This window comes from Nicotiana tabacum, chromosome 8 (genome assembly GCF_000715075.1).
Source record: "Nicotiana tabacum cultivar K326 chromosome 8, ASM71507v2, whole genome shotgun sequence".
In the NCBI taxonomy this organism is placed as follows: Eukaryota; Viridiplantae; Streptophyta; class Magnoliopsida; order Solanales; family Solanaceae; genus Nicotiana; species Nicotiana tabacum.
In genome coordinates, this window is record NC_134087.1 from 13,955,356 (window position 1) to 14,027,444 (window position 72,089).

The 72,089-nt window shown below is 39.3% G+C and overlaps 1 long non-coding RNA gene across 2 annotated transcripts; it reads left to right on the forward strand.

Moving 5' to 3' along the window:
- Positions 1–14,830: 14,830 nt before the first annotated feature.
- On the forward strand, positions 14,831–49,157 carry LOC107807357 (uncharacterized). 2 transcript variants are annotated; one of them, XR_012693885.1, is made up of 3 exons: positions 14,831–15,527; positions 32,965–34,091; positions 48,627–49,157. It is a non-coding gene; the product is annotated as an uncharacterized LOC107807357 (long non-coding RNA). The 2 variants fall into 2 exon arrangements; XR_012693884.1 differs by lacking the exon at positions 48,627–49,157 and having other exon boundaries at positions 32,965–34,174.
- The last annotated feature ends 22,932 nt before the right edge of the window (positions 49,158–72,089 follow it).

A 72,089-nucleotide genomic window follows, 5' to 3' on the forward strand; every position in this document is an offset into this window, starting at 1 on the left:
AAAACTTCTGCCCCCATCCATTTTCTAAGTTCTGGAATGTCCGGACTCGCTCAAAACTCACTCGAAACACACCCGAGGTCCCCGGGACCTCAACCAAATGTACCAACACATCCCATAACATCATCAATATTTAGTCGAGCCTTCGAATTACTCCAAACAAAACCAAAACACCGAATCCACCTCGGATTCAAGCCTAAGGACTAAGGAACTTTCAAATTCCACAAACAACGCCGAAATCTATCAAATCAAGTCCGATTGACCCTAAATTTTGCACACAAGTCATAAATGACATAATGGAGCTATTCCAACTTCTTGAGTCAGATTTTGATCTTGATATCAAAAAGTCAACCCCTCGGTCAAACTTCCAAATTGCGACTTCCCATTTTCGCCATTTCAAGCCTAATTGAACTACAAACTTTCAAATAATTTTCCAGGCACGCTTCTAAATCCAAAATCACCATACAGAGCTATTGAAATCATCAAAAATCCATTCCGAATTCGTTTACTCATATTTCGCCTTCCGGTCAATTTAATTCAACTTAAGCTCTCTTCTTGGAGACTAAGTGTCTCAATTCCTTTCAAAAACCTATCCGAACCCGAACTAATTTCCCCCGGCAAGTCACATAAGAACCGTGAAGCATGAATTTAGCAATATATGAGGAAACAAGGTTGTACTTATTCAAAACGACCGATCGGGTCGTTACAGATCTAATTTTGCAATGCAATTCAAATAGTTTCTTATAAGTTAGATCACAACTATTAAATATGCCCTTGAAAAAAATGACATTTATATACATGATTACTGGAAAAAAATAGCAATAGCAACAAAGATTAGAATCATATAATCAAATGATAAATCGTATCGTCGTAAAAGTTCTTCACGAACAAAGATATTCTTTACACAAAAGCAAATCAAGAAACATAATAAAAATTATTAATTACACCAGTTAGGAGCCATGATGAAGTTGGCAATTAATTAAATTTTCTCCTACTTCGGTCCCAAAAACTTGGTCCAACTTTTAGCTTTTTAGTATTATAAAATATTGTCCAGATTAATCAGTTGTATTAAAATTTCAAAACATAACCCAACTATCTTATATAAGAATATAGTTGGAAGGAACAAATAAAAGAAATGTATGGTATTAACAAAATAATTGTAAAAAGTAACATGAAAGAAAAAAGATGTACCTTATTTGACATTTATAGATGAGTCATGTATGTCGGAGATGGTGACCAGTGAAAGAAGATGAACTAATTCTAATTACGAATTTAAAGGCTGCAGAGTAATAGAATTTCATCTAGGATGTAATGACCCGATCGGTCGTTTTGAGCTCTAGCGCATCGTTCCGCAGTTTGAGGCCATGGGCAGCTTCACTTCATGTATTATGACTTGTATGCGTGGTCGGAATTGAATTTCGGGAAGTTCAGAGTCGATTTGGAAAGAGAATTCTCATTTCGAAAGCTTTAAGTTGGAAGAACTGACTAAGGTTGGATTTTTGAGTAAACGACCTTGGAATAGGGATTTGATGGTTCAAACAGGTTTGCATGATGATTTCGAATTTGGGCGTATGTTCGGATCGAGTTTTGGATGGCCCGGGAGCATTTCGGCGCCTATAGTGGAAGTTAGCATTTTTGGAAGAATTTCATAAGTTTGGTAGAAGTGCATTTCAGTGTTATCGATGTCCGTTTAGGATTTTGAGTCTGGGAATAGCTCCGTATGGTGATTCTGGTGTTGGGAGCGCGATCAGAAGAGAATTCGGACGTCCGTGGGTCATTTTAGAGTCAATTGGCTAAAGATAGAAATTTGAAGGTTTTTGAGGAATTTGACTGGAAGTGGACTTTTTGATATCGGGGTCGAAATCTGATTCCAGAAGTTGGGGGAGGTCCATAATGTCAAATATGATTTGCGTGCAAAATTTGAAGTCAATCGGACGTGATTTAATAGGTTTCGACATCGAATGTAGAAGTTTGGAATTCTAAAGTTCATTAAGCTTGAATTGGAGTGCGATTCATGGTTTTAGCGTTGTTTGATGTGATTTGAGACCTCGAGCAGGTCCGCATTATGTTTTGGGACTGGTTGGGGCCCCGGAGGCATCGGGTGGATTCCGGATGGTTAATGGATCAAAATTTGAATTTGAAGAAGAATTGAAGCAAGCTGGTATCTGGTGTAACCGCACCTGCGAGGTTTTGGCTGCAGGTGCAGAGCCTCAGAAGTGACCATGGTGTCGCAGAAGCGGAAATGGCTAGGCTTGGCTGGGGGCGCAGGTGCGACGCAGCTTCCACAGAAGTGAGACCGCAGAAGCGGTTGTGGGCGAGTTAGCTGAGACCGCACCTGCGATGGAGATTTTCGCAGGTGCGGAGCCGCAAAAGCGGCAGGTGGACCGCAGGTGCAAGAAGCAGGCTGAGCAGTGTGTTCTTTTAAAAGCGAGGGTTTGGCTCATTTTCACCATTTTTTCTCCATGGGAGCCGATTTTGGAGCAACTTGGGAGTGCCATTTTCATCACCAAGCATGAGGTAAGTGGTTTCTACTAGTTTTGAGTTCATACTTGGATTATATACGGATTTGAGCATGAAAATTTGGTAGAAATTGTGGGTTTTTGGTAGGAGACCTAGAAATTTATATTTTGGATTTTTACCACGATTTTGGGCATGAAATTGAGAGAAAATCATATATTTGAGTTTGTGAGGTCATGGGTAAATTTTATCTTCGAAAAATTTCAGAATCCGGGCACGTAGGCCCGAGGGCAATTTTGTAAACTTTCCAAGCGGAGTTGGTGTTTTATATAAATTGAATTGTTATGAGTATTAGGGCATATTTTCATTAGTTTGCCCGTTATTTGGTTAGTTTTGGAGCATTGGGGCATTGATTTGAGTCGTTAGAAGGGCTTGGAAGTCGGGTTTAGAACTTCGGAGCGAGGTAAGTCTCCTTTCTAATCTTGTAAGAGGGAATTGTCCCCATAGGTGAAATAATTGGTTATGTGCTTCTATTTGTGGGGGCTGCGTACGCACAAGGTGACGAGGGTCCGTCCGTAGCTACTATTATATTTAAGTCCAGGTAGTCTAGGACCCAAAAACATGCTATACTTGGAATATTTGTAATCTTATTGACAGTTTGAATTGCTTAAATCACATGAAATTATTAAATAAATTTCTAAAAAGATTAAACTTTATTTTCTTAAAATGTTAAAAGAGAATTGGCTTTTCTTTGGATAATTGTTTCCTGATGACTTCTTGATTGACTGTTTGTGTGTGTTAAATTTTGAAACGGGCCGAACTCCTCGGCAGATTAAATAGATGCATCTATGGTTCGCGCCATTCGACCCTCTAGCAGTGCACAGTTTAAATATTTATTGGATCGGGTCGTACGTACTCGGCATGATTTGCGCATGCTTGTAATGCTTGCTTAAGATTTACAAATTGATATTGCCTCCCTAGTCTGAGATAAATTGATAAGTAATGGATTATGAATTTGGAGACTTCTAAATATAAAAAGGAATGTTTACTTGTTTCTTGACTTACTTGAGTTTACTGCCGCTTTTAGTAAATCCGTAGTTATTCGCATTATTAATATATTATTATTGGACCACTAGTAAGTGTCGAAGTCAACCTCTCGTCTCTACTTCTTTGAAGTTAGATGGTATACTTACTGGGTACACGTTATTTTCGTACGCATACTACACTTGCTGTGCATTTTGTTGCACAGATTCATGTGTGGCTAGTGGCTTAGTGGCATAACGACATGGTTGATACGGGGACTTAGGTAAGATGCATCTTGGGAGATGATCCGCAATCAGCAGAGTCTCCTTCAGAGTATTGTACTATATTTTTATTTCTGTCTAATTGTATTCCGGCCAGTTATTGTATTTTATTTCATTCCCCAGTAAATGCTCATGCACTTGTGACACCGGGTTCTGGGATGATTATGGGGTATTTGGCATTGTCTTCTTAACATTTATATTTAATTCGAAATGATTATCTTTTACTAGTAAAATTGAAGGAAAATCATAGTTTTCAAAATTATTAAAATGAGAATTTAATTAAGTATTTATGGTTGGCTTGCCTGACAGCGATATCCGGCACCATCACGACGCTTAGTGGATTTCAGGTCGTGACAACATGGTATCAAAGCACTAGGTTTCCTTATTTCTCACGAGTCATGAACGAGTCTAGTAGAGTCTTGCGGATCGGTACAAAGACGTTTGTACTTATCTTTGAGAGGCTACAAGGCTGCTAGGAGTACTTCCCTTTTTGATTCCTCATCGTGCGATTTGATTCCTTTGTGGATTATGCCCTTGTTTCTTTTCTACTCGATCTTACGCGACGTGAAGTGCTTATTATTAATCGAGGATTGAAGACTTTTAATGGTACTACAGATGTGGTGCATGATGTTTCTCCCGGCACAGTTGGTTGGGCTATTGTCGTCGTCTTGCGGAAGGATATTCTCTCATTTCAGCTTGGTAGCTGCACTCTTGAGAGCTTTGAGGCTATGTGCATATTTCTATGATTGCTCATGATTGGTTATCGCACGGTATAGACGTGATGGTAGGATACTTGCCTATGTGTTGGGGCAGTGAATGACTTGAATGGAGGTCTACTCAATGCACGATTCAGAGATCCGATATTTCATTTCCGGCGGAGGAAAAGCAATTAGCCTAGGAATGTCCAGATTTGGAGTGATGGAGTAATTAGACTTGGTGATTTCAAGCATGATGGGATTTTCATCTGCATCGTGGTGTCGTCGTCCATGATTGAATATGTTAAGTTCGCCGGTGTATGGTTCTCTTCAATTCGCCTTGGGGGCAGGGTATTGTGAAATGGTATTGGAGAAGCGGATGTTAGAGATCGCAAGGTGCAGTGGTGCATGATTGAATCGGTACTTCTACTGGTGACGACTCGAGAAAGACTATCTTCGAAAAGTTAAAGTTAGCGACAATCTGTTGGTTAAAATGTTTCGGAGATAGAAATTGAATTAGAGCAACAACTGAGCAGCAAAGGATGAGGAATGACATGTGGGAAGTGTCAGGCGGTGGTTAAATTTCTAGAAGGCCAGGTATAAGAAGCGAAGGTCGAGTTGCTGATTAAAGGAGTGAGTTTTGGCAAAGTTGGATGGTGGCGGAGTTGCATATGGGTTTTGTGGTAGGATGACTACGCACCCTTGAGAAAAGTTTGGAATGATTTGGGAATGTTTGTGGACAGTGGTTGGGTCTATGTATTTGATTTGAAGTATTGGCTATTATGCGATGAGAGGTTGGATATGACAGAAGGGAGTTGCTTAATATGAAGAAGGATACAACATGACTTGTGATGGAATGATATTGTCGCACATTTAATTGATGTCCACGAGTAGTGAATGGACTTGTGCAGCTGGTGAATAACCACGGGCTCAGGATGGAGTATTGATGTTGTAGTGATTGTACCCCGTGCAACGACGTTGGAAGATGTCAGTAGGTAATTTCCACATGTGGTTATCCCATATTAGCAGGATAGTGGTCGCGTGGTTGGAGAAGCTTCTGCGAAGGATTTTACTGTCCATCCGGTAAAAGGTCGAATATGTGAATATTGATGGAGATTCAGAGTGTTCATGAAGTGCTAATGGAAGGATTTCAAGAAATCTGGCGGTTGATTGTGCAAGGTCATGTCAATAAGAGATAAAAAATCTTGGTGGGTTCTAGGGTTGTATAATAGTGGCTTCAAGCTAAGTGGGAGAGTCCCACCGCTTACGGTTGGACTGCATGGTCGTTTATTGGTGAGGTTTCTGGATACTAGCACATTGATGGGCTATTTCAGCTAAGGGAAAGAATGTAAGTGGTAATTTGAGAAAAGGAATTGTTAAAGGTGTGCTATAGTTGGCCTTATTAACCCATGTTCAAGCTTGGGAAAGGTTCAGGATTTATGCTTTGTATAGATGCGGGTTCCAAGGAAAGTGATTCGGTCGGGTGCTTCATCGAGAGGGTGTTCATGTGCCAGAAGGTTCTTGGAGTTGATTATATTCGGGACCGAAAAAGAGTGGGTGACTCTCAAACAACGGTCCTAGTGGATTCACAGGTCAAAGTGTGGTGTTTAAGGATTTCGAGTCCATAAGTATGGTTATGAATCGGGCTTCTGCATTGGATTATGAGAAGAGGCTTAGAATGTTCTATGATATCTTCGGCTTAGTGTAACATTTGGGGGAATGAGAGAAAATGACTTCGGATTCATAGGAGAGTGTCAGAATGGGCGTACCAGTTGAGGATGTAAATAGGCTCACAAGGAAAGTATGAAATGGTTTGTGGAATTTGAGGCAGCATGGTCTAGCGATGCAAGGCCACTCGGGATGAGTGCGGGTCGAGTTTGTTATGTGTTGAATGGAGTTATAAATATTTCTAAGGCAATTAAGGATAAATTAGAAGAGGTTGGATTGGTTATCCATAGTTGAAATGACATATTGGTAGTAGTAATCAGTCCCTTCAGCATGATTAGGTTATGCAGGTGAATCGTGACGGCATGTGAGGCCTGACAGCCACCGTGATTGATTTTATTTGGAAGTATTCAAGTCTTATAGCCTGTTATGGAGGGGGGGATCCCAGAAGGGTTATGGTGTCTTAGACCACTACTTGAGGATTTGCATGTTCTACAGTTACGAGGATTCACTCGCGTGTTGCTATGGTTCTCCTGAAATGAGTAAGTGGAAGGTTCTATATGACGAAGTATTGATCTATTAGTGGTTCAGAAGTTATGATGAAAATCTTGTACTATCGCAAATCGGCGTGTTAGGTGCAGTGAGTGGCAGGGGATTTGAAAGTGAGAACTAAGGTTGTGATTCAGTGTTGGCAAGGATGTCACGAGCTCGGACGAGAAGGAAATGAGCTTGGATGTTTAAAGTAAGTTGGTATTGTCTTCAACCTCACCTAAGATCGGTGTTTTGTGAAAGAGGCTCTGCATCCTGGTTATGGATTCCTGAATTGCTTTATAACATTAGTGGTGTAGATGTGCAGACTTGTTATCGGGTGCGGAAGGTTGCGGGAGCGTGTCTCACGAGGAGGTTGTATAAGTGTTACATGTATTTACTTGATTGATTGGAAATTTAAACCAATTATGAAGGTTGTTGTAATATCGCTAATATGAGAATTTATGCCTAGAGGGCGCTCGATTTAGTGGGTTGTGAACTGTGGAGGTTTACTCCGGTTACGATGATTGTCCTTGTGAGTTATAGGAAAAAGGGTTATTATGGACCCGTGAAAGGTTGTTAGCCTAGTTCGATACGATCAGAATCGGCTTGAGATCCGTGGATGGATTTAAATCTGAATGTGGGCTATGTATCAGGCTAGATGTGTCCATTTCAGCAATGCACTTCTTATGGAAGAGTATTCGGATGTTGGGTGCTAGTTCATCGTCAGCTATTTCATGTAATATTGCAGTGTGCCGTGTGAGTTGTGAAACGACTTGATAAATTTCTTATGCGTCGAGGATTCGCGTAGTGATGGTGTCATATGATGGTTCTTGAGATTCGGATCATATATCGCACCTCAGTTGTGCTTGGGTTTGTAGCTTATGGCGCTATATGTCTCTCCATGGTTGGTATTATGCACTCAGTGTGCTTGTGATCGATATTCGGTATTTTGTTATAATGAGCAATTTAGTTCGATGTGTATCTCCTTATGTGAATTATATGAGTGGATCGGGTGGCACGCCGCCACGGGTATGTTATTTAGATCGGGTTGCACGCTGCAACAGTGTGATGTTGAATACAACTTTCTATATCCTATTTTTGTGTGTCTTGTTTCCCATTTTCTGAGGAAAGTTCGTATTAGTGCGTGAGTTGAGTAGTCTCTTCCAGAGTTCGTTCCCTTTTGTATTACGTTCGAGTTGGTAGCCTATTGGCATATTGTGGCATCATATGAGACTTTTGATTATGTCTGGGGTGGCTTATTGCCTGAGCAGTTCGTACTGGCTGAGACGAGATCATTGGATTTAGGATCAGTGCAATCTGATTATATGAAGTATATTAAGAAGCAAAGACCATTATTTGGTTCAGAATGAGGTGATGGTTCTTGTAAGGAGTATAGACCCAATGATTTGTTGATTCGGCAATTGGTTATGAATTTCTACATGTCTCTTCCATTGTGGCGGTGTTGTAAGAGTTAAAGCAAGGCCTATGTATGTCATGAGGCGTAATGGGAGCATCAGATTCGTGGAATTTCGACTATTATGCTCAGAGAATGTTATTGTGGTCCTGTGAATAAAGCGGTGCAAGGTGTGAATTCAGCAAAGGTATGCAGTTATGTTCTGGTACATCGTGTGGTGATTGATACGGTGTTCGTATACTGGAAACATGCTAGAGAATTCCGGATGTTGGAACTGGGCTCTAAGGCTTATTTGCTTAAGTGAAAAAGGATATCTTCAGATTGATCAAGCTAAGGTGCCCAACTGAGTTGTGGTAGCACGGGTAGGTGCTCGACGTGTTAAACAGTGATTTCGAACCACTTCAGCGCAGTTCTCAGCACGTTCGAGGACGGACGTATGTTTAAGTAGGAGAAAATGTAACGACCTGACTAGTCGTTTAGAGCTCTAGCGCGTCATTCCGCAGTTTGAGGCCATGGGCAGCTTTACTTCAGGTATTATGACTAGTATGCATGGTCGGAATTGATTTTGGGAAGTTCAGAGTCGATTTGGAAAGAGAATTCTCATTTCGAAAGATTTAAGTTGGAAGAATTGACTAAGATTGGATTTTTGAGTAAATGATCCCGGAATCGGGATTTGAAGGTTCCAACAGGTTTGTATGATGATTTTGGATTTGGGCGTATGTTCAAATCGGATTTTGGATGGCCTAGGAGCATTTCAGCACCTACAGTGGAAGTTAGCATTTTTGGAAGAATTTCATAAGTTTGGGTTGAAGTACATTTCAGTGTTATCGATGTCTGTTTGGGATTCTAAGTCTGGGAATAGCTCCGTATGGTGATTCTGGTGTTGGGAGTACGATCAGAAGTGAATTCGGAGGTCCGTTAGTCATTTTGGAGTCAATTGGCTAAATATAGAAATTTGAAGGTTTTTGAGGAATTTGACCGGAAGTGGACTTATTGATATCAGCGTCAGAATCTAATTCCGGAAGTTGGTGTAGGTCCGTAATGTCAAATATGACTTGTGTGCAAAATTTGAAGTCAATCGGACGTGATTTGATAGGTTTCAGCATCGAATGTAGAAGTTTGGAATTCTAAAGTTCATTAAGCTTGAATTGGAGTGCGATTCATGGTTTTAGCGTTGTTTGATGTGATTTGAGACCTCGAGCAGGTCCGTATTATGTTTTGGCACTGGTTGGTATGATTGGTTGGGGTCCCAGAGGCCTCGGGTGGATTCTGGATGGTTAACGGATCAAAATTTAAATTTGAAGAAGAATTGAAGCAGCTGGTAGCTGGTGTAACCGCACCTGCAAGGTTTTGGCCGCAGGTGCGGAGCCACAGAAGCGGCCTTGGTATCGCAGAAGCGGAAATGGCTGGGCTTGGCTGGGGGCGCAGGTGCGGTGCAGCTTCCGCAGAAGCGAGACCGCAGAAGCGGTCCTGGCCCCACAGAAGCGGTCGTGGGTGAGTTAGCTGAGACCGCACATGTGATGGAAATTTCCGCAAGTGCGGAGCCGCAGAAGCGGCAGGTGGACCGCAGGTGCGAGAAGCGGGCTGAGCAGTGTATTCTTTTAAAAGCGAGGGTTTGGCTCATTTTCACCATTTTTCCTCCATGGGAGCCAATTTTGGAGCAACTTAGGAGTGCCATTTTCATCACCAAACATGAGGTATGTGGTTTCTACTAGTTTTGAGTTAATACTTGGATTATATACGGATTTGAGCCTGAAAATTTGGTAGAAATTGTGGGTTTTTGGTAAAAGACCTAGAAATTTATATTTTGAATTTTTACCACGATTTTGGGCATGGAATTGAGAGAAAATCATATATTTGAGTTCGTGAGGTCATGAGTAAACTTTATCTTCGAAAAAATTCGGAATCCGGGCACGTGGGCCCGAGGGCAATTTTGTCAACTTTCCGAGCGGAGTTGGTATTTTATATAAATTAAATTGTTATGAGTATTAGGGCATATTTTCGTTGGTTTGCCCGTTATTTGGTTAGTTTTGGAGCATTGGGGCATTGATTTGAGTCGTCAGAAGGGCTTGGAAGCCGGGTTTGGAATTTCGGAGCGAGGTAAGTCTACTTTCTAACCTTGTAAGAGGGAATTGTCCCCATAGGTGAAATATTTGGTTATGTGCTTCTATTTATGGGGGCTACGTACGCACGAGGTGACAAGAGTCCATGCGTAGCTACTATTATGTTCAAATCCGGGTAGTCTAGGACCCAAAAGCATGCTATACTTGGAATATTCGTAATCTTATTGACAATTTGAATTGCTTAAATCACATCGAATTAGTAAATGAATTTTTAAAAAGATTAAACTTCATTTTCTTAAAATGTTAAAAGAGAATTGGCTTTTCTTTGGATAATTGTTCCCTGATGACTTCTTGATTGACTGTCTGTGTGTGTTAAATTTTGGAACGGGCCAAACGCCTCGGTAGATTAAATAGATGCATCTGTGGTTCACGCCATTCGACTCTCTAGTAGTGCACAATTTAAATATTTGTTGGATCAAGCCGTATGACCTCGGCATGATTTGTGTATGCTTGTAATGCTTGCTTGAGATTTACAAATTGATATTGTCTCCCTGGTTTGAGATAAATTGATAAGTAATGGATTATGAATTTGGAGACTTCTAAATATAAAAAAGGAATGTTTACTTGTTTCTTGACTTACTTGAGTTTACTGCCGTTTTTAATAAATTCGTGATTATTCACATTATTAATATATTATTATTGGACCATTAGTAAGAGTCAAAGTCAACCTCTCGTCTCTACTTCTTCGAGGTTAGACGAGATACTTACTGGGTACACGTTGTTTTCGTACTCATATTACACTTGCTGTGTATTTTGTTGCACAGATTCATGTGTGGCTAGTGGCTTAGTGGCGTAGCGGCATGGTTAATACGGTGACTTAGGTAAGATGCATCTTGGGAGATGATCCGCAGCCAGCAGAGTCTCCTTCAGAGTATTGTACTGTATTTTCATTTCTGTCTAATTGTATTCCGGACAGTTATTGTATTTTATTTCATTCCCCAGTAAATGTTCATGCACTTGTGACACCGGGTTCTGGGATGATTATGGGGTATTTGGCATTGACTTCTTAACACTTATATTTAATTCGAAATGATTATCTTTTACTGGTAAAATTGAAGGAAAATCATAGTTTTCAAAACTATTAATATGAGAATTTAATTAAGTATTTATGGTTGGCTTGCCTGACAGCGATGTTCGGCGCCATCACGATCTTTAGTGTATTTCGGATCGTGACATAGGAGTTGAAAGGGTGCGACGTACACATTTATTATTTACTGTAGGTATCTTTCAAACTATTGTCTTCTCAATTATCTGATTTAATGTAAATTATAGTACACATTGTTATTTATTGAAAGCTAAATTTACTTTTTAGTACAAAATTATTTATAAAAAATAGCGTTCAAAGAAAGGATAAAATGATCTTTTAGCTTTTGTGGGATATTTTAGTAATTCACTTTTGATTTTAGGGCTTCACTAGGGGAGACTCAATACTATTGAGGGCCTAAAGCCAAACTTCCATAAGAGGCCTTTAATTATTTTTTATAATAAAAAAAAATCATATATATTATTTATTTGAAATATAATTTTCTACCTTTTTCAGATGCAAACTTATGAATATTTATTTTATAATCAATTTCTTCTAATAGTTATTTTTCAATTGATAATATAGTTAATCCATTTTAATCTCTTGCGCCATGGTTGATCTTAAGTAAGATTTTATCAATTTAAAAAACTTCTTTCAAATTTCTAGTTTGTGATCAAGGACGACTCGAGACAACTGTTACAGGAACTGTTACCATTACTCTATATGCAATATAAGCATTTGAAAAAGAATTAAGTCTTTTTATTGGATTGAGATTATCAATTAGAGTACTATCATTTCTTCTTTTTGGAATTGTATCAAAGATTCAACTTTTTTTTCTTCTTAAGTTTTGAATAACCGAATTCATACTTTATATTTGGCATATTTAAATTTTAATAAATACTAAAAGAATAATATATGCGTACATATTAAAAATATCAAGAAAAATAAATGTAGATGAAAACTAGTACTAAAAAGTTGGAATAGAAGAACCTGATTCATTAATTTGATGTAAAAAAAATATTTGTTGCTTTCAATATACTTCTTATAGGCTTTAGCTTGATTGACGAAAATTACGGAGCAATATGATCTCTTGAAGGCACAAAGAAAAAATACAACAATAGTAATGTTTGGTGAGAACTGAGAAAGATTAAAAAAGGAAATTGAATATTGTGCAAACAAAGAAAGGAAGTGGAAAAGGTTTACATAATGTTTAATGAGAAAAAGAGTAAAGAAAAAAGAATAATCACTTGATTCCTTTCATAAATTTTGCATTTATATGTTAGGATCCCATTTTTAAGAAACAAAAATATTTTTTTTTTTTTACCAAAATATATAATAAGAGTAAAAATATTTAATTAAAAAAATTATAGAGTAAAAAATGCCCCCCCCCTCCCAAATTAGGGGCCTAAAGTTTGGGTTTTAGAGGCTTTACCCAAAAGTCGGCCTTGAGCTTCACACTTATAATATAGTATGATAATTATTTTGCATAGCAATGGAGTAAGTACTTAGAAAACATTTGATTGAAGTTGTATTTAAACTAAAAAAAAAATTCAAATTTGTGAAGGTTGACAAATTGTGTGTGCAATTTTGATAATTTAAAAGACATCACTTGAAGTACACCATCAATGCTAATATTTTAATATTTCAATATTTCAATATTTCTTTGAAGTTCAACAATATTTCAAGAAAAAAGAAAGAAGGAAGACATAGGCAGAAAATAGCTTTTCCTCCCTTTTGAAAAATAAGCAGAAAACAGTTTTGGATCAACTACTATTACTCAAAATGTCGTTCTTATTTACTGTTTGCAAAAGATATAGATTGAAGTCATGACAATAGCACCATCCAAATGAAAAAAAGAACGACTAGTGTTAGGTGGGTAGCTTGCTTCTTCTTTCTATTTTTTGGTTAAAAGAATAATATATTTACAATACGAAGAGAGAGTTTGGATTGGCTTTTAAGCTGGTCAAATCAGCTTTTAAGCTCTTTTTAGTTTTTTTAAGTGTTTAGCAGAGTTAAAAAGTGCTTAAAATTAGTTAAAAACTACGTACAACAAGCCAAAAACAATAAGTTGGGCAACCCTAACTTATTGCTTTTTGGCTTTGATCACGCCCAACTATGCCTTATAAAAAGGACAAAGCGGTCGTTGCAAATATATTCCGATTAACAAGTCCGGAATCGAATCTTACAGGGAATTAACCTATCAAACACAACTATTGGACTCACACAAATTCAAGGATTCAATCTTCAGAAAATATTTAAGTAATAAATTGGATATTTACTAACTAAATATTACGTAATAAAAATGCAGTAAATAAGAACTAACTATGAACGGATTGTAGGCAAGAATTGGAATGATCTAAGGTCCTAATTTCCCCTATTGTCGGAATCTTTCCGCTACGTTTTCTATAAATTTGCGTAAGTCTTCTTTATCGATCATGAGCACTCTGACTGTCGTAACTCTCTCCCGAGTAATTACAACAATATACTAGACGTATTCTCCCGAATTACGCTAGCTAGCCTTAAGTACAGCTCACTTAGATCGCACCAAGGTTTCATTATCCCTAATCCCACCTTTAAACCCTTCGTATTGATCCCTCATATACGTTAGGAGTGATGTTGTTCAACAACTACCTAAGTATGCACTCTCTCCCGGGTAATACATACTAAATAGGAACAGTTAATTGAGAGCCCTTCAATCAACAACAATAAGCATATAGTTGAACAAATAGAGAGAATACTATAGCAAATCTATATTAACGTAACAAAAAATCATCCTCCAATAAGTTCCATCAAAACCCTAGATTAAGAGTTTAGCTACTCATACTCATAGTAGCAATATCCAAAGTAATTTGCATAATTAAATTACAAAGTAAGGATAACGGGATGTAGAAATCGATGATTCTAACTCCCAAGTAGTGTTCCATGAGCTATCCTTGCCTTCGGTTGCAAATATTCTTCAAAGTGGCATTTTTGGGTCTATTTATTTGTTTAGGACAAGACCTAAATGAGTAGGTCAAATCTTAGTCAAGCCGGGAAACGAATTAAGTCTTCAAAACTCGGACTGCACCTGGCCCCAAGCCTGGCGTCGCCAACCTAACGCCAGCTTCAGCCTGGCCTTATCCTTGTAGCGCTAGCCTAACGCCAGCCCCAGCCTGACCTTTGCCTTGCAACGCCAGCTGTAGACATGTAATTTTTGACCCTCCCCAAGATTTTTCATATTTTAGCGTAAATATTCAGTTTAGGTTTAGTATCGCTCTTTACTTTATTTTATCTAAAAAAAGAAACTACAAAAATATTTTCCCTTATTCTAGCTAGTTGATATTTTTGAAAAAAATACAAAAATAGTCTTGGCATTTTATTTTCCAAAAAAGATAAGAAGCAAAAGTTCAAAAAATGTTTTACATTTTAGTATATATTGAGTAGTATTTAAATTTTCATTAATATGGTAATTATATGTCTTCTCTAAACATTTTTATTATCTTAAATATAATAGTATCTTTATAAAGTTATATTTAATTTATTTTTAAATTCAAAGGAAAATAAAAATAAAAAAAGAATTTTGATTTAGTCTTTCTACCCCAAAGTTAATTAGCCTAAATTCATGACCTATATCCCTTCAACATTGAAATCTCTCTAAAACTAACACCTAAGGGGACACGAAAAAAGAGCGCAACTTCTTCCTGAAAACACAAAGCTCGGATAGGAATTTTGAGAACCAATTTCGAAGAGCAGCCATTTTTCAGCTCCAAGAAAAGAGCTAGCTAAGAAAAAGATTTCTCGAACTCAAAAGAGAACGAGCAGTAGCTTCGACCTCACTCTAAAATTGACCCCCAATCTTTCCTTTTAAAACCGTGCCTCCAATCTTCCCCTTTCCTAAAACCCAAATAATTGATGTCGTCATCTCATATTCACAAAATTGATCGGATTGCAAATCACACTCTCGAAGTTCAAAGTCGCACTCGATTAGTGATAAGCAAATATCAGTGTGACGCCAAAAATTGAAAGGGGAGAAGCAATAACAAAGAAATGGAAAACGGCAAATAAAGAAAACGGAGGAGATTTCTATGGTTTGATTAATTCTTAATCAAGTTTCAAGGAAAGAAAATCAGAAAAAATACCAAAATAAAATACATTTTAGCCCCTTTCTTCTGATTTCGGTTTAGTTAGTCGATTGAGTTTGAGGTTGGCTTGAATTTATCACTGGAGTTTGCTCCCTTTGGCTTCGAGCTTTCGGGTGCCGATTCGAATGCCCGGCCGCGGTTCGTCGCATTTCTGAGTTCAAAGCTACCGCACAATTAATTTTCTGAGTCATTTGAGGTTCGTTTCTCATTTTCTTATACTCTGTTGCTTAATATCACGACCCCATTGTTTTATTAGTTTATCCTTGTTCTGTTTGGTTGATATTTGCTTACCTCATTTAGTTGCTGATTATTGGTTGTATGTTATTTAGCTTAATCTATTTAGATGAGTCTTGATAGTTAAAAATGAATTTTTATTCCATGTTTTCACTGGTTAATTAAGAGAGAATTGTTTAAAGCCTCACAACTACTATTTTGATGGCCAAGGAATTAATTTGACATATATCTAAGAGATTGGCTGGAGTTTTCGCTACTTTGAATGTGAGGATTTGGACGTGTCGAATGGAAAAATTAAATTTATAATTTTAATTGTTTTACTTTTCTTGCTCGGTCCGCTAGTAGTATGTTATAGGTCGGCCACACTTCGGTAGACAAACTTTTCGGCGCGTAAGTAAATCATCATAGCTACGGGTACGGTTCCCGTGACGTAGTTGTGATACATAATTTCCAAATTTGGGGCTACATTTATGTGACCCGGCCACAATTTCTCATAATGATAATAAAATTAAACATGTTGTAGATTGTGGGTACGGTTCCCGTGACGCGATTCACAATGTGTACCAAACAAACAAGTGTACGACAATCGTAACTTGTTTAGAATAATTTTATAAATAATTAAAAGCGGTATAAGAAATAAAATACACAATAGGTTTTAAATATGTAATAAATCAGATAATTAGGCCAATTATTAATAGTTGCGCGACCGTACTAAAACCACGGAACACGGAAATGCCTAACATCTTCTCCCGGGTTAACAAAATTCCTTATCCGGATTTCTGTGTTCGCAGACCTTAAATAAGAGTCAATTTCCTTGATTTGGGATTTTAAATAAACCGGTGACTTGGGACACCATAATAAATATTTCAAGTGGCGACTTTGAAAATAAATAAAAATAATCCCATGTCGGTTATTGTCACTTTAATTGGAAAAACTCCCATATACCGCCTTCAGGTGGTAGAAAAAGGAGGTGTGACACCAGCCTAATGGCAGCTTCAGCCTGGCCTCGCCAGGCTAAGCTGGCCTTTGCCTGGCTCACCAGGTCTCTTTTTTTTACTGTGCTCGAGCACACTTTTAATGTTTAAGTATCCCTATTGCTCTACTTTCATCTCCAATTCACCTACACATAAAATAGACTCCATTACGCGCAAATAAAGTGTAATTTATCATTAAGGCATGTAAAATTCAAGGCACATAATGTGCTAAACCATGAATTATAGCCACACATCAATACCCCACACTTAAACATTGCTCGTCCTTGAGCAATCAAACTACACTCATGGACACAAAATATTAAGCAATTCCCTTAACTCATTATACCAAGAATCTTTAAAATAGTTTAAGCACAAAGGTGTGACATCCTCATATCAAGAATCGACTCACAAATACCATGCCTTATTCACAATACACTTACTTACTCTAACATGCAAGTCAACAATATTACCTTTCCTTTATGAATCATGTGCCTTCACCCAATCAAAGAGCTTAGTTCCACACACAATAAATTTTAATAATGTAGGAACTCAAGATAGGAAAAAATTCACTCGCTCTTAGAAATAACCTTCATATGCCCTAAATGACGCACCATAAGCTTGCTCGTAGTGTAATACTCCACTAATCGAGTTTATTCAGTCTAAGATCAAATAAGACTTTTATTGGTTGTAATGTAGGTTGCAGGTCGGGTAGGATACATTTGGATATAAGTGACTACGCCTCCCTTAAGCAATTTAATACAAATACTTTAACCTTCAAGCCCATACTTATGTCAAACCAAAACTCCACCTTAACTTCACTATAATTTACCCCTACTTCTTTAAGCACCAGTACATCAATAGCCACCACTATCAGGAATCATTTTTCATACACTACAACTATATATATTCTTTTTCTATCTAAATGACTTTTATTGACACATTTTTTTTCTTTCAAACGGTGCACCTTTCTCCTTATTTCACTTGTTCCACTCAAAATCCAACCCACCACCCCACGCTTTAATTTTTCCATAATTCCTCATAATTCAAGTGCTCATGAGAGGTGACAAGGTTCAAATATATGGTCGATTCAAACAAAGGGGTACGACTTTTAATGTGGTTACCAAATAAACATGATTATACGCTCAAAAGGGGTTAACTACGATACATAATATTTAGGTGGGTATTCTATATATATCTGGCTTAGAAAAGAACCGCCTATATCACTTCTCAGACTGAACAAGACTACTATTTTGTTTTGCACATACACGGGGCAAGTTGTAGACATCAAATGCAATGCATAGAATATATACAAACCTCACACAGACATGACACATAACTCATTCAGGATTGGTTTTTATCACGACACTCCCGTCAAAGCAGTTAAGCAAATTTAAGAATCTACGATTTAAGGTATTTATACTAGAGTCAAAAATTGAGCCTAAGCGTCACAACCAGAGTACTGACTATTCTCAAGGCATCAAAAAGCTCAGAGATATTGCTGCGATTAAATGCATAGCCACGTGATTTCTACCCCAAAAAAGTTAAAACTAACTACATCCGGTTCAACTAAAAATCCTTGGAAAGGAACCGCGACCCAAAGAAAAACCAAGGGGGAATTACTACACTACCTAATTTTTTTTTGGTATTTTCTTTAGACTTACTTCCCTCAAGAAAACTGTCTAGGAGATCCATCATTGGAAAAAGTCCAACATTTTTAAATATTTTTTTTTTCATATTTTCTGCCTAAAAACAACTAACAAAAAACAGGAATAAAAAAAAATTCTAAAAATCAAAACAAATAACTAAAATAATTAGCTAACGTAAACGACACTTACTACAACAACAAAAACAGATAACAACTACTAATATCTACAAATTCTCACCCCACACTTAAATCATGAATTGTCCTCAGTGCATGTACAATTTGACAAAACAAGAAAGAAAAAGAGTAGGGTGCAAGGAAACTCCCTGATCAAGCAACGTCTTCATCCTCTGACGCTCTCCACTCTTCATCATGTTCGTCCTCCTTATCGTCATCATCTCCCTCACCATCTAACTGCTCAGTCTCAGCCTCAGATTGCTCCGGTGTGTTGATATCCTCATCATCGAGGAGTCTGTATCCATCTCCTACTCCAAATATTGTTGGGCATGAGCATTGAGCGGGTACCGCTGCTCCAATTCAGTCCTCTCCTCAGATGTGGCCGGGTGACCCCCTATCCGCAGCTGCAAATCCATCATCCCATAGAGATGGGTCATAAAATTATCATCATGTGCATTGTGCTCAGCACATGTCAATGAAGGCATAACAGTCTCATCTTTTAGCCGGAGATTAGTGATGTCCGTTTGTCGGATGGGCTGATCGATGGTGTGGTCAAACTCAGGCTCCTCCTCAACCCCCTTGTACTGTAAGAATTGGGTCAATAAATTAGGAAATGGCATTCGATCTATTTTCTTACTCGTTCTCACTAATAACATGTGGTAGCGGATCAAATGACCCACATTCACCCTCTGACCTATCATAAGGAAGTATAGAATACATGTCCTCTCACGGCTCACAAGCGTGTCATGATTGCAAGGTAGGAGCCGTGCATTTATCAGCTTAAGCCACACCTGAGCCTCCGCCTTCATCTTCTTCTTAGTGAACCTCTTGTGACGATTTGTTACCTTATCCCAAACCAGTGCAGCCGTAGAGTTGACACCACAAAGCGTGTGCCGCAACTCTCTATATGTAGGCCGATGAATGAATTGGTCCAATGGCTCTACACGAACATTTGGTGCACCTAAAAAGTCGCATATGGCCTTGGCTGAAAAATTTACAAGCTTCCACGAATTGGCACCAGCTGCTCCGTGTCCGGTGGGTCAAACCTTGCATAGAATTCCCGGATTAGGTTGAGATTGATGTCTCTTGTGTTCTTAAAAACATAGCTTAACCCCAAATTCTGGATGCCTTTCCAAATTGCCGGATACTTCGCTTTCATGCTGCGTTCCTGGATGGCTGCTTCTGGATGGACATGTTTAGGCCTACATCGCCTATACCAATCCCTCATATGCGGAGATATGCTGTTTATGCCAAACTCCTATTGTCCTTGGGGTTGTGGACGCATGGCAGCTACAACTGCCACAGCTTGTGCTCCACTCAGACTAAAGGTAACTTCTCCCCCTTTTCTCTTCTTTGGAGGAGGTGCGGAGGTCGCCTTTGCTTTAGCTTGGGCAGTTGAAGTGGCCTTTCCTTTGCCTGTTTATTTTATGGGAGGTATCTTCATTCCTACACAAATAAGCAGTAGTCGAATAGTGCTGCATTACACACTACACACATAATCTTGCCCAACTTGCCGAGGTTCCTTATACTTCACCTCGTATTTTCTTAATATTAGAATCAAACAACAACACATGGGCTACCCGTGAGCCACCCCACACTTAAAATGTTAACGTGCTGCACGATTACATAACACTAGTTTATTAATCCAGGAGACTCGGGCTCCAATGGGGAAAAGGAATGCCATTGAGGTATTATATCAAACACTTAACAAACACTAGTGCCATAAGAGTGCTTATGGAGATGAGGGATTGCCTCATCCTCCCAAATTGGCTTGGGGGTTTTGTACTACCACATATTTTAACAATCGCAACACCATTCTTATGGGGTTCATGGGGTTGGGGCACACAATCACAATACTACAATGAAGAACAACCACCAACTTTTGTGTGTAATTGTATACCTGTACCCAACTTGAAATTGTAAGGAAAAGAGATAAAATCATACCTTTGAAGCTTTTGAGAGGAGGAAGCCTGAGAATTTTTGATGAGTGTGAAGAATAGCAAGACCAAGATTGACATCAACGGGGATGGAAAAGACAACTATGGTAATGTTCTAATGAGTGTGTGGGGGTGAGCAAATCGTGCAATGTGTTTGGTTGGGAGCAAAGCTGATGAGCAGATGTGTGTGTTTATGAATTTTCTATTAGAGCTTGATGTGTGTTTGGGGGAAGGTAGGTTAGGGTTAGTTGTTTTTTTTTTTTGTATTTTGGTCAAGTTTAGGGCGTGTAAGGGAGGGGGTTCGACTAAAATAAGAGAAGAGCAATTAATTAGGCCTAAAAAACTTACCTGGCATCGCCAGGCCCAGTACCTGGCGTTACTCAGGCGTTGCAAGCCTATCACCAGCCTTACTTGGCTTTACACATGCGTCGCCAGCCTAAGGCCTGGTGTACCTGGCGTTAGCTAGGCGTCGCAAGCTGTAACGACCCGGCCGGTCGTTTCATGAGTTACCGCTCTGTTTTCCCTATTTTTGCTTCTTTATATCTTGTTCAACTGTATTATGTGGCATCATGTTGGTTAGTTTAGGTTCGGAGAGGTTTTGTAGAGAAATGAGACACTTAGTCTCTTAAGTTGACCTTTTAGTTGGAAAGTCAATTGAAAGTTGACTTGTGGGTAAACGATTCTGAATTTGGTTTTTATGATTCGGATAGCTTAGGGAGGTTATTTGGGACTTAGGAGCGTGATCGGAATGTGCTTTGGAGGTCCGGAGTAGATTTAGGCTTGAATTGGCAAAATTGGAATTTTGGTGTTTTCCGGTTGATAGGGAAAATTTTGATATATGGGTCGGAATGGAATTCCGGAAGTTGGAGTAGGTCTGTTGTGTAATTTGAGATGTGTGTGCAAAATTTCAGGTCATTCGGATGAGGTTTGATAGACGTTTTGATAAAAAGCAGAATTTGGAAGTTTTTGGAACCCCTAGTCTTGAATCCGATGACGATTTGATGTTTTGATGTTGTTGTGAGTGTTCCGAAGGTTGAAAAAGTTTGAATGATATTATGGGATATGTTGGCATGTTTTTTTGAGGTCCCGAGGGCTTCGGGTGAGTTTCGGGTGGTTAAACAGATCAAATCTTGTTGTGGGGAGTTGAAGATTTTCTGCTGTTGGTGTTGCAGAGTTTTGGCCTTCGCGTTCACGAGAGGGCTCTCACGTTCACGAAGGGATGAGAAGTGAGGCAGTCAATTTGGCCTTCGCATTCACAATGTTGGTCCCACATTTGCGAAGGGTGAGGTTCAGTGTGCTTCACGAGCGCGATGAGGTTCCCGCGTTTCGTGTAGAGTAAATGGGAGCAACCGGGGTCCTAGTCTTTTGTGCTTCGCGTTAGGGAGGTCATGTTCACGATGGTCTAGAAAGCGGAAGCTCCGCATTCGCGAGCTGGAGGTCACGTTCGCGTAAGAGGAATTAATGGTCAATGAGTTTTTGTGCTTCTTGAACGCGAGGCTTTGACCGCGTTCACGAAGAAGGAAAGGGTCACATGGACAGAATGTTTAAATAGCCATTTTTCGCGATTTTGGGTCTAACTTCCACCATTTTTTGAGCGATTTTGGAGCTTTTTGAGAAGAATTGAAGAGGGAATCAAAGAGAAACACTTGGAGGTAAGATTTATGGACTTAATACTCGATCCTATTTTGATTTCTACCTAATTAAACATGAAATTTGTGGAATCTAAAGCCTAAAATTGGGGAGTTAGGGCTTGGAATTTTAGACTTTGATTTGAGAATTTGAGGGGTCGTTTGTGGTCCATTTTTGATGTATTTGATATGTATGAATTCGTGAGAGTGTAAAGATTCTAGTTTTGTGATTTTTATCAGAATCCGAGTCGTGGGTCCGGGTGTTGAGTTTGACCAATTTCGAGATTTTTGATGTAAATTGGTTATTTCAAGTGAGCTCTGTTCCATTTAGCATATTTTGATAGTATAAATCTATTTTTGGTTAGATTTGGAGCATTCGGAGGCCAAGTCGAGAGGAAAAGGCATTGTGGGCTAGAGTTTGGACCGGATAGAGGTAAGTAATGATTGTAAATGTTGTCCTGAGGGTATGAAACCCCAGATTTCACATCGTTGTGCTACTTTGAGGTGACGCACACGCTAGATGACGAGCATGGGGTTGTGCACCGTTAAGAATTGTGATTTAGTCCGTCCCATATGACTGTTAAGTCGTGTATTTGATTGAAAACTGTTTGATATCATTGTGTTTTGGAAAGTATTATCGTGTTTTGGGCTGAATGCCATATTTGGGCCTCGTACCAACTGTTTTGGACCCTTAGGGGATTTTTATTACTATTCCTCACTGTTTTGACTTCATATTTGTACTCAGTCAATGTTGTATTCTACTGTTTTCATAACTCAGCCATATTTACTCTGTTTTGATATTTTAAATGATATTTTGGGTTGAGCGTCACGTTTTACTGTTGCCCGAGTGGCTTGAGAGGTTTTTGACTGAGTGAGGCTGAGAGCCTGTATTGTGAGGATATTATGGATCGGGCTGCGCGCCGCAACAGTGTTGTACTGATTCATGATTATGAGGCCGAGGGCCTGATTTGTTATGCCACGAGGTGGCTTGTTATGAGGCTGAGGGCCAGTTTGATTATGCCACGAGATGGCTTGTTATAGCGCTTGGGCTATAGGAGCCTCTCCGGAGTCTGCACACCCCTAGTGAGCGCGGGTACCTAGTGTGAGATGTGATATTGCCCGAGGGGTTGTTGTTGTTTCATGTTATTGCCTGAGGGACTGATACGAGTGATTGTGAGGTATCCCGAGGGGCTGGTTCTGTTGATATTTTGCCCGAGGGGCGGTTGTGGTACTTGTTTTGCCCGAGGGGCTATTTTACGTTTCTATCCTTTTCTCACTGTTTTCATCACTTGTTTGAAACTATTGAAAGATGTTTTAAAGAGGTTTTTCTGAACTGAAATGTTTTCACGTGTTTTACTGCTTTACTATATTGTTCTTGACTTATACTGTTTTTGTGATATCATTATGCTGTGGTTAACGTGTTTTCTTACTGCTCAAATGCCTTTACTTTTATTACTTACTGAGTTGGCGTACTCACATTACTCCCTGCACCCTGTGTGCAGATCCAGGAGTCTCGAGTCACGCTAGCGAGTGCTGATTTGTCTTCCAGCAAGCTTCCGGAGTTGACTAGGTAGTGCTTGGTGTCCGCAGCCAAGTGCTTCTCCTTATAATCTGTATTCCGCTTTGTTTCAGACTATTTTGTCTTTTTCATATTTCTAGACGAGTTGTAGTGCTCATGACTAGTGACACCCCGATGTCGGGCTGTGTTTTGTTTCCGCACTATTCTATTCTACCTTATATTTTGGGATTTTTAGCTTATTAATGACTTTAAATGACTTATTATAATTGTTTGGTTGGTTTGGGGTTTGTGTCGGTTGACCTAATTTCATGGTAGGTGCCATTATGATCGGGTCCATTTTTGGGTCGTGACATAAGCCTATCGCTAGTCTTACCTGGCTTTATCCTAGCTTCGCTAGCCCCAACGTCTGGTGTACGTCAGGTGACGCTTAAACCTTGCTCGACTTTCCCAAACTCACATGCAAACTTGTTAGTACCTAAAAACAAAAAGGAAAATTCTAACTACACTAAAAATCTATAGGGTTGCCTCCTAACGAGTGCCTTAGTTAACGTCGTGGCACGACAAATACAACAGTCCAATGGGTTGCCTCCCATGAAGTGCCTGATTTAACATCGCGCCACGATGCAGGTAAGCGCATTTAAGGTACGCTCAGCATCGGAGGCTCGGTCAAATGAGTCACTAACACTACCTTTGCTTCATCCATGCCTACATAATGTTTTAATCTGTGCCCATTGACTCTGAATTTGCGAGAGTCATTTTCCGCAGCAATCTCTACGACACCAGTGGGATGAATTTCAACCACACGAAATGTCCCTGACCATCTTGCCTTTAATTTGCCTGGAAATAACCTCAGTCGTGAATTGTATAGCAATACCCTATATCCGGGTTTAAAACTCCGCTCAATAATATTTTTGTCATGTATCATCTTCATTCTCTCCTTGTATAATCTCGTGCTCTCAAAAGCATGGTATCGAAATTTATCAAGCTCGTGCAACTCCATGATTCTACTTGTTCTTGCAACTTCAATATCGAGATTCAACTGCCTCAACGCCCACAAAGCACTATGCTCCAACTCCACCGATAAGTGACACGCCTTACCAAATACCAACTTGCATGGAGACATGCCGATCAGAGTTTTAAAAGCCCAGAGTGCATCATCTAACATTCTCTCCCAATCCGTACTAGTAGCACTCATAGTCTTTGTCAACACACTCTTTATCTCTCTGTTTGAAACTTCCACTTGCCCACTCGTTTGTGGATGATATGGGGTGGAAACCTTGTGGCGTACATCATTCTTCTCTAACAACTTCATGAAGTCTCGATTACAGAAGTGAGTGCCTCCATCACTGATTATTGCCCTTGGAGTGCCAAATCAGGTGAATATGTTCTTTCTTAAAATATCAATTACCCCCTTTGCATCATTTGTAGGGAGTGCTGCAGCCTCCACCCATTTGGACACGTAGTCCACAGCGACGAGTATGTACTTGTTGCCATATGAGCTGATAAAAGTCCCCATGAAATCGATTCACCATACATCAAACACTTCTACTTCCTGAATTGGTTTCATAGGCATCTCATGTCGGTGGGAAATATTCCCAGTTTGTTGGCATTCATGACAACCCTTTATCCATAAATGTGCATTTTTGAACAATGTCGACCAGTAGAAGCCCAACTTCAAGACTTTCGCAACTGTCCTTACTCACCCGAAATGGCCACAATATGGTGACGCATGACACGCCTGCAAAATAGAATATTGGTCTATCTCGGGGATACATCTCTGGATCATGTTATCAACACAAATCTTGAACAGGTAAGGCTCATCCCAATAATACATGCGACAATCAAGAAAGAACTTTTTCTTTTGGATAGAGGAATGGTTATAAGGAACAATACCACTTGCCAGGTAGTTTGCAATGTCAACATACCATGGTGCTTCGTCAAGACTTATGGCTAATAGTTGTTTATCTGGGAAAGTTTCCACAATCTCTTCCACCTCGACCTTCTTCTCATCTCCTTCCAGCCTAGACAAGTGATCAACTACTTGGTTCTCCGTTCCCTTTTGGTCACGAATTTCCAAGTCCAATTCTTGCAGCAGTAGCACCCATCGAATCAAGTGCAGTTTTGACTCCTTCTTCTCAATTAAGTACCTGAGAGCAGCATGGTCAGTATAAACAATTACCTTCAAGCCTATCAGGTATGACCTGAATTTGTCAAATGCGAACACCACTGCTAGCATCTCCTTCTCGGTCACTGTGTAATTTAACTGGGCACCCCTCAGAGTTCTACTTGCATAGTATATTGGATTCATGACTTTGTCTTTTCGCTTCCCAAGAACTACTCCCACAACATAGTCACTCGCATCACACATTAGCTCAAATGGTTGCTCCCAGTCAGGGGAAACTATGATATGTGTTATTACTAGTCTCTTTTTCAATTCCTCAAACGCTACCCTACAGTTATCAAAAAACACAAAAGGGTGATCTTTTTCAAGGAATTTACAAAAGGGGTTAGCTATTTGGAAAAATCTTTTATAAATCTCCTATAGAAACCGGCGTGCCCAAGGAAACTTCTGATTGCTTTGACAGAAGTGGGTGGTGGAAGATTTTCTATCACATAAACCTTTGCACGATCTACCTCAATGACTTTACTCGACAATAGGTGCCCCAAGACTATACCTTCCTGTACCATGAAATGGCACTTTTCCTAGTAGAGTACCAGATTCGTCTAGATACACCTCTTCAATACTCTTCTCAAGTTCTTAAGGCAATCATTTTATGAGTTCCCCACCACTGAGAAGTCATCCATGAAAACCTCCATTATTTACTCTACCATATCTGTGAAGATGGCCATCATGCACCTTTGGAATGTGGCGGGTGCGTTGCATAGGCCAAACGACATCTTCAAAAGGCATAGATACCATAAGGGCAGGCGAACAATGTTTTCTCTCTGTCCTCCGAGGCAATAGAGATTTGATTATACCCTGAGTATACATCCAAGAAACAAAAGTAAGACCGCCCTGCCAATTTATCTAGCATCTGATCAATGGATGGTAGTGGAAAATGGTCTTTCCGGGTAGCCAAATTCAACTTTCTGTAGTTCATACAGATTTGCCAAATGTGACTGTTCGGATTGAGATCAACTCGTTCTTCTCATTTTTCACTACCGTCATACCACCCTTTTTTGGCACACACCGAACTGGGCTAACCCACTTGCTGTCAGAGATGGGGAATATGATTCCCCCATTTAACCACTTAATCACTTCTTTCTTCACCACTTTTTTCATGTTAGGGTTCAGCCTTCTTCGGTGTTCTCTGGAAGGTTTGTGCCCATCTTCCAGTAGAATCTTATGCATACAAAATGCCGGGCTGATACCCTTAATATCAACAATGGTCTAACCAATTGCAGTCTTGCACTCCATCAATACCTGTAAAAGCTGTTCTGCCTGCACATCTAACAAACTAGATGAGATAATAACAGGTAAAGTTGAGTTAGGGCCAAGAAAGCATACCTGAGATGAGGTGGTAGGGGCTTCAATTCCAACTTTGGTGGATCTTCTATCGACGGCTTAGCTGGAGGAGTTTTCCTTTCTTCTAAGTTCAAAGGCTCAAATTCAAGCTCCCTTCTCTAAAAACCTTGGCCTTCAAGAGCAAGTACCCAGTCCGCCAAGTCCTCTTCGTTTGCTTCGTCTAAGTTCATGAGACAGGCTGCTAGAGTGTCTTTGGTGTTCAATGTCTCATCTTCCTCCTCCAAAATTACATCCTTGGCTTCTATTAGAGAGCAATTAGCAAATTCACTTGGTCGCCGCATAGATTTCTACATGTTGAATGCTATTTCTTCATCATTTAATCTTATTTTGAGCGCTCCCATTTCACAATCAATTAAAGCTCTCCTAGTGGCCAAAAATGGTCTTTCCAAAATTATGGGAATTTCCTCATCAACCCGATAGTCAAGAATGACAAAATCTACTGGGAACACAAACCTCCCAACCTGTACTAATACATCATCAGGAATACCAGAGGGCCTCTTCACTGTTTGGTCAGCCAGCTGTAGTAACATGGACGTGGGTTTAGCTCTTCCAATGCCTAACCTTTTGTAGATAGCCAGGGGCATCAGGTTTATGCTTGCCCCCAAATCACACAGTGCCTTAGCAAATGCATTGTTGCCTATTGTGCATGGGATTGTGAAACTCCCTGGGTCAGACAGCTTCTCAGCTATGGGTCTCGTCACAACAACACTACATGTTTGAGTTAGTGTAACCGTGGACACGTCTTGAAAGTCGAACTTACGAGACATCAAGTCCTTCATCATTTTTGCATAACCAGACATTTCCTTTAAGGTGTCAATCAATAGAATCTTTACCTAAATTTGCTTCAACATCTCCAAGAATTTCTTGTACTGCTCATCTTTCTGATACTTGGCCAATCTCTATGGGAATGGTGCTGGAGGTCGCTTCTTCCCTGTGATTTGATTTTTTTCTTGCTCAGGCACTGCTTCAACTGTCGTTTATTATGCTACCTCAGTGTCTTTCGCAACCTCTTTTTCTTTGCTGGCGTTCTCTTGTGCATGCTGTACTGTCACTTCAGTTAACTCCGTTGATTCATCTATCTCAGAAGGTACTAGCAAAAATGTTTTAGAAGGTCGATTTTCACGATCCATTTCTTGCTCCATATCTAGGTCTCTACCATTTCGTAGACTCACCGCCATAAGCTATTTTGGGCCCTGCTCTTTTGGATTGATTTGTGTGTCTGCAGGTAACGTCCCTTGGGGACGATCATTTAAAGCCATTGAAATCTGGCCTAATTGCACCTTAATACCCTTTATAGTTGATTCATGTGAGTCTACTCTCTCTGTTAATTTTTTAGTGGTCCCTATCAGTTGTTGCGACATTCTATTGTTGTTATTCAGCATTCCCTCAAGTTTAGCAAATCCATCATATTGTCTCACAATCTGTTATTATTGAGGTTGTTGATAATCCAGATGTTGTTTTGCTAGTTATAACCCTGTTGCCTTTGGTAAGGCACCACTTGACCCTATGGTCGCATAGCTCCAAGATTGTTGTTGTACTGCTGCTGAACTGGTCTATATTATTGATTCTGCTGACCCCAATTATGACCACCTTGCCTCTATCCCCCGTAGTTGGTCACATAGTCCATATTTTCCTGATATTGCTGGTTGTTACCTTCCACACTCCACAAGAAACAATTGGTTAGTTAATGTATGGTGTACATAAACCCCCATTAGTTGCATCAACTATGTGTACCTACTGCTTCTAGTATGATTTATCTATCTTTTTGGTGAGAATACTCATTTGTGTCACTAGAGTGGCCATATTTTCAGCTATGGAGTTAGTTGGGTCTAAAGTCACTGAGTGAACTACATGAGTGATTGGAGAGTCTCTTGTCATCCATCCTGAGTTTTGGGCCATCTTGTCAAGTAGGATTTTGCTTTCTCTGAATGTTTTGCTAAAAAATGCTCCACCTGCTAAAGCATCAACATTAGCCTTTAAGCTGTCTGCCCATCCCATGTAAAACCTCTGCCCCAATATCTGCTCTAGAATGCCATGATGTGGACACTTAACCATGAACCTCTACCATGTTTCTTGCAATGTTTCTGTTGGTTTATATCTGAAGCTCAATATCTCATCAATTTGTTGAGCAGTCTTATTGGGTGGGTAGAACTTGCTCACAAATTGCTTGACTAATTCCTCCCAAGTAGTGATGGAGTTTATGGGGAGTGAATTAAGCCAAGTTTGAGCCGCCCCTGTCACTGAGAAGGGAAACAACAACAACCTTATTGCTTCCGGTGTCACATTAGGTTGCCTTTGCGTGGCACATATCGACAAGAAATTCTTCAGATGCTGCTGAGGATCTTCAACGTATGAACTTGAGAACAGTCCCTTGTTCTGCAACAAATGTAGCATGTTATTTGTGATTTGAAATGATTTCGCTTATATCTAAGGGACTGAAATTACGGTTGCCAAATTGTCGGCGGTGGGTTGTGCCCAGTCATACAATGCTGCTTCTGGCATAAGAGGCACCACACCCTGATTGTTTGGGTCATTCACATTGTTTCTGTTTTTTGAATTTTCTACTCTGTCATCCATGTCTGGTTCGATTTGTTCTATTAAGTTTTGTTGTTGTTTGCCTTTCTTGTTTGCACGATTCAATGCGTTGAAAACTTTCTCAGGATCTGATAATACTTTGAACAATTCACTAGTTCTTGAGGAGTTTCTAGGCATGCACCTGTAACACCCAAGACTACAAACGTTAGAATTTCAATGTATTTAGTTTAAAATGAAGAAAATTGACTACACTAAGAATTCTAGCACTTCTTTTAGCTGCAATTAATAACACCGCTAATTCCCCGACAACGACGCCAAAATTTGATCACGCCCAACTATGCCTCATAAAAAGGACAAAGCGATCGTTGCAATTATATTCTGATTAACAAGTCTGGAGTTGAATCCCACAGGGAATTAACCTATCAAACACAGCTATTGGACTCACACAAATTTACGTATTCAATCTTCAGAAATATTTAAGTAATAAATTGGATGTTTACTAACTAAATATTACGTAACAAAAATTCAGTTAATAATAACTACGAACGGGTTGTAGACAAGAATTGGAATGATCTAAGGTTCTGAGTTCCCCTATTGTCGGAATCCTTTCCGCTACGTTTCCTATAATTTTGTCTAAGTCTTCTCTATCTATCATGAGTACTCTGACTGTCGTAACTCTCTCCTGAGTAATTACAACAATATACTAGACATATTCTCCTGAAATACACTAGCTAGCCTTAAGTACAACTCACTTAGATCGCACCAAGATCCCTAATCCCACCTTTAAACCCTTCGTATTGTTCCCTCATATACGTTAGGAGTGATGTTGTTCAACAACTACTTAATATGCACTCTTTCTCAAGTAATACATACTAAATAGGAACAGTTAATTGAAGGCCCTTCTGTCAACAACAATAAGCATATAGTTGAACAAATAGAGAGAATACTATAGCAAATCTATATTAACGTAACAAGAAAATCATTCTCCAATAAGTTCCATCAAAACCCTAGATTAGGAGTTTAGCTACTCATACTCATAGTAACAATATCAAAAGTAATTTGCATAATTAAATTACAAAGTAAGTATAAAGGGATGTAGAAATCGATGATTCTAACTCCCAAGTAGTGTTCCACGAGCTATCCTTGCCTCCGATTGCAAAAATCCTTCAAAGTGGAATTTTTGGATCTATTTATATGTTTAGGATAAGACCTAAATGTGTAGGTCAAATCCTAGTCAAGTCGGGAAATGAATTAGGTCTTCGAAACTCGAACTGGAACTGGCCTCAAGCCTAGCATCGCCAGCCTAATGCCAGCTTCAGCCTGGCCTTATCCTTGCAGTGCCAGCCTAATGCTAGCCTCATCCTATATTTTACCTCACAGCGTCAGCCTAAAGCCCGCTTCAACCTGGCCTTTGCCTGGCCTCGCCAGGTCTCTCCTTTTCACTTTTCTCGAGTACACTTTCATCGTTTAAGTATCCCTTTTGCTCTACTTTCATCTTCAATTCACCTACACATAAAATAGACTCCATTACGCGCAAATAAAGTGTAATTTATCTTTAATGCGTGTAAAATGCAAGGTACATAATGCGTTAAACCATGAATTATAGCTACAGATTAGGCTTAAAAGCTATTTTTAAGGATACCTCCTATGGCAAAGATATACACCCTATTTATTATAAATCAAATCAATTTAAAATATTATTTTCTATAGTTACCTTTTATATTTTATAGCAAAATAAGTACTTATGGTATATACTACCATTGAGGCATAAAATACGCTATTTATGTTTTTCCTCTTTCTTAGACAGCTGGACATACCTATTTTTAAGATGATTGCTGTTACTATATTTATGAATACATGGCGCAAATACATGTGAATACATGTGCGTACAACTGGACTGCCCTGATTTTAGGCATTTTTTGCTGTTGTGTTCATGAATACATGACACGAATACCTGTGAATACATGCACGTAAAGCTGGACTGCCCTAATTTTAGGTATTTTTTACTGCTGTATATATAAATACAACACCATGAATACATGTGAATACATGCGCGTACAACTAGACTGCCCTGATTTTAGGTGCTTTTTGCTGCTGTATTCATGAATACATGGCGCAAATACATGTGAATACATGCGCGTACAACTGGACTGTCCTGATTTTTAGGCACTTTTTACTATTGTATTCATGAATACAACAACACGAACACAACGAATACACTAGCATAATAACTGAATAGTAGATGTAAGAAGTAATTATGTATATGGTAGTTATAGGAAGTTAATATCCACTAAGCAATAATGGTTTCTAAAAATTCCTCTTTTTTAAAAACAATCCAAAGGGCTCTAAGTTAAGTTTGTTCTTACATTGGGTCGGTGAGGAGTTAAGCCCATCATACCAAACAATGAGTAGTCCAAAGCTATATTACAATATTACAACTTTTAACATTTCTTTCAAAAATAGTTCCTAGGGTGTCTGCTCATACTACTTCATTGACAAGCACAAGAGGAACTACCAAAAAGTTGATTCTTGCTTCCCTGCCTTTGTTGCCAACTAGTCCGCCATCCTATTTGCCTCTCTGAATGTGTGATCTACCGGTGGATGGCCCAGTGCTGCTAGGAGAAACCTGCATTCATATATCAGGGGATCATATATTAGATGTCCATTATTTATGCATTATATTATCTCTGTTGAATTCACAATGTCCTCTAAGGGCATTAGATTGCTTGATATTGCTATTTTTAGGTCATGCAAGAAAGCTCTTAGCTCATAATGGAGGGTATTTGTGCACTTGATTTTTTTCCATGTACTCTGTTAGCCAATCCCCATTGTTGTTGCTAATTACCCCTTCTATTCCCCCAGTGTTATTATTTTGATTGTAAGCACCATCAGTGGTTAGCTTGTAACAACCCCTCCCTCGGTGTTGCCATTTAATAGATACAACAATACTGTGTCTGGGCTCTTTTCCTCCAATTGCTATGTGCATGAATTCTACAACCTTGTTAATGGGCACTCTAAAGGGGACATGATCCTTCGTATGGTTGAAGTTGTTGATGTTCCTGTGAGCACCTAATTTTTGACCATATTTAAATTTTTACCATTTTAAGTATGTAACTAATTTTAAGTTTAATTTACATATTTTAGCTTTTGTTTTACCCTTTTATAGGTTTTTTTTGAAGAAAATTAAAAACTACAAAAGAGTTACATTTTTTAGAGTATTAGTTTTATTTTTATTTACAAAGAATGAAGAGTTCAAAAAGTATAGTTTTATCTAGTTTAGTACAATTTTTAAGTTAGAGGCTTTATGAATTAAATATTACTTTCCTTTGTATTTACTTATTTTAGTAGGAGTAGATTGTTTTGCTTAATTATTATAAAAAACAAATACTACAAAAAAAAGCCAATCACAATTGGCCACTTATCAAAAATTCTTCCTAACTAATTTCCACTTTTCTTGGTAGCTTCTCACCGGCACACACTTTGGATGGCCTCACAATTCACTCATTTTTGGCCACTCTCATGGGCTCCTCTTCCTCATTCTCTCTTACTGATATAAACACTCACCACACACAAAAGAAAGGAGAGAACAAATCTGAAAAAGCATTGTTGTTGCTAATTACCCCTCCTATTCCACCAGTGTTATCATTTTGATTATAAGTACCATCAGTTGTTAGCTTGTAACAACCCCTCCCTCGATGTTGCCATTTAATAGATACAACAATACTGTGTCTGGGCTCTTTTCCTCCTATTGCTATGTGCATGAATTCTATAACCTTGTTAATGGGCACTCTAAAGGGGACATGATCCTTCCTATGGTTGAAGTTGTTGATGTTCCTGTGAGCACCTAAGTTTTGACCATATTTAAATTTTTACCATTTTTAGTATGTAACTAATTCTAAGTTTAATTTACATATTTTAGCTTTTGTTTTACCCTTTTTGTAGGTTTTTTTTGAAGAAAATTGAAAACTACAAAAAGAGTTACATTTTTTAGAGTATTAGTTTTATTTTTATTTACAAAGAATGAAGAGTTCAAAAAGTATAGTTTTATCTAGTTTAGTACAATTTTTAAGTTAGAGGCTTTAAGAATTAAATATTACTTTGCTTTGTATTTACTTATTTTAGTAGGAGTAGATTATTTTGCTTAATTATTATAAAAAAAATACTACAAAAAAAGCCAATCACAATTGGCCACTTATCAAAAATTCTTCCTAACTAATTTCCACTTTTCCTGGTAGCTTCTCACCGGCACACACTTTGAATGGCCTCACAATTCACTCATTTTTGGCTACTCTCATGGGCTCCTCTTCCTCATTCTCTCTTACTGATATAAACACTCATCATACACAAAAGAAAGGAGAGAACAAATCTGAAAAAGCACCGTCATAAATGAGGTTCGAAGCTTTCCGAGCAGTTGAGGTCTATTTATAGTCTTGTTTAACTGCTTGTTCATTGTTCTTCAGTTGAGTTTGTGAGGTTGCCGAATCGAGTTTTTCCAGTCTTGGGTTCATCAAATTCCAAAGAATTATTGTTGTACAAGTTGCTTTGAAGGATCTATAATATGAAAGAGAATATTTTGCTACAATGAAAGGTTCATTTCTCTCATTTTATTCTTTGATTCATTATGTCAATCTCTTCCTAACATCTGATATGATAGAGATTTTAGTTTTCTTCTGTGCTATCTTACAAAAAATGAATGTGTCGTGATTATTCGAATGTGTCCATCGTATTTGTTAAATGCGTTGGATATTAAATTATCTATATTAAAACATAGCTTCATGTTAGTCTTTTCTAATCGTATGCTTATATAAATGTTATCATGATTTAGCATGTTATATTTAAATAGTACTTTAATGTATGTTGATAAATGAATTGATGAAACACTAGATTTTGGTTAAATTAAAGTAAATTTAGTTGGTTGGTTTGGACTTTCAGTTGGTTTTTGGATTTGGGCTAATAGGGTCATATGATATTGATTTACAGTGACTCCACTTGAATTGATTGGGCTTAAATAATTTTAAATTGCCAAGCCCACCACAAAATAGACCAGTAAATAGGCTAGTCATCTCTTTCTTAACTAGTTAATTTTGTTTCTTCTTCAAATAAACTCCATGACTCTTTAGAACTTCACATTAATCTCAAACTTTAGGAAAATAAATAATAGATGAACATCGTAGTTTACGTTAGGCGTGATTAGTAATAAATTATCATGACTATGGGTACAGTTTCCATAGCATAGTCATGATATGTAACTCCAAATTCAAGTGAACGCTTACCTAACTTGACCTTACAACTTCAAATAATAATAAAATACACATGCTGTAAATTGTGAGTGCATTTCATGCGGCGTGATTTGCAATATGTACAAAAACGACAAGTGCGCGACACCGTGACTTGTTTAAATAAATTTCATACTTGTTTAAAATAATTAAAAGCGGTATAAAGAGTAAAATGCACAATAGGTCTAAAACATATAATCAGATAATTAAGCCAAATATTAATTTTTAAGTGACCATTCTAAAACTACGGAACTAGGGAGTACCTCACACCTTCTCCCGGATTAATAAAATTTCTTACCCCGATCTTCTGTATTCCCGGACTATAAATAAAGTCAACTTACTCAATTTGGGATTTTAAAATAAACTGGTGACTTGGGACACCATAATAATTATTCCAAGTGGTGACTCTAATTAAAATAAATAATCCCATTTCGAATAATGTCACTTTAATTGGAAAAACTCCCTACCCTTATTCTTCGGAAAAATAAGGTGTGACAGCTCTAACGACTCTACTGAGGAAAAGACCCAGAATCTCTGGTTCAGGGTTCAAAATTCGAGCTTAGATAACTGTTATACTTGGCTTTTGTAAATTGTCTGATATTACATGTTTGGGCTAATGAGCTAATTGCCGCTCATTTACCGCTTTGATATTCTGTGAACTGTATATATAAACTGTTACGAAACCCTTCATCTCTATGAATCTTCTAAATCTTCTGGGAAACGCACACTGGTATGGCTTCTTTTCTGTTAGAGTGTCATATCCCTAATTTAGAACGAGGATCAGATTAGTTATAAACCCGGATAGCCTTTTAGTTTCGGTACGTTACCCTCTCCCCCTGGCTCGAGTTGTCCGCTCGGGTAAGCTAGGTCTAGAACAACACACCCCAGGATTCAAACCTAGAATAACATAGCCTCATGCGGGATCCCTAGTATGAACGTTTATTTGCATCATGTGCATTTTATTCTGGGGACTCAATACAGGGGTTGAGTCCGTCTAAGATAGGTACCCAAATTAAAAGACCACCTTGATACATTTTACGTGCTACTTGTGCAATTATTTATTTCAGCTTGCATGTTGACCGACTTCTAGAGTAGGGAAAGAAAATCAAGAAAAAACTAAGAGTGAGGTAGGAAAGAGAAAATTTACCCGGTTCTGAGAAATTCAGGTATTTGAAAAACTTCGAAACACTGTCGGAATTTTGAAAAAAAGAGAGAAAGAAAAGTCATTTAAAAATAAGCCAATGTTTTCAAAAGTCATATTTTTTCCTGTTATGTCAAAACTTACCGAACTACGCGGGTCTGATTCTCACTGGATATGAAATACGTAGACAAACCTCATTGGGTCTGGCCCCAATTTTCAAAAGAAAATCCAAAAATATTTTAATTTTTCTTAATTCTTTCTTTAGAAGTCTTTCCTTAGAAAATTCAAAAAAAAAGTTTTTAAACCCTACAATATTTTCCTTCTTTCCGAAGTCTTTCATACGAGAGAAAAAGAAAAAAAATAAAAATAAATCAAGAAAATCAAAATCCAAAATATGTGTTTCACTTATTTTGAAGTATTTTTCCCAAAAATAAAAAAAATCAATAACAAAAATCCAAAAATATTCTTTTTCTTCTTTAGAAGTCTTTCTTTCGTAAATGTCATAAAATTTGAAAAATTGAAGTCCAAAAAATATTTTCACTTTTCTTCAGAAGTTCACTTTTGGAAATTAAAAAGAAAACTCAGAAATTCGAAATATTTTCTTAGATTTCTCTCTTTCGAAAATTCAGAGGCACCATTCAAAATTGAAAGATATTTTCTTTCATTTTTAGAAAAATAAAAAGAATCGAAACTCAAACAAAAATATTTTCTTTATACTTTTGAAATTCTCAAAAATTCAAAAAAAAAGGAAAAGGAATTTTTAGAAGTCTTTCTTTCAAAAAGAACAACAAAGAGATTTTTTTTTTTAAAAAAATCCAAAATCCAAGATATTCTTTCATGATTAGGAGCCATTTGTTCTCTAAACTACGTGATGATCTGATTCATGCGACATCATGATACGTAGGCAATCCATATATGATGCGATCATAGCCATAAATAAACTGAGACAAAAAAACAAAAGGGCAAAACAAAGAGCGAGCAAAAAAAAGTTATATATATATATATATATATATATATATATAGAGAGAGAGAGAGAGAGAGAGAGAGAGAGGGAGAGGAAGTTATATATATATAAAGAGAGAGAGAGGAAGTTAGATTGAAAAAATGAAAGAAAACGTGGAATATAAAGAAAAGAGGTACAAAGTGAAAAAAGGTTAGTTAAAGCCGGGAAGAAACACACAACCGTTCAAATACATGATAGAAGCGTTTAACTGTTTAGGTGTATTGTGTCACAAGCCAATTACATTACAGGCCGTGATGGCGCCCAACATCGTCGTTAGGCAAGGCAATACCGATCAACTAGTGTTTTTCCATTTAAATAAATTATTAAGTAGTAAAATTTTCTTATTTGTTAAAAAGATTAAGAAATTTACGGCTGTAACATAAATAAGCGGAAACAATAAGTACTAATCAGAATCATGTAAGCCAACCCAAAATCATAAGTCTACTGGTGAGTGTGCCAAGACCTGATTTCACAAGTGTTTGGGCAATCTAGTAAAATATACAAAAGAATACTGCTAGCCTACTGTCTGAGAGGAAATAGATAGAAAAGTTAAACATAAGGAAGACTCCAGCTGCTGCAGAATGGCTCGGAAGGCAGCTCACTGTGAAGTCTCGAAGTGGGGATCAACTACGCGCCCCAGACGGGTAACTAGATGCACCTGCCTCAGATCCTGTACAATTAAGTATAGAAGTGTAGTATGAGTTCATAAACAACATGTACCCAGTAAGTATCCGGTCTAACCTCGAAAAAGTAGTGATGAGAGGTCGACTTAGACACTTACTATGGGCTAACAATAATATAATTAAAGAGTTATGCTAAGCATGAATATCATGAACAATACTGAAAGCTCAATAACTGAAAGTGATAAGTTCTTTTTTCATAATTATGATTTCAACTTCAGTCATATCATTTAACAGTTTACATTTCAAGGCATTTAAGCAGTATAAATCATGGAAAGTTCCAAATAATTATCATGCGCAAATTATGCTGAGGTCGTACGACCCGTTCCAACAATATATATAAACTGTGTACTGCCAGAAGGTCAAACAGCGCGAATCATAGATGCATCTATTTACTACCGAGGTGCTCAGCCCGATCCACAAATAACAATTATTTTTAAGAAAAACACAAATGTCTCATTTATAGTCAAGTATCCCATTCAAATCTTCAAGTAAGTGAAATTAACCTTATACAACTCTTTTTATCAATTTCTAACATGACTTAGGTGATTATATTAGCAAGTAAGGACGCAAACATTTCAAATATAGCATGATACGTCCTAAACTATCCGAACAATAGTATAATAGTGGATACATACAGACTCTCGTCACCTCGTACGTACGTAGCCCTCACAATTAGGTACAAACATTTATTTAATTCACTTATGAGGTCAATTCCCTCTTAAAATGTTAGAAAGGAGATTTACCTCGTCTCAAAGCCTACTTCCCAATTCAATAATGCGCTCAGACCTCCCAATTCGATGCCAAAAGACTCGAAACTAGTCAAACATCACATAAGCAAATCAATTTATGCTCAAAAGTTTATATCTCCACTATTAAAGTGATTACCCACTCCAAATTGCAAGATTCCTAAAATTCACTCCCGGGCCCACGTGTCCGGATTCCAAAATTTTTCGAAGAAAGTTGTTGCCCATAGCCTTAGGAACATAAATATATAATTTTTCCTAAGTTCCATAACCAATTTTGTGGTCAAATCTCATTTTTATCAAAAACCTAGGTTTTCATCTAAATCCTTGATTTTCACTAATTTTTACATGTTAATCTACCCATAATCTATATATTTAACTCATGTTGTGTAGAAATTACTTACCTCAAAGTGCTATGTCATGATCCAATTTCATTATAGGTCGTGATGGCGCCCAACACCATTGTCAGGCAAGCCAACGCGGAAATAATAACAAATTCTAGGTTTACTTTACTAAAACAGTTGCAGTAATTTCTTAATTAAAACAAGTGATAAATAGTTACGTACAAAAATAATTATACAACCCCAAAAGAATAGTCTACCAATGTGTGTGCCAAGACCTGGTGTCACAATTATGTGGGAATCTAGTAGAATATACAAAAGAATAAATCTATCCTAATGTCTGAAATAAAATAGACAACCAAAAGTATAGAGAAACTCCATCATGCTGCTGAACCGCATAGGAAGGGAGCAACTTACTGTGGAAGTCTCGGACTACGATCAAGAACACGCACCAGACTGGTAGCCAGATGTACCTGCCTCAGATCCTGTACAACTAAGTACAGAAGCGTAGTATGAGTACATAAACAATATGTACTATCACGACCCCAAATTGGACCTAATCGTGATGGCGCCTCTCGTGAAAACAAGGCCAGCCGACACAATCCCCAAATCCATTTCAATAATTTCAATAGATCAATCTAAGCCTTTCTAATTAAGCAGATATTGCATAATGTAACTCTCAATAAATAGTGCGGAAATAGATACAACCCGACATCGGGGTGCCACAAGTCACAAACATCTACTAAGGTCTAAAACACAAATGAAATTCTGCAAATACTAAATACAGTCTAATGATATCAAGAGGGAGTAAAGCAGTGCTGCGGACGTCGGGCAGTTACCTCGCTAAACTCCAATGACTCTGCCTTTGCTCAACCAATACCCGATACCGGGTGCAGAAATACCTGAATCTGCACATAAGGTGCAAGGAGTAAAGTGAGTACTCCAACTCAGTGAGTAATAATCATAAATAAAGACTGAGCGGTAAGAAATCACGAAAAGTGTATCAACATGTTGTATAGAAGTAGTACAAAATCAGTAAGAAAGCAATGAAGCTATGAAATCTCTTAAAGCATCTTAGCTCAGTTTAAACTTCTTTAAAAATGACTTATTAACAGTTAAACAATTGAATGCAAAATAACTAGAACAGATAAGCATAGAAGAACTGCCCCCGGGCAACAAATACACAATTAAACAGGTAAATGACAGGCAATTAAGGAAAATAAACACATAAGGTTCGCCCCTCGGGCACAATATTAACAAATCCGTCCCTCAGACAACATCTCAGAACAATACCAGCCCCTCGGGCTTAATCTCACATCACAATGGGTACCCGGGCTTACTGGGGGTGTGCAGACTCCTGAAGGGGCCCCTTATAGCCCAAACGCAATATCAAGCCATCTCGTGGCATCATCTCTAGGCTCTCAGCCTCATATCAACAGGCCACCTCGTGGCGTACATATCTGAGGCCCTCAGCCTCATAATCAAAATCAGTGTATCACCGCTGCGACGTGCAGCCTGACCCAAAAGTATCCTCACAACACAGGCCCTCAGCCTTACTCAGTCAAAAATTACATAAGCCACTCGGACAATAGTAAAACATGATGCTCAACACAAAATATTATTTAAAATATCATTTCAAGTGTTAAAGCAGAGTAAGCATGACTGAGTTTTGAAATAGTAGAATATAGCAAGACTGAGTACAAGTTTAAAGTCAAAACAGTGAGGAAATATCAATAAAAATCTCCTAAGGGTTCAAATAGTTGGCACGAGGCCCAAATATAGAGTTCAACCCAAAACATGATGATAGCAAGTAGTTTTCAATCAAATACGCAGTAAAAAAGTCATTTGGGATGGACTAAGTCACAATCTCCAACAGTGCACGACCCCACGCTCGTCATCTAGCGTGTGGGTCACCTCAATATAGCACAACGATATGCAATCCGAGGTTTCATACCCTCAGGACAACATTTACAATCATTACTCACCTCGATCCGGTCTAAACTCTAGCCCGCGATGCCTTTGCCCACATGAATCGACCTTCGGATGATCCAAATCTAACCACAATCAGTACATAACCATTAAAATATGCTAAAGGAACAAAGCCCACTCGAAAATATCCAATTTACATAAAAAATCCCGAAATTGCTCAAACCCGACCCCCGGGCCCACGTCCCGGAGTCCGACAAAATTGACATCCATAGAATCCTCATCCTTCCACGAGTCTATACATATCAAGAACATCAAAATCGGACCTTAAATGACCCTTCAAATCCCCACTCAAATTTCTCTTAATCTCAAACCCTAATTACCCATTTTTGCTACTGATTTTTCATGGATTTCAAGCTTATAAATGTTAAAATTCATCATAGAAACAAGTTTAGGGTCGAAAAATCTTACATCCACGAAATCCTCTTGAATTTCCTCTTCAATTAGCTCTCCCAAGTTTTCTCCCGAAAGAAATATGGTGAAAACCCTCTCAAAATCGCGAAGGGTGAGATATATACATTCTGACCCAAACATTTTTGCATCTGCGGTCAAACTACCGCATCTGCGGTCAATAAATTGCTTCTGCGATTTTCACTAAAACGACCCAAAATCACATCTGTGATGTTCACTCCGCACCTGCGGCCTCGCAGGTGTGGTTTCCCAATCGCTTATGTGGTCACAACCTACCTCACCTTCTTCCGCTTCTGCAGCCTTCATCCTCGCATCTGCGGCATAGCACCTGCGGTCCCCAATCCACAAGTGCGGAAATACCAGAGACAACAAAATCTGCAGCTCACCATTATTCTAAACTTCTCCGTCAACCATCCGAAATTACCCCGAGGCCCCCGGGACCTCAACTAACAACACAAACATATCCCATAACCTTATTCAAACTTGTACCAACCTTCAAAACACCTCGAACAACATCGAATCAACCAAAACACATCAGATTCAAGCCTAAGTTTCCAAAATCTTCCGAACTCCGCTTTTGATAAAAAACCCAACCTAACCACGTCTGAATGACCTGAAATTTTGTACACACATCCCAAATGACACAATGGAACTACTGCAACTTCCGGAATTCCATTCTGACCTCTATATCAAAATCTCACCTATCAACCGAAAAACGCCAAAATCTCAATTTTGCCAATTAAAGCCTAAACCTTCCATGGACTTCCAAAATGTATTCTGGTCATGCTTCGAAGTCCTAAATCTCCTAACGGAGCTAACTAAATCATAAAAATTCCGATCCGGGATCATATACAAATAAGTCAAAATCTTGGTCAAACCTTTCAAATTTCAAGCTTCAAATTGAGAACTGTTCTTCCAAATTCATTCCGATTACCTTGAAAACCAAAACCAACGATTTGAATAAGTCATAATTCATCACACGGGTCAAGTCATGCCCAAGAACTGGCGAGCAAAGTGCAAAAGCTCAAAACGACCGATCGGGTCGTTACATCCTCCCTCACTTAACATATGTTCGTCCTCGAACGTGCCCATAGTTGTTGCAAAAGCCAACCAACCGCTGAATAACCTTACCATGCATATACCCAGGGGTGATCTCACCTCACCCTATCTCATATAGGTCCGATAACACAATGCAGCTGAAATTTCACAATCCAACCTAGCCCATAAACCTTAGAACCACATTTCCACTCCTGAAATCATCCACAAGATCAAAATATCACATCTATACTCTGAGTAAGCCAATAACCCGTACCTGCAACCTTAGGTGCAATTACCTGATATACCGTATAACTCAAACACTTGTAGCGACAACTTCTAATCATAGCAGCTGCACATAACAACAGAAAACCGGTAGAAAAACCTCTTATCAACTAAAGTATCATTCCGACACTTTCATATACTGCCTATGATAAATAAAACACGCAGTAAGCCATAACCATTTCTCAGATCAACCATTCAGGAAGCCACTACTCATTTGGCAAAGACTATAGCAAAATTCTGAGCCAAATCTCAATAATATCCTTCTAACGTGCTGAAATTAAATCCGTTTGTATTCATTAAAGACCCCAACGATCTCATCTAATCCAACACAATTTCTTTGGTGACATGACACATCAATACAGGCTAAAGCCACAACTTGTGCAATCCGCGCACCTATAAGCAACAATCCGAACATACTCAAATCATGAAATGACTCAAATGAAAGAGCTGTACCGCAAGCTCACCAGAACCACCACACGCAATGCTAAGAACCTATCACACATCATAGAAACAGAACACACGAATCTAACCCGCAGGATCCTACCTCCACATGGCTTCGCTCCAATGTGCGACCTCATCCAAACACTAGCCCACATGAACACCTCAAGTCACTATGCTCAAAATCGACAACCATGCGCAATGTGATGTCTAAAACCAAAGCAATAATCATAAACACCGTGAAGCAATTGATATAACATTACACATACCCGAAGGGACACAACTGATACGCCACCCGCCGAGCAATACCCAATACTCTTCTCGCTCGAATTGCACTACGAAACCCAATAGAACCGCACCACAGGTGCCTATAACCAACAAATTCCAATGCCTCGCAACACGTAAAGGTAACTTATAGATCCCCTCAGAGCACTAATAGCTCAATAACAATTGAATCAACACATCCCTTTCCCATGGCAACTCGAAGTCAACCAAGCCGTCTCGATACAGAACATACATCTATATAGGTCTACCAATGAACCCTCATCAAAGAGTTCCTGAAGCTGATCCTTCAACTCCTTTAACTCTGCCGGTGCCATACGATACGGTGCCCGACGTCAAATCAATACCGAAATCAACAACCTTGCCCAACGACATGCCCGTCCACATGAACACGTCCGAAAAGTCCCTCACCACCGGAGCTGAATCAATGGTAGGAGTTTCTACACTGACATCCATCACGAAAGCCCGAATAAGAAAGAAAATCCTTCCCAGCCATCCGCTGGTTCTTCAAAAATGATACCACCCTACTAGGAACATAATCTGTTGAACCTCGCCACTCAACTTGTGGCATTCTTGGCATAGCCAACATCACCGCCTTAGCGCAATAGTCCAGAATGACACGACACGAAGACAACCAGTCTATATCCAAAATTATATCCAACTCTAACCTACTAAGTGGCAAAAGATCCACTCGGGTCTCCAAACCCTGATAGTCACTACACAACGCCTATATACATGACCTGTAACCACAACATAGCCTGAATATGAGAACTCCCAGTCTCCAACTCTATATAGCACTTGAATCACCATACCTGATCCCTATTCCGCCGTCCGAATACATACCACATCTCCAACACTTAATCATTCCATGGGAGATACTCTAAAATTCTTCTGTGCCACCAAGCAAACTCGAATATCAGCAGTCGATCTAACAAGAGAGTGCCGCAATACTACCAAAGTACCATCAACTTAATCACATTGCCTTTTTCTGAAATATATACCCTCATCAAATCACCCCAATTTACAATACCATTTCCTTAATCATCTGAAGATCATTTTCCCAGTCATCTAAAGCTTATTTCTCTAATCATCTGAAGCTGCCCGCTGCCTAAGAGTTTTGTGAATTTCCTTTCAAAACTGATCCGTAACCTTACACATGCAATCTCAATCTTCCACAACGTACCGCATATACCATACTATCCTAGAATAACATGAGAACTCCATATCCCTTCCGAGCCTCAAGCAACTATGTACTCAACCAACCAAGAACTTTCCATTGAGCCCATCAGGAAGAAAATCACTATACATCCCACGCTCCTCATGCCAGTAGAAAATATACACCTCCAAATCGCGGTAGAAACCATCAAGAACTCTTCGACTCCCTTTTCCTCAAAACCAAACCTGACATGACTGAATCCTTCTAACTCAACCAAGCTACGCAGGCCACTAAAACTCAAGAGCATTACCGCGAAATACCTGTAAGGACTCCTTTACCTCGTAAGCATCCAAAGAACTAATCATACCCTTACCATACCGATCCGACCTACTACCAAGCTATCCTATCTATCCAATCCGACCTACTACCAAAATTTGATCACGCCCAACTATGCCTTTTAAAAAGGACAAAGCGATCGTTGCAATTATATTCTGATTAACAAGTCTGGAGTTGAATCCCACAGGGAATTAACCTATCAAACACAACTATTGGACTCACACAAATTTACGTATTCAATCTTCAGAAATATTTAAGTAATAAATTGGATGTTTACTAACTAAATATTACGTAATAAAAATGCAGTTAATAATAACTACAAACGGGTTGTAGACAAGAATTGGAATGATCTAAGGTTCTGAGTTCCCCTATTGTCGGAATCCTTTCCGCTACGTTTCCTATAAATTTGCCTAAGTCTTCTCTATCTATCATGAGTACTCTGACTGTCGTAACTCTCTCCTGAGTAATTACAACAATATACTAGACATATTCTCCTGAAATACACTAGCTAGCCTTAAGTACAACTCACTTAGATCGCACCAAGATTCCTAATCCCACCTTTAAACCCTTCGTATTGTTCCCTCATATACGTTATGAGTGATGTTGTTCAACAACTACCTAAATATGTACTCTTTCTCAAGTAATACATACTAAATAGGAACAGTTAATTGAAGGCCCTTCAGTCAATAACAATAAGCATATAGTTGAATAAATAAAGAGAATATTATAGCAAATCTATATTAACGTAACAAGAAAATCATTCTCCAATAAGTTCCATCAAAACCCTAGATTAGGAGTTTAGCTACTCATACTCATAGTAACAATATCAAAAGTAATTTGCATAATTAAATTACAAAGTAAATATAAAGGGATGTAGAAATAGATGATTCTAACTCCCAAGTAGTGTTCCACGAGCTATCCTTGCCTCCGATTGCAAAAATCCTTCAAAGTGGAATTTTTGGGTCTATTTATATGTTTAGGATAAAACCTAAATGTGTAGGTCAAATCGTAGTCAAGCCGGGAAATGAATTAAGTCTTCGAAACTCGAACTGGAACTGGCCTCAAGCCTAGCATCACCAGCCTAATGCCAGCTTCAACCTGGCCTTATCCTTGCAGTGCCAGCCTAACGCTAGCCTCATCCTGGATTTTACCTCACAGCGTCAGCCTAATGCCCGCTTCAACCTGGCCTTTGCCTGGCCTCGCCAAGTCTCTCATTTTCACTGTTCTCGGGTACACTTTCATCGTTTAAGTATCCCTTTTGCTCTACTTTCATCTTCAATTCACCTATACATAAAATAGACTCCATTACATGCAAATAAAGTGTAATTTATCTTTAATGCGTGTAAAATGCAAGGTACATAATGCGTTAAACCATGAATTATAGCTACAAATTAGTCTTAAAAGCTATTTTAAGTTAAGGATACCTCCTATGGCAAAGATATACACCCTATTTATTATAAATCAAATCAATTTAAAATATTATTTTCTATAGTTACCTTTTATACTTTAGAGCAAAATAAGTACTTATGGTATATATTACCATTGAGGCATAAAATACGCTATTTATGTTTTTCCTCTTTCTTAGACAGCTGGACATACCTATTTTTAAGATGATTGCTATTACTATATTTATGAATACATGGCACAAATACATGTGAATACATGTGCATACAACTGGACTGCCCTGATTTTAGGCATTTTTTGCTGTTGTGTTCATGAATACATGGCACGAATACCTGTGAATACATGCACGTAAAGCTGGACTGCCCTAATTTTAGGCATTTTTTACTGCTGTATATATAAATACAACATCACGAATACATGTGAGTACATGCGCGTACAACTAGACTGCCCTGATTTTAGGTGCTTTCTGCTGCTGTATTCATGAATACATGGCGTAAATACATGTGAATACATGCGCGTACAACTGGACTGTCCTGATTTTTAGGTACTTTTTACTATTGTATTCATGAATACAACAACACGAACACAACGAATACACTAGCATAATAACTGAATAGTAGATGTAAGAAGTAATTATGTATATGATAGTTATAGGAAGTTAATATCCACTAAGCAATAATGGTTTCTAAAAATTCCTCTTTTTTAAAAATAATTCAAAGGGCTCTAAGTTAAGTTTGTTCTTACATTGGGTCGGGGAGGAGTTAAGCCCATCATACCAAACAATGAGTAGTCCAAAGCTACATTACAATATTACAACTTTTAACATTTCTTTCAAAAATAGTTCCTAGGGTGTCTGCTCATACTACTTCATTGACAAGCACAAGAGGAACTACCAAAAAGTTGATTCTTGCTTCCCTGCCTTTGTTGCCAACTAGTCCGCCATCCTATTTGCCTCTCTGAATGTGTGATCTACCGGTGGATGGCCCAGCGCTGCTAGGAGAAACCTGCATTCATATATCAGGGGATCATATATTAGATGTCCATTATTTATGAATTATATTATCTCTGTTGAATTCACAATGTCCTCTAAGGGCACTAGATTGCTTGATATTGCTATTTTTAGGTCATGCAAGAAAGCTCTTAGCTCATAATGGAGGGTATTTGTGCACTTGATTTTTTTCCATGTACTCTGTTAGCCAATCCCCATTGTTGTTGCTAATTACCCCTCCTATTCCACCAGTGTTATTATTTTGATTGTAAGCACCATCAGTGGTTAGCTTGTAACAACCCCTCCCTCGGTGTTGCCATTTAATAGATACAACAATACTGTGTTTGGGCTCTTTTCCTCCTATTGCTATGTGCATGAATTCTACAACCTTGTTAATGGGCACTCTAAAGGGGACATGATCCTTCCTATGGTTAAAGTTGTTGATGTTCCTGTGAGCACCTAATTTTTGACCATATTTAAATTTTTACCATTTTAAGTATGTAACTAATTTTAAGTTTAATTTACATATTTTAGCTTTTGTTTTACCCTTTTATAGTTTTTTTTTTGAAGAAAATTAAAAACTACAAAAGAGTTACATTTTTTAGAGTATTAGTTTTATTTTTATTTACAAAGAATGAAGAGTTCAAAAAGTATAGTTTTGTCTAGTTTAGTACAATTTTTAAGTTAGAGGCTTTAAGAATTAAATATTACTTTGCTTTGTATTTACTTATTTTAGTAGGAGTAGATTGTTTTGCTTAATTATTATAAAAAAAATACTACAAAAATAAAGCCAATCACAATTGGCCACTTATCAAAAATTCTTCCTAACTAATTTCCACTTTTCTTGGTAGCTTCTTACCGGCACACACTTTGGATGGCCTCACAATTCACTCATTTTTGGCCACTCTCATGGGCTCCTCTTCCTCATTCTCTCTTACTGATATAAACACTCACCACACACAAAAGAAAGGAGAGAACAAATCTGAAAAAACATTGTTGTTGCTAATTACCCCTCCTATTCCACCAGTGTTATCATTTTGATTGTAAGCACCATCAGTGGTTAGCTTATAACAACCCCTCCCTCGGTGTTGTCATTTAATAGATACAACAATACTGTGTCTGGGCTCTTTTCCTCCTATTTCTATGTGCATGAATTCTACAACCTTGTTAATGGGCACTCTAAAGGGGACATGATCCTTCCTATGGTTAAAGTTGTTGATGTTTCTGTGAGCACCTAAGTTTTGGCCATATTTAAATTTTTAGTATGCAACTAATTCTAAGTTTAATTTACATATTTTAGCCTTTGTTTTACCCTTTTTGTAGGTTTTTTTTGAAGAAAATTGAAAACTACAAAAGGAGTTACATTTTTTAGAGTATTAGTTTTATTTTTATTTATAAAGAATGAAGAGTTGTAAAAGTATAGTTTTATCTAGTTTAATACAATTTTTAAGTTAGAGGCTTTAAGAATTAAATATTACTGTGCTTTGTATTTACTTATTTTAGTAGGAGTAGATTATTTTGCTTAATTATTATAAAAAAAATACTACAAAAAAAGCCAATCACAATTGGCCACTTATCAAAAATTCTTCCTAACTAATTTCCACTTTTTTGGTAGCTTTTCACCGGCACACACTTTGAATGGCCTCACAATTCACTCATTTTTGGCTACTCTCATGGGTTCCTCTTCCTCATTATCTCTTACTGATATAAACACTCACTATACACAAAAGAAAGGAGAGAACAAATCTGAAAAAGCACAGTCATAACTGAGGTTCGAAGCTTTCCGAGCAGTTGAGGTCTATTTGTAGTCTTGTTTAACTGCTTGTTCATTGTTCTTCAGTTGAGTTTGTGAGGTTGCCGAATCGAGTTTTTCCGGTCTTGGGTTCATCAAATTCCAAAGAATTATTGTTGTACAAGTTGCTTTGAAGGATCTATAATATGAAAGAGAATATTTTGCTACAATGAAAGGTTCATTTCTCTCATTTTATTCTTTGATTCATTATGTCAATCTCTTCCTAACATTTGATATGATAGAGATTTTAGTTTTCTTCTGTGGTATCTTACAAAAAATGAATGTGTCGTGATTATTCGAATGTGTCCATCGTATTTGTTAAATGCGTTGGATATTAAATTATCTATATTAAAACATAGCTTCATGTTAGTCTTTTCTAATTGTATGCTTATATAAATGTTATCATGATTTAGCATGTTATATTTAGATAGTATTTTAATGTATGTTGATAAATGAATTGATGAAACACTAGATTTTGGTTAAATTAAAGTAAATTTAGTTGGTTGGTTTGGACTTTCAGTTGGTTTTTGGATTTGGGCTAATAGGGTCATATGATATTGATTTACAGTGACTCCACTTGAATTGATTGGGCTTAAATAATTTTAAATTGCCAAGCCCACCACAAAATAGACCAGTAAATAGGCTAGCCATCTCTTTCTTAACTAGTTAATTTTGTTTCTTCTTCAAATAAACTCCATGACTCTTTAGAACTTCACATTAATCTCAAACTTTAGGAAAATAAATAATAGATGAACATCGTAGTTTACGTTAGGCGTGATTAGTAATAAATTATCATGACTATGGGTACAGTTTCCATAGCATAGTCATGATATGTAACTCCAAATTCAAGTGAACGCTTACCTAACTTGACCTTACAACTTCAAATAATAATAAAATACACATGCTGTAAATTGTGAGTGCATTTCATGCGGCGTGATTTGCAATATGTACAAAAACGACAAGTGCGCGACACCGTGACTTGTTTAAATAAATTTCATACTTGTTTAAAATAATTAAAAGCGGTATAAAGAGTAAAATGCACAATAGATCTAAAACTTATAATCAGATAATTAAGCCAAATATTAATTATTAAGTGACCATTCTAAAACTACGGAACTAGAGAGTACCTCACACCTTCTCCCGGATTAATAAAATTTCTTACCCCGATCTTCTGTATTCCCGGACTATAAATAGAGTCAACTTACTCGATTTGGGATTTTAAAATAAACTGGTGACTTGGGACACCATAATAATTATTCCAAGTGGTGACTCTAATTAAAATAAATAATCCCATTTCGAATAATGTCACTTTAATTGGAAAAACTCCCTACCCTTATTCTTCGAAAAAATAAGGTGTGACAGCTCTGACGACTCTACTGAGGAAAAAACCCAGAATCTCTGGTTCAGGGTTCAAAATTCGAGCTTAGATAACTGTTATACTTGGCTTTTGTAAATTGTCTGATATTACATGTTAGGGCCTAATGAGCTAATTACCGCTTTGATATTCTGTGAACTGTATATACAAACTGTTACGAAACCCTTCATCTCTATGAGTCTTCTAAATCTTCTGGGAAACGCACACTGGTATGACTTCTTTTCTGTTAGAGTGTCATATCCCTAATTTAGAACGAGGATCAGATCAGTTATAAACCCGAATAGCCTTTTAGTTTCGGTACGTTGCCCCCTCCCGCGGCTCGAGTTGTCCGCTCGGGTAAGCTAGGTCTAGAACAACACACCCCAGGATTCAAACCTAGAATAACATAGCCTCATGCAGGATCCCTAGTAGGAACGTTTATTTGCATCATGTGCATTTTATTCTGGGGACTCAATAAAGGGGCTGGGTCCGTCTAAGATAGGTACCCAAATTAAAAGACCACCTATATATGATGCGATCATAGCCATAAATAAACTGAGACAAAAAAACAAAAGGGCAAAACAAAGAGCGAGCAAAAAAAAGTATATATATATATATAGAGAGAGAGAGAGAGAGAGGGAGAGGAAGTTATATATATATATATATATATATATATAAAGAGAGAGAGAGAGAGGAAGTTAGATTGAAAAAATGAAAGAAAACGTGGAATAAAAAGAAAAGAGGTACAAAGTGAAAAAGGGTTAGTTAAAGCCGGGAAGAAACACACAACCGTTCAAACACATGATAGAAGCGTTTAACTATTTAGGTGTATTGTGTCACAAGCCAATTACATTACAGGCCGTGATGGCGCCCAACACCGTCGTTAGGCAAGCCAATACCGATCAACTAGTGTTTTTCCATTTAAATAAATTATTAAGTAGTAAAATTTTCTTATTTGTTAAAAAGATTAAGAAATTTACGGCTATAACATAAATAAGCGAAAACAATAAGTACTAATCAGAATCGTGTAAGCCAACCCAAAATCATAAGTGTACTGGTGAGTGTGCCAAGACCTGATTTCACAAGTGATTGGGCAATCTAGTAAAATATACAAAAAAATACTGCTAGCCTACTGTCTGAGAGGAAATAGATAGAAAAGTAAAACATAAGGAAGACTCCAGCTGCTGCAGAATGGCTCGGAAGGCAGCTCACTGTGAAGTCTCGAAGTGGGGATCAACTACGCGCTCCAGACGGGTAACTAGATGCACCTGCCTCAGATCCTGTAAATTAAGTATAGAAGTGTAGTATGAGTTCATAAACAACATGTACCTAGTAATTATCCGGTCTAACCTCGAAAAAGTAGTGATGAGAGGTCGACTTAGACACTTACTATGGGCTAACAATAATATAATTAAAGAGTTATGCTAAGCATGAATATCATGAACAATACTGAAAGCTCAATAACTGAAAGTGATAAGTTCTTTTTTCATAATTATGATTTCAAATTCAGTCATATCATTTAACAGTTTACATTTCAAGGCATTTAAGCAGTATAAATCATGGAAAGTTCCAAATAATTATCATGCGCAAATTATGCTGAGGTCGTACGACCCGTTCCAACAATATATATAAACTGTGTACTGCCGGAAGGTCAAACAGCGCGAATCATAGATGCATCTATTTACTACCGAGGTGCTCAGCCCGATCCACAAATAACAATTATTTTTAAGAAAAACACAAATGTCTCATTTATAGTCAAGTATCCCATTCAAATCTTCAAGTAAGTGAAATTAACCTTATACAACTCTTTTTATCAATTTCTAACATGACTTAGGTGATTATATTAGCAAGTAAGGACGCAAACATTTCAAATATAGCATGATACGGGTCCTAAACTATTCGAACAATAGTATAATAGTGGATACATACAGACTCTCGTCACCTCGTACGTACGTAGCCCTCACCATTAGGTACAAACATTTATTTAATTCACTTATGAGGTCAATTCCCTCTTAAAAGATTAGAAAGGAGATTTACCTCGTCTCAAAGCCTACTTCCCAATTCAATAATGCGCTCAGACCTCCCAATTCGATGCCAAAAGACTCGAAACTAGTCAAACATCACATAAGCAAATCAATTTATGCTCAAAAGTTTATATCTCCACTATTAAAGTGATTACCCACTCCAAATTGCAAGATTCCTAAAATTCACTCCCGGGACCACGTGTCCGGATTCCAAAATTTTTCGAAGAAAGTTGTTGCCCATAGCCTTAGGAACATAAATATATAATTTTTCCTAAGTTCCATAACCAATTTTGTGGTCAAATCTCATTTTTATCAAAAACCTAGGTTTTCATTAAATCCTTGATTTTCACTAATTTTTACATGTTAATCTACCCATAATCTATATATTTAACTCATGTTGTGTAGAAATTACTTACCTCAAAGTGCTATGTCATGATCCAATTTCATTATAGGTCGTGATGGCGCCCAACACCATTGTCAGGCAAGCCAACGCGGAAATAATAACAAATTCTAGGTTTACTTTACTAAAATAGTTGCAGCAATTTCTTAATTAAAACAAGTGATAAATAGTAACGTACAAAAATAATTATACAACCCCAAAAGAATAGTCTACCAATGTGTGTGCCAAGACCTGGTGTCACAATTATGTGGGAATCTAGTAGAATATACAAAAGAATAAATCTATCCTAATGTCTGAAATAAAATAGACAACCAAAAGTATAGAGAAACTCCATCATGCTGCTGAACCGCATAGGAAGGGAGCAACTTACTGTGGAAGTCTCGGACTACGATCAAGAACACGCACCAGACTGGTAGCCAGATGTACCTGCCTCAGATCCTGTACAACTAAGTATAGAAGCGTAGTATGAGTACATAAACAATATGTACTATCACGACCCCAAATTGGACCTAATCGTGATGGCGCCTCTCGTGAAAACAAGGCCAGCCGACACAATCCCCAAACCCATTTCAATAATTTCAATAGATCAATCTAAGCCTTTCTAATTAAGCAGATATTGCATAATGTAACTCTCAATAAACAGTGCGGAAATAGATACAACCCGACATCGGGGTGCCACAAGTCACAAACATCTATTAAGGTCTAAAACACAAATGAAATTCTGCAAATACTAAATACAGTCTAATGATATCAAGAGAGAGTAAAGCAGTGCTGCGGACGTCGGGCAGTTACCTCGCTAAACTCCAATGACTCTGCATTTGCTCAACCAATACCCGATACCGGGTGCAGAAATACCTGAATCTGCACATAAGGTGCAAGGAGTAAAGTGAGTACTCCAACTCAGTGAGTAATAATCATAAATAAAGACTGAGCGGTAAGAAATCACGAAAAGTGTATCAACATGTTGTATAGAAGTAGTACAAAATCAGTAAGAAAACAATGAAGCTGTGAAATCTCTTAAAGCATCTTAGCTTAGTTTAAACTTATTTAAAAATGACTTATTAACAGTTAAACAATTGAATGCAAAATAACAAGAACAGATAAGCACAGAAGAACCTCCCCTCGGGCAACAAATACACAATTAAACAAGTAAATGACAGGCAATTAAGGAAAATAAACATATAAGGTTCGCCCCTCGGGCACAATATTAACAAATCCGTCCCTCAGACAACATCTCAGAACAATACCAGCCCCTCGGGCTTAATCTCACATCACAATGGGTACCCGGGCTTACTGGGGGTGTGCAGACTCTTGAAGGGGACCCTTATAGCCCAAACGCAATATCAAGCCATCTCGTGGCATCATCTCTAGGCTCTCGGCCTCATATCAACAGGCCACCTCGTGGCGTACATATCTAAGGCCCTCAGCCTTATAATCAAAATCAGTGTATCACCGCTGCGACGTGCAGCCCGACCCAAAAGTATCCTCACAACACAGGCCCTCGGCCTTACTCAGTCAAAAATTACATAAGCCACTCGGACAATAGTAAAACATGATGCTCAACACAAAATATTATTTAAAATATCATTTCAAGTGTTAAAGCAGAGTAAGCATGGCTGAGTTTTGAAATAGTAGAATATAGCAAGACTGAGTACAAGTTTAAAGTCAAAACAGTGAGGAAATATCAATAAAAATCTCCGAAGGGTTCAAATAGTTGGCACGAGGCCCAAATATAGAGTTCAGCCCAAAACATGATGATAGCAAGTAGTTTTCAATCAAGTACGCAGTAAAAAAGTCATTTGGGATGGACTAAGTCACAATCTCCAACAGTGCACGACCCCACGCTCGTCATCTAGCGTGTGCATCACCTCAATATAGCACAACGATATGCAATCCGAGGTTTCATACCCTCAGGACAACATTTACAATCATTACTCACCTCGATCCGGTCTAAACTCTAGCCCGCGATGCCTTTTCCCACACGAATCGACCTTCGGATGATCCAAATCTAGCCACAATCAGTACATAACCATTAAAATATGCTAAGGGAACAAAGCCCACTCGAAAATATCCAATTTACATAAAAAATCCCGAAATTGCTCAAACCCGGCCCCCGGGCCCACGTCCCGGAGTCTGACAAAATTGACATCCATAGAATCCTCATCCTCCCACGAGTCTATACATATCAAGAACATCAAAATCGGACCTCAAATGGCCCCTCAAATCCCCACTCAAAGTTCTATTAATCTCTAGCCCTAATTACCCATTTTTGCTACTGATTTTTCATGGATTTCAAGCTTACAAATGTTAAAATTCATCATAGAAACAAGTTTAGGGTCGAAAAATCTTACATCCACGAAATCCTCTTGAATTTCCTCTTCAATTAGCTCTCCCAAGTTTTCTCCCGAATGAAATATGGTGAAAACCCTCTCAAAAACCCTCTCAAAACCCTCTCATCCGAAATCACCCCGAGGCCCCCGGGACCTCAACCAACAACACAAACATATCCCATAACCATATTCAAACTTGTACCAACCTTCAAAACACCTCGAACAACATCGAATCAACCAAAACACATCAGACTCAAACCTAAGTTTCCAAAATCTTCCGAACTCCGCTTTTGATCAAAAATCCAACCTAACCACGCCTGAATGACCTGAAATTTTGTACACACATTTCAAATGACACAACGGAACTACTGCAACTTCCGGAATTCCATTCTGACCTCTATATCAAAATCTCACCTATTAACCGAAAAACGCCAAAATCTCAATTTTGCCAATTAAAGCCTAAACCTTCCATGGACTTCCAAAATGTATTCTGGTCATGCTTCTAAGTCCTAAATCTCCTAATGGAGCTAACCAAATCATAAAAATTCCAATCCGGGATCATATACAAATAAGTCAAAATCTTGGTCAAACCTTTCAAATTTCAAGCTTCTAATTGAGAACTGTTCTTCCAAATTCATTCCGATTACCTTGAAAACCAAAACCAACGATTTGAATAAGTTATAATTCATCACACGGGGCAAGTCATGCCCAAGAACTGGCGAGCAAAGTGCAAAAGCTCAAAATGACCGATCGGGTCGTTACATCCTCCCTCACTTAAACATACGTTCGTCCTTGAACGTGCCCAGAGTTGTTCCAAAAGCCAACCAACCGCTGAATAACCTTACCATGCATATACCCGGGGGTGATCTCACCTCACCCTATCTCATATAGGTCCGATAACACAATGCAGCTAAAATTACACAATCCAACCTAGCCCATAAACCTTAGAACCGCATTTCCACTCTTGAAATCATCCACAAGATCAAAATATCACATTTATACTCTGAGTAAGCCAATAACCCGTACCTGCAACCTTAGGTGCAATTACCTGATATACCGTATAACTCAAACACTTGTAGCGATAACTTATAATCACAGCAGCTGCACATAACAACCGAATACCGGTAGAAAAACCTCTTATCAACTAAAGTCTCATTCCGACACTTTCATATACTGCCTATGATAAATAAAATACGTAGTAAGCCATAACCATTTCTCAGATCAACCATTCAGGAAGCCACTACTCCTTTGGCAAAGACCATAGCAAAATTCTGAGCCAAATCTCAATATTATCCTTCCAACGTGCTGAAATCGTTTCCGTTTGTATTCATTAAAGACCCCAACGATCTCATCTAATCCAACACAAATTCTCTGGTGACATGACACATCAATACAGGCTAAAGCCACAACTTGTGCAATCCGCGCACCAATAAGCAACAATCCGAACATACTTAAATCATGAAATGACTCAAATGAAAGAGCTGTACCGCAAGCTCACCAGAACCACCACACGCAATGCTAAGAACCTGTCACACATCATAGAAACAGAACACACGAATCTAACCCGCGTGATCCTACCTCCACATGGCTTCGCTCCAATGTGCGACCTCATCCAAACACTGGTCCACATGAACACATCAAGTCACTATGCTCAAAATCGACAACCATGCGCAATGTGATGTCTAAAACCAAAGCAATAATCATAAACACCGTGAAGCAATTGACATAACATTACACATACCCGAAGGGACACAACTGATACGCCACCCGCCGAGCAATACCCAATACTCTTCTCGCTCGAATTGCACTACGAAACCCAATAGAACCGCACCACAGGTGCCTATAACCAACAAATTCCAATGCCTCGCAACACGTAAAGGTAACTTATAGATCCCCTCAGAGCACTAATAGCTAAATAACAATTGAATCAACACATCCCTCACCCATGGCAACTCGAAGTCAACCAAGCTGTCTCGATGCAGAACATACATCTTTATAGGTCTACCAATGAACCCTCATCAAGGAGTTCCTGAAGCTGATCCTTCAACTCCTTTAACTCTGCCGGTGCCATACGATACGGTGCCCGACGTCAAATCAATACCGAAATCAACAACCTTGCCTAACGACATGCCCGGCCACAAGAACACGTCTGAAAAGTCCCTCACCACCGGAGCTGAATCAATGGAAGGAGTCTCTACACTGACATCCATCACGAAAGCCCGAATAAGAAAGAAAATCCTTCCCAGCCATCCGCTGGTTCTTCAAAAATTATACCACCCTACTAGGAACATAATCCGTTGAACCTCGCCACTCAATTTGTGGCATTCTTGGCATAGCCAACATCGCCGCCTTAGCGCAATAGTCTAGAATGACACGACACAAAGACAACCAGTCTATATCCAAAATTACATCCAACTCTAACCTACCAAGTGGCAAAATATCCACTCGGGTATCCAAACCTTGATAGTCACTACACAACGCCTATATACATGACCTGTAACCACAACATAGCCTGAATATGAGAACTCCCAGTCTCCAACTCTATATAGCACATGAATCACCATACCTGATCCCTATTCCGCCGTCCGAATACATACCACATCTCCAACACTTAATCATTCCATGAGAGATACTCTAAAATTCTTCTGTGCCACCAAGCAAACTCGAATATCAGTAGTCGATCTAACAAGAGAGTGCCGCAATACTACCAAAGTACCATCAACTTAATCATATTGCCTTTTTCTGAAATATATACCCTCATCAAATCACCCCAATTTGCAATACCATTTCCTTAATCATCTGAAGATCATTTTCCCAATCATCTGAAGCTCATTTCTCTAATCATCTGAAGCTGCCCGCTGCCTAAGAGTTTTGTGAACTTCCTTTCAAAACTGAACTGTAACCTTACACATGCAATCTCAATCTTCCACAACGTACCGCATATACCATACTATCCTAGAATAACATGAGAACTCCATATCCCTTCCGAGCCACAAGCAACTATGTACTCAACCAACCAAGAACTTTCCATTGAGCCCATCAGGAAGAAAATCACTATACATCCCACGCTCCTCATGCTAGTAGAAAATATACACCTCCAAACCGCGGTAGAAACCATCAAGAACTCTTCGACTCCCTTTTCCTTAAAACCAAACCTGACATGACTGAATCCTTCTAACTCAACCAAGCTACGCAGGCCACTAAAACTCAAGAGCATTACCGCGAAATACCTGTAAGGACTCTTTTACCTCGTAAGCATCCAAAGAACTAATCATACCCTTACCATACCGATCCGACCTACTACCAAGCTATCCTATCTATCCAAGTTTCCTTCTGATTTACCTTCAACTTGATACTCCTTCTTGCTATAACACCACAATTCTCAACCCAGACTCACTGCACGAGACTCAAGCATAAGACCACACCGACTGAGGCTCATAAGCCGCTGAACACTCTCTTAAACGCCTCAAAGCACCACATTCGAAATACTTTACTCTGAAGAAACTTCCTACGAATCTAAATCCGTTACTTTCACCTTCCTGATGCTAATAAATAGAATCCCATAGTGGATATAGAAATGGCACAAGTCTTGACACCCTCCAACATGCAAACCTTAGTTTCTAGCCAAAAGTACAACATGAAAATCCCCAATCATTGCATGTAAAATCTTGAACATATTAGAACCATTCCCTAGAGTCATTCACTCTACTCTGACTGCAATTAGCCTAATCAAACGAACCGAGCCACCCATGCCTCATTAGCACTCCAACACCACCGAACGTAACCTCACCTTAATGCAACCAAGCAACTTCCTGCTCTATGCTTCACCCGTATGCCTCAACTAGAACCAACATAGCACATAACCGTGCAATCAACTAATCAATAGCAGACTCCCCCACTTGGCTCGAAGCCATAGATCAAAACACACTCAATAACTCATAACGCATATACTCTATTGATGCCATCATACCATAGTGAGATTAAACTCGATCCTTCATAAGCTCGTGAAACATAGACCATCTAGCACTTTAACTCTTATGCAAATCTCGCATTCACTCTCGTAACAGTTAAACCCACTCTCTTAAGTGACCCAAATTTAAATTGCAACACATATATTTCACTTATAATGAGATCTTCTAACAAACAACATAAGGATCATACAACCTCAGAACACTCCGCAGGAGATAACCCACCTGCATTGCCTCCAACTAGAATTTCTGTATACCTTCCACCGTCATGAACATTACGCAGTCACTTAATCTTTCTGAGTCTGACCTAATACCGCAACATGAAATTTATTCCACTCCCAACTAGAAAACATGAAAATGTTCTTCACACACCCATAACTCGAGACTATACCTCAAATCAAGATGAAAATCAAATACCTAATAGTCTTCTATCCTCCAGCTGACCCTCCTCGCCATTTCCAAATCGTATGAATACACCTCACAGTCGTAACATATTTATCGCATAGCTATCCAGCCATCACTTCTACTAATAGGGACACTTCCGAACATATCAGTTCAATAACACGTACTCACACAATCAGCACCTCGGTGCTCAAGCTATAGGCAAAAATTCCAGCCTCGAGTCCTCCAGACTGGCCCAACATCAACACATAGAGATCACATCTCGCCCCTCAATCAGAGAACCACAAGACATCGATGCACATCTGATACCGAGCGCTGATGCGCGCATACGAACGCATGGAAGGAATTCAAAGAGTTACTTTTCAAGCTTAATCAAGGACGCACAATAAGAATTCAAGAAGGTGAAGTTTTTCCAAAAGGTTCTACAACCTCCCGAGGATAAGTACAGACGTCTCCGTACCGATCCACGAGACTCTATTAAATCTGCTCATGACTCGCGAGACCTATGTAACCTAGGCTCTGATACCAACTTGTCACGATCCCAAACCGGACCCAGTCGTGATGGCGCCTCTCGTGAAGACAAGGCCAACCGACACAATCCCCAAATGCATTTCAATAATTTCAATAGATCAATCTAAGCCTTTCTAATTAAGCAGATATTGCATAATGTAAATCTAAATGAATAGTACTGAAATAAATACAACCCGACATCGGGGTGTCACAAGTCACGAGCATCTACTAAGTTTTAAAACACAGTGGAAATTTAGGAAATACTAAATATAGTCTAATGATATCAAGAGGGAATGAAGTAGTGTTGCGAACGTCGGGCAACTACCTCGCTAAACTCCAATGACTTCACCTCTACTCAACCAATACCCTATCCCGGGTGCAGAAATACGTGAATCTGCACACATGGTGCAGGAGTAAAGTGAGTACTCCAACTCAGTGAGTAATAATCATAAATAAAGATTGAGCGGTAAGAAATCACGAAAAGTGCATCAACATGCTGTATAGAAGCAGTACAAAATCAGTAAGAAAGCAATGAAGCTGTGAAATCTCTTAAAGTATCTTAGCTCAGTTTAAACTTCTTTAAAAATGACTTTTTAACATTTAAGAAATGGAATGCAAAACAACTAGAATAGATAAGCGCAGAAGAACCGCCCCTCGGGCAACAAATACACAATTAAACAGGTAAATGACATGCAATTAAGGAAAATAAACATATAAGGTTTGCCCCTAGGGACAATATCAACAAATCTGCCCCTCGGGCAATATCTCAGAACAATACCAGCCCCTCGAGCTCAATCTCACATCACAATAGATACCCGCACTTACTGGGGGTATGCAGACTCCTGGAGGGGTCCCTCTATGGCCCAAGCGCAATATCAAGCCATCTCGTGGCATCATCTCTAGGCTCTCGGCCTCATATCAACAAGCCACCTCATGGCGTACATATCTCAGGCCTTCAGCCTCATAATTAAAATTAGTGTATCACCGCTGCGGCATACAACCCAACCCAAAAGTATCCTCACAATATAGGCCCTCGTCCTTACTCAGTCAAATATCACATAAGCCACTCGGGCAACAGTAAAACATGATGCTCAGCCCAAAATATTATTTAGAATATCATTTCAAGTGTTAAAGCAGAGTAAACATGGCTGAGTTTTGAAAACAGTAGAATATAGCAAGACTGAGTACGAGTTTAAAGTCAAAACAGTGAGAAAATATCAACAAAAATCCCCCAAGGGTTCAAATAGTTGGCACGAGGCCCAAATATGGCATTCAACCAAAAACATGATGATAGCAAGTAGTTTTCAATCAAATACGTAGTAAAACAGTCATTCGGGATGGATTAAGTCACAATCCCCAACAGTGCATGACCCCACGCTCGTCATCTAGTCACCTGTTTATAGTACAACGATGTGCAATCCAGGGTTTCATACCCTCAGGACAATATTTACAATTATTACTCACCTCGATCCGGTCCAAACTTTAGGGGCGATGCCTTTACCCGCATGAATCGACCTCCGGATGCTCCAAATCTAGCCACAATCAGTACATAACCATTAAAATATGCTAAGGGAACAAAGCACACTAAAAAATATCCAATTTACATCAAAAATCCCGAAATTGCTCAAACCTGGCCCCCGAGCCCACGTCTCGGAGTCCGACAAAATTGACATCTATAGAATCCCCATCCTCCCACGAGTCGATACATATCAAGAACATCAAAATCGAACCTCAAATGACCCTTCAAATCCCCACTCAAAGGTCTTTTAATCTGAAGCCCTAATTACCTATTTTTGCTAATGATTTTCCAAGGGTTTCAAGCTTACAAATGTTAAAGTTCATCATAAAAACAAGTTTAGGGTCCAAAAATCTTACCTCCACGAAATCCTCTTGAATTCCCTCTTCAATTAGCTCTCCCAAGCTTTCTCCCAAATGAAATATGGTGAAAACCCTCTCAAAATTGCGAAGGGTGAGATATATACATTCTGACCCAGGCATTTTCGCATATGCAGTCAAACTACCACATTATCTTTTCGCTTTTGCGGTCAATAAACCGCTTCTGCGGTTTTTCACTTAAGCGACCCAAAATCCCATCTGCGATGCTCACTCCGCACCTGCGACCTCGCAGGTGCGGTTTCCCAACCGCTTCTGTAGTCACAACCTACCTCACCTTCTTCCGCTTTTGTGGCCTTCATCCTCGCATCTGCAGCATCACACCTGCGATCCCCAATCTATAGGTGCGGAAATACCAGAGACAGCAAAATATGCAGCTCACCAAAATTCCAAACTTCTCCGTCAACCATCCGAAATCACCCCGAGGCCCCCGGGACCTCAACCAACAACGCAAACATATTCCATAAACTTATTCAAACTTGTACCAACCTTTAAAACACCTCGAACAACATCAAATCAACCAAAATACATCAGATTCAAGCCTAAGTTTTCAAAATCTTCCAAACTCCGCTTTTGATCAAAAACCCAACCAAACCACATCCGAATGACCTTAAATTTTGCGCACAACCCAAATGACACAACGAAATTACTGCAACTTCCGGAATTCCATTTCGACCTCTATATGAAAATCTCACCTATCAACTGGAAAACGCTGAAATCTCAATTTTGCTAATTAAAGCCTAAACCTTCCATGGACTTCCAAAATGCATTCCGATCACTCTCCTAAGTCCCAAATCACCTAACAGAGCTAACCAAATCATAAAAATTCTGATCCGGGATCATATACAAATAAGTCAAAATATTGATCAAATCTTTCAAATTTCTAGCTTCAAACTGAGAACTGTTCTTCCAAATTCATTCCGATTACCCTGAAAATCAAAAGCAACGATTTGCATAAGTCATAATTTATCACACAGGGCAAGTCATGCCCGAGAATTGGCGAGCAAAGTGCAAAAGCTCAAAATGACTGATCGGGTCATTACATGTACCCAGTAAGTATCCCGTCTAATCTCGAAGAAGTAGAGACGAGAGGTCGACTTGATACTTACTAGTGTCAAATTATTCAATTATTTCACCTATGGGGACAATTCCCTCTTACAATGTTAGAAAGGAGACTTACCTCGCTCCAAAGCATACGTCCAATACCAAGAACGTTCTCAAACCCTCTATTTGGAACTGAACGATCCAAAACTAATTCAACGAGGTAGGAACTAGTTAATACAAGCTCGCAAGATCGCATTCTAACCACTAAAGTAATTTCCCAAACCAATACACAAGTTTCCTAAAATCCGACCCTCGGCCCACGCGCCCGGATTCCGAAGTTCTTCGAAGAAAGTTGTTCTTTATAACCTAAGGATCAATAATATATGATTTCTACTTCATCCCATAACAAATTTCATGGTTAAATCTAACTTTTATCAAAATCCTAGGTTTTGCTCTAATCCCATGATTTTTCCTTAACCTTTGTGTGTTAATATACCTAAGGTTCAAGTATTAAACTAGAAATAAGTAGGATGAACTTACCTCAAGATGCTAGGTGGAATATCTCTCTTAGAAAGCTCTCAAATCGCCCAAACAATGGTGGAAATATGTCAAAAATGACACATTCCCGTATTAAATGAAGGCACTGCCTTTAGCGATTTCTGCACCTCCGGTTAGGGGACCACATCTACGGTCTCGCTTCTACGAGAGAGGGCCCGCATCTGTGGAATTGGGCCAGGCGGGCTGGGCCGCTTCTGCGGTCTTGGGGCCGCTCCTGCGGAGTAGGAGCATCTGCAGTTCCTAGGCTCCTCCCCTTGGCCGCTTCTGCGATGAGTTGACCGCACCTGCGGTCTCGCACCTGCGGCTAACCAACCACAGGTGCGGTTATGACAGATAGCTAGAGCTTCAGCTCCTTGCCAATTTTTCCAACTTCACTCGAGCCTCGTTCGATTGACGCTCGGGGCCCCCGGGCCCCGCCTGAACATACCGACAAGTTTGAAATCATAAAACAGACTTTCTCAAACCTTCGGAACGCCCGAAACAATGCCAAATCCAAGAATCACTCCCTAAAATTGAATCAAACTTATGAACTTCAAGTTCTTCAATTTACTTCTAACGCGCCGAAACATACTTATACTATTCAGATTTACACCAAATTTTGTGTGCAAGTCTTAAATGTTATATTGGACCTGTATCGGGCTCCAGAACCAATATACGGGCCCGATACCAACATGATCAAGCATTATTCAATTTCATTAAATTCTTAGGATTTCAGTTTAACAATATCTAATAAAAATTCATTACTCGGGCTAGGGGCCTCGAAATTCAATTCCGGGCGTACGCCCAGGTCCCATATTTTCCTACGGACCCTCTAGGACCGTCAAAACACAAGTACGGGTCTGTGTACTAGAAATGTTGACTAAATTCAAACTTAGCCTTTTAAAAAAATCTTAGGGAATCAAGTGTGTCTATTTCAACCCATGCTCTTCCAAATCTCGAACCAACCATCCCCGCAGGTCGTAAATTAGTTAAAGCAAGCGCATGAAGTCTTATTTAGGCGGACGAGGTTCTAAAAAGCAAAACGACTAGTTGGGTTGTTACATTCTCCACCTCTTAATCAAACGTTCATCCTCGAACGGACATAGAAAAGTGCCTGAGCTAGAAAAAGGATGGGGATATCTGCTCCGCATGTTCTCCTCGGACTCCCAAGTCGCCTCCTCGATTGGTTGGCCCTTCCACTAGACCTTTACCACGGAAATCCTCTTGGATCTTAACTGGCGATCCTGTCTAGCAATAATGGCAACTGACTCCTCCTCATAACCCAAGCTCTCATCTAGCTGAATAGTACTGAAGTCCAACACATGTGACAAGTCGGCGCGATACCTCCGGATCATAGACACGTGAAAAAACTAGATGAGCCCCTGATAGCCTGGAAGGTAAAGGGAGGTAAATCAAGCTCGTAAGAAACCTCCCCAACTCGCCTCAACACCTCAAATTGGCCAATTAACCTTGGGCTTAACTTTCCTTTCTTCACGAATCTCATAACACCCTTTATTGGCGAGACTTTCAAGAGGATCTTCTCGCCAACCATGATTGATAAATCACGTGCCTTCTGATCCGTGTAACTCTTTTGTCTGGACTGAGTTGTGTGAAACCTCTCCTGAATCAACTTTACCTTTTCCAAGGTATCTTTCACCAAGTCTGTACCATACAACGTAGCCTCACCAGGCTCAAACCACCCGATAGGAGAACGACATCGCCGACCATATAAAGACTCAAATGGAGCCATCTCTATGCTGGACTGATAACTGTTATTGTAAGCAAACTCTGCTAAGGGCAAGAACTGATCCCATTGTCCTCCAAAGTCAATCACATATGCTATGAGCATGTCCTCCAAAATCTGAAATGTCTACTCTAACTATCCATCGGTCTGAGGATGAAATGTTGTGCTAAGCTCTACACGGGTCCCCAACTCACTCTAATCGGCTCTCCAGAAATGGGAAGTGAACTGAGGGCCTCTATTTGATATGATGGAAATAGGAACACCATGTAACCGGACTATCTCCCGAATGTAAATCTGAGCCAATCTCTCTGAAGTGTAAGTAGTCACAATAAGAATAAAGTGTGCCGACTTGGTCAACCTATCAACAATGACCCACACTACATCAAACTTTTGCAAGGTCCGGGGCAACTCAACTACGAAGTCCATAGTAATGCGCTCCCACTTCCACTCTGGTATAGGCATCTACTGAAGTAAGCCACTTGGCCTATGGTGTTCATACTTAACATGCTGGCAGTTCAAACACCTAGCCACATACTCCACTATGGCTTTCTTCATCCTCCGCCACTAATAATGCTACCTCTAGTCACGATACATCTTTGTAGCACCTGGATGAATGGAATACCTCGAACTGTGTGCCTCCTCTAGAATCCTCTCCCTCAGACCATCAACATTAGGAACACATAGACGACCCTGGAGTCGCAAAATACCATCCTCGCTAATAGAAACCTCCTTAGAACTACCCTGTAGCACTATCTCTCTAATAACCGCCAAATGTGGATCATTGAAGTGCCGGGCCTTGATCTGCCCCAATAATGAAGACCTAGCAACAACACGCGCAAGTACTCGGCTGAGCTCTGAAATATCTAACCTCACAAGTTTGTTAGCCAAGGACTGAATGTCCAAGGCTAATGGCTTCTCCTTTACTAAAATGAATGCCAAGCTACCCATACTTTCTGCTTTCCTGCTTAAGGCATTCGCGACCACATTTGCCTTGCCCGGATGATAAAGAATGGTGATGTCATAATCTTTCAGTAACTCAAGCCATCTATGCTGCCTCAAATTGAGATCCCTCTGCTTGAACACATGCTGTAAGCTACGATGATCAGTGTAAACCTCATGTGACACCCCATACAGATAATGCCTCCATATCTTAAGAGCGTGACCAATCGTCTCCAACTCTAGATCGTGCACTGGATGATTTTTATCATGAATCTTCAGCTGGTGTGAAGCATATGCAATAACTCTCCCCTCCTACATCAATACACAACCCAAGTGTGACGACCCGGCCAGTCGTCTCATGAGTTACCGCTCCATTTCCCCTATTTCTGCTTTATTATGCTTCGTTATACATATTTTATATGATCGAGTTGAGTAGGTTGCATTCAGAGTGGATTTGGTAAGAAATGAGACAGTTAGTCTCTTTTAAGAAGGTTCAAGTTAGAAAAGTCAATCAGATGTTGACTTGTATGTTAGAGGGCTCAGATGAGAGTTACGATGGTTCGATTAGCTTCAGGAGGTGATTTATGGCTTAGTAGTGTGATCGGGATTGGTTTTGGAGGTCCGATGTAGAATAAGGCTTGAATTGGCGATGTTAGTATTTTGGAGATTTTCGGTTGTTAGGCGAGATTTTGATATATAGGTTGGAATGAAATTTCGAGAGTTGTAGTAGCTTCGTGGTGTCATTTGGGATGTGTGTGTAAAATTTTAGGTCATTCTAATGTGGTTTGGTTGGGTTTTTGATCGAAAGCGTATTTTGGAAGATTTTAGAAACTTGGGCTTGAAATTTGATATGATTTGGTAGATTTGATTTTGTTTGAGGTGTTTTGATGATTGAAACAAGTTTGAATAAGATATTGGGTCATGTTGGTGCTTTTGGTTGAGGTCCTGGGGGCCTCGGGGTGATTTCGAATGGTTAGCAGGGAAATTGGAATTTGTGTTGCAGCTTCAGATTTTGCTGCTTCTGGTATTTCCACATCTGTGGTTTGTGAACCGCAGATGCGGGTGTTTCTTCGCAGAAGCGAAAATGGGATAGGTGAGCTAGACAGAAGAAGCGGCTAAAGGGATCACATCTGCGGAAGCGTAGATGCCGAAGAGGTTTGCAGATGCGGCTTGGGCCGGTTTAATAAACTCCACAGAAGCGGATGTGTTGACTGCATATGCGGTACCGCAAAAGCGGATGTGTTGACTGCATATGCGGTACCGCAAAAGCGGATTTTGGACCGCAGATGCAGTTATGTCTGGGCAAAATGTATATATGTCTTCCTTCGCAATTTATGAAGGGTTTAACCATTTTTTCACTCAGAATTGTGAGCTTTGGGCGATTTTGAAGAGAGGAATCAAAGAGACTTCGTGTAGGTAAGGATTTTGGACTTAAAACACATTCCTATGGTAGAATTCCATGAATTAAGGCTATAATTAATGGGTTTAAAGGGCTAAAAATGGAGGATTAGGGCTTGAGTTTAAGAGGTTTTTAATGGAGGATTTGAGGGGCCATTTGAACTCAAATTTTGATGTTGTTGATATGTATGAACTCGTAGGGAGACGAGGAATCTAATGATGTAAAAATTTCTGAGTTTCGAGAAGTGGGCCCGGGGCTCATGTTTTGCTAATTTCAGGATTTTTGGTATTTTTTGACTATTTTTGCTTGTGCTTTGTTCCTTTGGCATATTGTGACATATTCGTTCTGATTTTGGATAGATTCGACTCGCATGGAGGCCGATTTGAGGGGCAAAAGCATCGCGAGCTAGAGATTTAGCCGGTTCGAGATGCGTAATGATTGTAAATGATGTCTTGAGGGTTTGAAACCCCGGGTTGCATATCGTAGTGCTATATTGAGGTGAGACACGTGCTGGATGATGAGCGTGGGGTCTTTTACTATTGGGGATTGAGACTTGGTCTGTCCCGACTGATTATTTTACCGACGAGGAATCATGATTTGTGCTAATTGCCATATTTGGGCTTCATGCCAACTATTTAAACCCTTCAGGGATTATGACTCATTTTCCTCACTATACTTGTTAAAAATCATATCCTCTGTCATGTTTCTATCTATTTTAAACGATTCGAGCCAGTTTTATCATACTATTCCTAAATGAGAGGAATTTGTGGGCTGAGATCCCTATCTTCTATTATTGTGCCCGAGAGGCTGTAAGGTTAATGACTGAGAGGGGTTGAGAACCCAATGGTGAGGATATTATATATGTTATGGATCGGGCTGCACACCGCAACAATATAGTGTTTGTGCTATAGGAGCCCCTCCGGAGTCTGCACACCCCCAATAAGCACAGTCGACTATCTATATGGATCAGGCTGCACGCCGCAGCGATGTACGGATCGGGCTGCAGGCTGCAACGATTATTCTGATTTCTATTATTATGAGAGATATATGGGTCAAGAGTTGAGAATGAGCACTAAGTGATGAAAGTGAGCCCGAGGAGCTGATACTGCTCTGAGTGATTGATACTGTGCCCGAGGGGCGGATTTCTACTTGTTATTTACCTGCTAAATTTCCTGTTTTACCTGATTTAAAGAGATTTTACTTGACTTCTTCACTGATTTACTGCTTTACGTGATTTTTTACTGCTTTGATATAGAATTTCTTTGTGACTTTACGTGTTTTCATGCTTTCAGCCATTATTTATAATTATTACTCATTGGGTCGGAGTACTCACATTACTCCCTGCACAGTGTGTGCAGATTTAGGCATAGCAGAGTCCGCTCCTGAGTGCTGATCTTCCCGTCCAGGTAGTGTTTCGGAGATCATGAGGTAGTTGTTGGCGTCTGCAACCCCTGTGCATCCCTTATCTTATCATTTTCACGTTCTTAGAACTATTGTATCGGGTTAAGTTATTAGTAGACTGTATCAGGATTTCTCTTAGTTGCTCATGACTTGTGACACCCCGGTTTGGGCTGTGTCGGGATGGCTTTTACTGTTGTTATCATTAATTCCGCAAATTATGGATATTATATCATGCTTTAGAATTGTTTATGATATTTAACTGTTTAAAAGAGGTGTTCTATTTTGGTCTACCTGGCCTTGTCTTCACGAGAGACGCCATCACGACCGGGTTCAAGAATTGGGTCGTGACAAGTTGGTATCAGAGCCTAGGTTACATAGGTCTCACGAGTCATGAGCGGGTTTAGTAGAGTCTCGTGGATCGGTACAAAGACATCTGTATTTATCCTCGAGAGTCTGTGGATCCTTTTTAGGAAAAACTTCATATTCTTGAAATTTTTGTCGTGCGTCCTTGCCGATCCAAGAACTAAACTTCTGTTATTCTATTCTCTCACAAATGGCGAGGATACGAGCTATCTGACAAGGTGGACGACCACCAATGCCACCAGCTGGGGCCACTAGAGGCCGAGGTCACGGTCGAGGCCGTGGTAGGGTTAGAGCAGCACCGGCAGATCCACCAGCTGCCTCAGTGCCTGATCAGGTCCCAGTTATGGACACTGCAGCAACACCAGTGCAGGCACTAGCTGTGCCTATCGTGATTCCAGACCTTTAGGAGGCTTTAGCTCAGATCTTATCAGTATGTACCAGTTTGGCGCAGGCGGTTTCAGCTACTACGACCGTAGCTACTTCCCAGGCCGGAGGAGGCACCCAGACTCCAGTTGCTCGCACACCTGAGAAGGTAGTGTAGGGATTACAGACACCGGGGGCACCTCCAGCCCAGCCGGTTGCACCAGATGAGGAGTTTGTAGTACCAGTCATGCCGGATGATAAGCAACGTTGTCTTGAGAGGTTGGTAAACTCCAGCCTCTGTCATTCGGTGGTGCTGAGAACGAGGATGCCCAGGGTTTTCTTGATAAGTGTCAGCGGATGTTCCATACATCAGGGATTGTTGAGACTAGTGGTGTGGCATTACCACCTTTCAGTTTACTAGGGCTGCCTTTACTTGGTGGGAGGCGTTTGAGAGGTGTAGGCCGGTTGGTGCAGTTCCCCTTACTTGGCAGGAGTTCTCCACTCTCTTCTTGGAGAAGTATGTACCGTAGTCCTGCAGGGAGGAGCTACGTAGACAGTTCTAGTGGTTAAAGCAGGGGGATATGACTGTGTCATAGTATGAGTTGAGGTTTTCTGAGTTGGCTCGTCATGCCGTCTAGATGGTTCCGACAGATCGTGAGAGGATCAGGAGATTTGTTGATGGCCTAAACTACAATCTCCGTATTCTTATGACTATAGAGAGAGTATTGAGTGCTACGTTTGAGGGGGTGGTTGATATCGCATGCAAGATTGATTCGCCGTTAGGATCGAGAGGAGAGGGAGTCCAAGAGGCCTCGAGGGTCTGGTAGTTATAGTAGTGCTCCTTCGAGGGGCCAATTCCAGTATGGTAGAGGTCGTTCTTTCAGGCCTACTCAGTCGGCCCATCCAGAGTATGGTGGGGCATCTTCGGGTCATGTTCATCATAGATCTCAGCAGGGACAGTCATCACTCAGTGCCCTACCAGCCCAGAGCTCGTCACGTGCCCCATCAGTCTAGGGTTCTTCCATACCAGGTCCTTTTACTGGTCATTTCGGTGCCTGGGGTTCCCTTCAGTCCCCATCTCCAGCACCGGGGAGTTGTTATGAGTGCGAAGAGTTAGGATATATGAGGTGGTAGTGCCCTTGACTTCGTGATGGTCAGCTTCAGTAGAGGGGTCAACCCTCGATTTCTGCTCTAGTTACATCACCACCCACCCAACCAGCTAGGGGTTGGGGTCAGGCAGCCAGGGGTCACCTCAGAAGGGGAGGTCGATCAGGTGGTGGTCAAGCTCATTTCTATGCACTTCCAAACAGATCAGATGTTATTGCTTTTGATGCTGTTATTTCAGGTATTGCTTCAGTCTGCCACAGAGATGCCTCTGTATTATTTGATCCCGGTTCCACCTTTTCTTATGTGTCCTCATATTTTGCTCATCATTTGGGTACGTCTCGAGAGTTTCTTGCTTTACCTGTTCATGTATCTACGCCGGTGGGCAATACTATTGTTGTAGACCGTGTGTACCGGTCATGTGTGGTGACTATTAGGGGTTTGGAGACCTGAGTGGATCTATTGCTATTGAACATGGTGGAATTTGATGTCATTTTGGGCATGGATTGGCTATCTTCGTGTCGTGCGATTCTAGATTGTCATGCTAAGACAGTCACTTTGGCTATGCTGGGTGTATCGCGGATCGAGTGACGTGGTGTGACTGATTATGTTCCTAGTAGAGTGATATCTTTCTTGAAGGCCCAACGTATGGTTGGGAAGGGTTGTCTTTCATATTTAGCGTTTGTGAGGGATGTGGGAGCTGAGACTCCTAGCATTGATTCTGTTCCAGTTGTAAGGGATTTTCCTGATGTGTTTCCTACAGACCTGCCGGGCATACTACCGGACAGGGATCTTGATTTTGGTATTGACCTGGTGCCTGACACTCAGCCTATTTCTATTCCGCCGTATCGTATGGCACCAGCAGAGTTGAAAGAATTGAAGGAGCAACTTCAGGAACTCCTAGATAAGGGGTTCATTTGGCCTAGCGTGTCACCTTGGGGTGCGCCAGTTCTGTTTATAAAGAAGAAGGATGGCACAATGAGAATGTGCATCGATTATAGGCAATTGAACAAGGTAACAATTAAGAACAAGTATCCCTTGCCTCGCATTGATGATTTATTTGACCAGCTTCAGGGAGCGAGAGTGTTCTCCAAGATTGATCTCCGTTCGGGCTATCACCGTTGAAGATCAGGGATTCAAATATTCTTAAGACTACTTTTAGGACCAGATATGGTCACTATGAGTTTCTTGTTATGTCTTTCGGGCTGACCAATGCCCCAATAGCGTTCATCCATTTGATGAATAGTGTATTTTGGCCTTATCTAGATTCGTTCATTATAGTATTAATTGATGATATTCTGGTGTACTCTCGTAGTCAGGAGGAGCACGCAGAGCATTTGAGGGTTGTATTGCAGATACTGAGGGAGGAGAAGCTTTATGCAAAGTTCTCCAAGTATGAATTTTGGCTTAGTTCAGTGGCTTTATTAGGACACGTTCCAGTAAGGGTATTCAGGAAGATCCAAAGAAGATAGAGGCGGTTCAGAGTTAGCCTAGACCGTCCTCAGCCACAG